The 72,089-nt window shown below is 40.2% G+C and overlaps 2 protein-coding genes across 2 annotated transcripts; both read right to left on the minus strand.

The window, feature by feature from the left end:
* Positions 1-11,285: 11,285 nt before the first annotated feature.
* LOC129717024 (uncharacterized) lies at positions 11,286-14,687 on the minus strand. Its single transcript, XM_055666870.1, has 3 exons — positions 13,518-14,687; positions 12,471-13,445; positions 11,286-11,771 (listed from the first exon to the last, which is right to left on the minus strand). The coding sequence occupies exons 1-3, from the start codon at positions 14,685-14,687 to the stop codon at positions 11,286-11,288; spliced, it is 2,631 nt and encodes an 876-aa protein (XP_055522845.1).
* A 12-nt stretch (positions 14,688-14,699) lies between these two features.
* On the minus strand, positions 14,700-28,283 carry LOC129717025 (uncharacterized). Its single transcript, XM_055666871.1, has 2 exons — positions 27,530-28,283; positions 14,700-15,514 (listed from the first exon to the last, which is right to left on the minus strand). Exons 1-2 carry the CDS (start codon positions 28,281-28,283, stop codon positions 14,700-14,702), a joined length of 1,569 nt encoding a protein of 522 aa, XP_055522846.1.
* Between the last annotated feature and the right edge of the window lie 43,806 nt (positions 28,284-72,089).

The raw sequence follows: 72,089 nt of genomic DNA on the forward strand, positions 1-72,089 counted from the left end.
GATCGATTGATGCCAAAACCTCGAAAACCTGATTATAGATGACTGCTAAATAAGCGCTCAAAACCTGACCACTTTTCTCTGGTTGAATTACTAGATTTTCAAATTCAGGGGCCTAACTTCGATATAGACGTTAGTCAACGTCAAAAAATGATATTTAGCTCTTTGAGTAGGAGTATTATTAATAAAGATAAGATTCAGATTTCATTTTGGATTTGATGAGGAAAAATGGGAAAGTGGATTGTGAGATTACCATGAATAATAATATTTTCGTTATATTATTATATTGCCGCACGTAACAATTGTCTCGTCGTCCTTTTCATCCTCACTTGTGCTTCCGTGTTGTTTTATTGAATTTAAAACCATTTGCATCACCAACGAGTACGATATAATTCACATCGTATGGATATTAGCCGAGTTGCACACCGTTTTGTCAACTGACCTTTCGTTTATAATTGAAAAAAAAAACGGCTACTGTGTTAAAAATACGTGGCGGATGGAATTTTTCTACAGATTTCTCTGTTTCAACTCAACGGCAAGGGTCCAGCATATATGAAGGGTGACATACTCAATAAAAAAGTTGTCATGAGCAGTCAAAATATGTTGTACCGATAAAAAACTTTCAAAGGCGTTTTTCTCGATTTGATGCCTACGGCATATTAGCCAATTTTTGAATTATGGACAGTAGTGCAACATTTCTTTGAAGTGTTTTATTATTCTCGGGTAAGAGACTACGAGTGCATTTATTGCATTTATTGAGAAATCCATCGGAAGTGTATTCAGTGCTATGTCTAAATATATGAACGCCAAATACAAGCGTGATGCTCGGAAACGCGCGAAGGACCAGCATTGAGGAAGTGCATCGAAGAAAACAAGTACCAGTGCGGAGGTCAATTTAAAAGCAGCCAGAGGTAACACGTGTCCAACCTCTGGTTGGGACGCTGGAGAAGGGCCTTCTACTAGAGGTAGGAGAAATCGAACCATTTTTAGGACAACCAAACAAATGAATTGAAGATTTAATATTTTCTTATGCTGAGCTTTAACCAAAAGTTAATTATCATAATTTGAATTCACATGTACATATACTCTGACTGTTGAAACTTGTTTGCGCCGCAAAGAGTTTGTACTTTTCCTGTTCAGTGAGGTCGTATTTATATGTGCAAACTGAAATTGAGTAGTACTTCAACTTCGTTTGCACAGAATTTTCAATACTGCCAATGAGCGGTCAACATGTATTTACTAGGAAAAATGACTGACACGCAAGCAGCCGGGTTATCTTACTTGTAAAAGTATTCTACTTCAACCTTGCGGTCGTGGCTTTGCACACAACCTTCCTGTGATTTTTTTGTGAGTAGCCTGGTATCCCGTCGAGCACTAATGGGTAAAGTGAAAGATTTTGTATCCGAAGAGTTATCATAACACGATCCTCATTCAAGAATCCTAGTCCCATAAACAAGGGTATTCCTGAGGATTCTTTTTTCAGGATTCCTTTTCACGGACGGCCACGATTCCAATGCGAGGAATCCCAGGGAATTTATGCGAAACCTGTGCGGTCGTCCGGTTGATGTCCCGGGTAAAATAATTCATCTACATCCGGTCGAACACATACGATTCGCATAGATTCCCTAGGATTCTTCGCATTGGAAACGTGATCGTCCATGAAAAGGAATCCTGAAAAAAGAATCCTCAGGAATGCCCTGTATATGGGACTTGGATTCTTGGAACATATACGATTCTATGCGAATCGTATGTGTTCATCCGAGTAAACAAATAAATTTTGAATTAAATCGTTGACCCGCGCAGGTAAGTTCCGTTACACAACTCAGCTGTGTTTAACTGAATGTCTGTTGCCTAAGCACTACATTACACTTGCTACCAGGCCTTGCTGAGTGCACTGAAACACTTGGTGCTCGATTCGTACTGCACGCAAAATGCAGCGTTGCAGTTATGATGCTCATCACTCCAGCTGTTTCCAGTAGGAACTAAATTGACCAGGATAGCTAAAATTAACACAAAGTCTTATCAATGCGAACGGGTTGGCTTTCGTCGACTCCGTCACCGCGCTTAAAGAAACGTTCAAATCGGGAAAAGATTTAGTAAAAAAACTCGTTACGAAAAGCGTTCATTAAAGTCAGCTCTCGTGCAGTGGGTCTTGAGCTGGCCGGCAGGTCAGACGTGTTTTCGGTTGCTTTTTTTTAATAGGGTGGAATGTTTGTAATGATTTATTTATTTACTAATATCTATTCAGAATTAATATTGTGTGTTCTGCTACAAAAGGTGACATTTCAACACTATTATATATTTTTGTACGCTTTTTTATATTATTGAATGTTATTAGCTCTCGCAGTTAAGTTAATGTAATTGTAGGAAAATTATTGAACCTACTTGTCAAGGAAAAAAAGGAATAAAACAAAACTTAAAATAAACTTTAAACTATCTTACTAACTATAAAGTGAGCTAATCGTTGCAATTGAGGATTGCAACGATTTTTGTCGGAATTTGTTGATAATTTGGCTTGACATATTTTCTAATGTTTCTACATTAGTAAGCCTATGTAGCTCTTTCGTGCTAAACCAGGGAGGACGCTTCAAAATCATTTTCAAAAGTTTATTCTGAATCCTTTGAAGTGTCTTCTTCCTGGTTGCACAACAACTTGTCCAAATGGGAACTGCATATAACATTACTGGCCTAAAAATTTGTTTGTAAATTGACAGTTTATTCTTGAGACAAAGTCTAGAATTCTTGTTGATAAGAGGATATAAACATTTGATATACTTATTGCACTTTGACTGGATATTTTCAATGTGCTCCTTGAAAGTAAGATTCTTAACATAAATTAGCCCTAAGTATTTAACTTGATCAGACCAATTTAGGACCACACCGTTCATCTTAATAACGTGGTTATTGGTGGGTTTGAGAAATGAAACTCTTGGCTTATGAGGAAAAATTATAAACTGTGTTTTAGAAGCATTAGGGGAAATCTTCCACTTCTGCAAGTATGAAGAAAATATATCTAAGCTTTTTTGTAGCCGACTGCATATAACACGAAGGCTTTTTCCTTTTGCGGAAATGCTTTTATCGTCACAAAACAGAGATTTCTCACAACCTGGTGGTATATCGGAAAGATCAGAGGTGAAAATGTTGTATAAGAATGGGCCCAAGATACTCCCCTGAGGCACACCAGCTCTAACAGGCAATATATTATATTTTCCATTTAGATAGTCAACCTGAAGAGTGCGGTCAGTTAAATAACTTTGTATTATTTTTGTTAGGTAAAGCGGAAAACTGAAATTTGATATTTTAGCTATCGAACCTTTATGCCAAACACTGTTGAATACCTTTTCTATATCAAGAAGAGCGGCTACAGTCGAATAGCCTTCAGATTTATTAGTTCGAATCATATTTGTTACTTTAAGTAACTGATGAGTAGTGGAATGCCCATGGCGAAAACCAAACTGCTCATTTGCAAAAATCGAGTTCTCATTAATATGTGTTATCATTCTATTAAGAATTATTCTTTCAAAAAGTTTGCTCATAGAGGAAAGTAAACTAATTGGTCGATAACTTGATGCCTCAGCTGGATTTTTTTCGGGTTTTAAAATTGGAGTGACTTTGGCATTTTTCCAATTCGTAGAAAAATGTGCTAGTGCAAAGCATCTGTTAAAAATTTTTACCAAGAAATTTAAAGAGTTTTCGGGAAGTCTTTTGATGAGGATACAGAAAACCCCATCATCTTCTAGTGCTTTCATGTTTTTGAATTTTTCGAGAATAGTTCGCAACTCATTCAAGTTTGTTTCCAATACCTCTTCAGAAAGAAATTCTTGGATGGTGATCTGATCATACTTTTGTTTCACTTCATTTTCAATAGGACTTACTACGTTCAAATTGGAGTTATGAACACTCTCAAACTGCTGAGCACGTTTTTGAGATTTTGAGATTCACCATCTTTAAGTTCTCATTTCGCAAGAGAGTCTATGTTTAATTTCCTTTTGTAATTCTTGAAAACTAATTTTCAAAGTAGGATCACGAGATCTTTGGTATTGACGGCTCCGTATGTTCTTCAAACGTATAAGGAGTTGAAGTTCACTGTCAATAATTGGTGCATTAAATTTCACTCGAGCCTTAGGAACTGATAAATTCCGGGCATTGAGTATTAAGCTGCTAAAATTATCTAATGCTCTGTCAATGTCAGCACTATTTTGTAAAATAATATCATCATTCAAATTTTCTTCGATCGTAGAACGATATCTATCCCAATTAGTCTTGTGATGATTTAACACAGATCTAGTGGTATTAAAAACGGTTACATGGGAAATAGAAAATGTTATTGGAAGATGATCAGAATAAAAGTCAACATGAATTAAAAAATCACTGCATGAATGACTTTGATTTGTTAGTACCAAATCGATTGTAGATGGATTCCTAATAGAAAAATAACATGTAGGACCATTTGGAAATAAAACTGAATAAAATCCAGCCGAGCAATCATTAAACAATATTTTTCCATTGGAATTGCTTTGAGCATTATTCCAAGATCGATGTTTCGCATTGAAATCACCAATGATAAAAAATTTAGATTTATTTCTTGTGAGTTTTTGCAAATCTCCCTTGAAATATTTTTTTCGCTCACCAGTTCCTTGAAAAGGCAAATACACTGCGGCTATAAATAAAATGCCGATACTTGTTTCAATTTCAATCCCCAAACTCTCGATAACTTTGGTTTCAAGATGGGGTAAAACACGATGTTTTATTCGACGGTGGATAACTATTGCAACTCCACCACTGGCAACATCAATTCAATCAAACCTATGAACCATATAATTTGGGATAAATATAATTCGAGAGCCGCAACCGCCTTTCTGAGGGACGTTGTTTTGATGTTCTCCGATTGGGCTGAAATTTTCAGCGTTTGTTTGTCTATTCAAGGTAGAAAGTTTTGCAAAATTCAAATTTTTAAGTAGAATACTTCTCTCAGGAAGTTCGGCTACATAGGGATGTGAAATGAAAATCTAAAACCGAAAAAAGTGAAAAATATGTCCAATTTCAAATGCTAATAAATCGGTTAGTATTCGATGGATTTCCTTCGTTCTTGTAGCAATAGATTAGAAAATATTCTAAGATTCTTCCCAAAAGAAGATATTTGTAATTTTATTATTCGCACTATTGTACTATTGAAAATAGTCAAGCCTTGTCAAAAAGAAAAATTCGACCTCTGATTGGTCGTTATATGATTGCTTCCCAAGCACGGTCGACAGAATCATATACCTTGCAATTGAAAACATGCTATTTGGCCTATATAAGAGCCTGTTTCAGCCGAAGCCGATCATAATAATTCTAGACCGCGACAACAGCAGTCGTCCTTCCTTAGCAGCAGCACTAGCCCTGTGGTTGGTCACCATGGTGCTTATTACGGGAGTCACTTCACGGTGAAATCAGAGTGAAGTGAACAAAATCCTATTACGGGACTCACGAAAGTGAGAAAAGCGTCGCAAAGTGACATCTCCCGCAGAATCTGGGTTATTATGGGTGTCATATCAGTGAAGTGAGAACGGGAAAAGCGACGATTCGCGTGGAAATATTTCACGACCATCTTGAACGGTGAAATGATTCCACGAAGCTGTCATAAGTCTTAAAGTTGATTGATTTGTGATCTAATGGAAAATATTGGATTTATTCTTCAGTAACGAAGCGAATCAGAATTTTATCTGTGCCTTAAACCGGTCAAATTTTCATTTTTTTGCCCAATGAAAAAAATGGAAACTAGTTCAGGAAATTTTCGATACCGAAAAAACATTTTTTTTATGCCGAATGTTTTAGAAATGCAGAACACGTCAAGATCTGGTGTTATCTGAAAAAAAAAAACGGAAAAAACTACTTTCTGGGACTTAGAGATTTTTGAGCTGGGAAACAATCTCATTTCACTTGTCCTATTCTCAATTCCACTTCATTGTCAATCTCACTCCACGGAGATAATTTTTGTCACCTCACTTGAGGTGGAATCGGGAATAGGTCTAAAAAAGTGAAGTGAGCGTGAGAGTGAAATATATTTCACCGTGGAGTTACTCCCGTAATAAGCACCCATATCTCAGGAGCCTCGCGGTTCTTCTCGCTTCTCAGCGTGTGTCGTCAGACTGCCGTTATTGCCCCACTACTGAGGCAACATAAAGGTTGCCATCAGCAAATCCAATTTTGAAAATCAAAATGCCTTTTTCAAGGCAAATAAACAAGTCATTCAAAGTTAATTTTTGACAACGCAAGCAAGCATTCTGTGTTGGATCCTAGCAATTTAAATCGGTCGCATCCGTCTATTTTACTGAATGTGAAATAGCTTCCACAGTGCATGTTGTCCGTGTATATTAATTCCCCCACTGTTAGAGCAGCTAAAAGGTTGCGATCAGCAACCGATTTTGAACCGCAAAATGCCTTTTTCAAGGCAAATAAACAAATAATTGAAGGTTAATAATTTTCTGGCATCAACACAAGCAGACATTCTGTGCGGGATGCAATCAAATTCTGTTGTAGTTGTCTAATTTTTACTTTATTTAGTAAACCCCCCCACTGTAGGGGCAGCGCAAAGGCTGCGATCAGCATAACCGACTTTTAATAACAAACTGCCCTGTTAGAACGCATTCACAAAAGCAGTTAATTCGACTATGCAGAGCTAATATGAAGTCGATTCAATCAACCAGCATGAACAGAATTTCGTCGTCTTCCAGCTGACAAGTTGCAACATGATGCAACACGCAACAGTGAGCGAACGGAATTGCTTGATGTTACAAGCCGCAATACGGTTAGGGGTAAAATCGTTGCGTGTGTGAGAGCACCATCGGTGTTTATTCGCTGGATCAAATGCGAATTGTGGAATAATTCGTCTGAAGAACATTAGAAAATGGTGCAACTGAAAAGAAAGGCATGGCCTATTTCGTAGCACCCTTCAGCTATAAACTAGCTACATTCATTAGTCGGAAGGTGAGCTGGATGGACCGTCCACAACGTTGACAGCAGTAGCAGCAGATATCAGCAGATATCAGCACTCAGCACTGAGTCAGCAGTAACAGCTGATAGCAGCGGGTTGCGCCTGTGGCTGCCTTCAAATTAAATAAATCACTTGCCCTGTGGCCGCATTAGGCCTCTGCCAGGCTAAACGCGAAATGCGGCGCGAACCGATAGAGCTGTGTAAAAGTATTCTACTTCAACCTTGCGGTCGTGGCTTTGCACACAACCCTCCTGTGATTTTTTCCTTTGAGGTTAAGTGGGGTAAAACGGCCCTTGAAAATGTTCTGTCCAAAAACGTCCAAATACTAAAAAGTGCAATAACTCCTGCTAGACTTGATGGATTTTTCTAAAAATTTGTGGTATTATTCTACACTAAGAGTACTTCAAAACGCATGGTAACAATATAGGGTAAAGCAGTGAATTGACGAAAAAAAAACGCATTTTTCTTTAAAAAATTGTCAATTTTCAGGGTCATCCTCCTCTTTTCTACATCGCTAGAAAAAATATCTGAATATGGCGTTTTGTAGAGCAACTCAAGAGCTTTGAAGTCATGTTTAAGCCAAGTGTGCCAAATGAGGTAAAACGGTCCTAGAAGGTTTTTTTTAAAAAAGCGTCAAAATCACTAAAATCACTCTAGTTTCTGCTAGACTTAAAATGTTTTACTAAAAATTTGGACTATCACTGTACCTTACCAGAGCTACCTACTCTATCAGAAGATAGACAATTTGGGGTAAAACGTTCCTTGAAGATTTTTGTTTCGAAAAATGCCGTCAAAATCACCAATACTGCAAGAACTCGGGTTAGACTTGATAGGTTACTGAAAATTTAGATAATTACTCTGAGTTAATACGAACTTAAAGGCAAGATGACAAAAATGACAAATAGATTTACGTAACGAAAATAGATATTTTTCTTGAGAAATACTTAGCGATTTTCGGGGTGCTATTTTCTCTACAAAAAGGTCCAGAACCAGAAGTTGGCATTTTATAAGCAACTACAAAGCTTTTATTTGGCATAACATCCAGATGCATGTTTTGGGAAGTGACTAAAAAGGACTAAAGTTTTCCTTGATTTCACGAAAAGCTTCAAACAAGGTAAAAGATATTATCGACATGATGGTCGCGAAAATGAATAATTCCAACCGAGTTCCTACTTATTCGTGGAGCAAATAAAATCGTTATTTGCACGATTCTCTTTAATAGTTATGTATGTAAAACTTAGCGTAAAGGAAGATGCTTGCTTTGATGAACGTTGAAGAACATCATGAGTAAAAATTGTTAAGCATTAATGTTTGAAGTCGTGATTTTTCAAAATGATTGTTCATTTTTGTTGATACAATAGCAATCAGAGTAACATGATTTTTTCGGCAACACTCAGGAAAAAGCGAAGAATGAGACCGATGACAATTGAGTTAAAAATAATCGAATTAAAAAGATTTAAATTAAATTTAAAAACAATCAAATTAAAAAGATGAACATGAAACTCAAACCATAACTTACTTCATTTGCTTTAACAAAACTCGAAATATTGCAGTCTTTCAGCAACCGTCTCATCGATATTGTCTTTTACAGAGTTTGATGCTTTTCTTGAAACCTAGTGAAAAAGTCAAGAAAAAGTTTAGTCCTTTCTAGTCAGTTTCCAAATGATGCATCTGGAATTGATATCAAATAAAAGCTCTTTAGTTGTTTTATAAAATGCTAACTTCGGGTTTTGGACTGTTTTTTGTTAAGAAAATAGCACCCTGAAATTCGCCAAGTATTTTCCAAGAAAAAATTTTTTTTTTCGTCATGTAAATCTATTTGTCACTTATGTCATCTTACCCTTAAGTTCGTATCTAACTAGAGTTATAATCTCAAATTTCAGTAAATTCATCAAGTCTAACCCGAGCTATTGCAGTTTTGGTGATTTTGACAGCATTTTTGGAAAAAAAATCTTCAAGGAACATTTTACCCCGAATTGCGTATCTTCTGGTAGAGTAGGTAGTTCTAGTAAGGTACAGTGATAATCCAAATTTTTAGTAAAATCTTTTAAGTCTAGCAGGAACGAAAGTGATTCTAGTGATTTTGACAGTTTTTTGAAAAAAAAACCTTCTAGGGCCGTTTTACCCCATTTGGCATACTTGGCTTATACATGACATTAAAGCTCATGAGTTGCTCTACAAAACGCCATTTTCAGATATTTTTTCTAGCGATGTAGAAAAGAGTAGGATGACCCCGAAAATTGACAATTTTTAAAAGAAAAATGCGTTTTTTTCGTCAATTTACCTCTTTTCCTTATATTGTTACCATGCGTTTTAAAGTACTCTTAGTGTAGAATAATACCACAAATTTTTAGAAAAATCCATCAAGTCTAGCAGGAGTTATTGCACTTTTTAGAATTTGGACGTTTTTGGACATATCATTTTCAATGGCCGTTTTACCCCACTTAACCTCAATGAAAAAAATTGAAATTTTGCAAAACTTCCTACCTTGAATAGACAAACAAATGCTGAAAATTTCAGCCCAATCGGAGAACATCAAAACAACATGCGGTTGCGCCTCTCGCGAACTGGCTCTTAATATTTGGCTTTAAAAATTTAAAAATTCATCCTCTTTCGCTTTTAAAGAGCGAGCATTCCAATTTAAAAAATTTACAGCATTATTTAAAATCATTGCTGAATTTCAATTTCATAACAATATTAGTTGTAAATTTTATACCTTCTTGAACAGCCTCGTACATCGAGTTACAGTTCAACAATACGGACATTAGCTGCAGCATGGATTGTTGTAGGTATTCAATCTTCTCGGGAGTTGGGCTACCTGAATCAATACTGGCTGACTTTTCAGCACCAAATACGAATGGTTTGTTACTATTTGAATTTGAAACATTACCTGAAAGGACACTGCACAGTGGTCCAATAAGGCAAAAAGTGGAACTTAATTCCATTGCGCCTTTTACCTACATCCTAGCTTAAAAGTGTCTTCGGAACAATTGTTTGTATGAATGACCCGCATAATCGCAAATTGTCAAAAAGTATAAAAAGTTTACTATACTAAAAATAAAAATATTAGCTTTTTGTGTTAGGAATAGTTCGTTCAGCAAAGTTGTAGAATATTCAAAAATATGAAACTTTGTTAAACAAATGAAAATCCTATCTTCTTTCGGTACAAAGTTATAAAGTATATTACATGAAACTTACTTAAAAGTTAGTTTTTTGTACTTAACTTTTGTTAGTTGCATTTTACACGAGAGTATTGTATGGAGAAATTTTTAGAGCACACAAAACACGCATTTTTACCAAAGGTCATACATCTCCAGGACTTTTTCTTACAAAGTTATATCATATTTTAGCTTATTTTTTCGATAACTTCAAGAACGTATAGGTTAAAAAGAGGCAAGTGGAATCATGATGTCGATACTTTTCCTTGAAGTTAAGCTGAAGTACTATAAACTCCTTTAGGTTCCATTTGTCCCAATCCACCCATATTAGAGTACGGCGAGCATATGTTACAGTAGGTTTTCATAAATCCAAAATACTAACTTTTTTGTGTTAAGAGATAGAGGAATGGTTAATTCGGCAATGTTTCAGAACGTGCAAAAATATGAATCTTTGCTGAACAAACAAAATTCCTATCTTCATTGGGTACAGAGTTACAGAGTATTTTTTGTAGAAGTTACTTAAAAGTTTGTTTTTTGCACTTAACTTTTGTTAGCTACATTTTAAAAGAAAACATTGTTCTAAAGAAGCATTTGGGCATACAAAACACACGTTTTTGTTGAAGACCACACATCTCCAGGCCTTTTCCATACAAAGTTATAGCATGTTTTAGCTTATTTTCTCGATAACTTTAAGAATTTTGCCTTGGCGGCCAATTTGAAAATAAACTTTCACATCCGACAGAAATGATGAAAGTTCTGATCGAAATGCTTTAAAATTTGCTACAAATACCACAATAGGTGGAACTTTAACCTTCTTCATAACGGCATACTGAGCAGTATGAGAAGTTTGAATTTCTTGATCCCCAACGGAAGATAAAATATCATACCTGGGACGATTGCCTAATGGCAATATCAAATCGATAAAAAAATCGCGATGGACGAAGCAAACCAAAAAAGCGTGTGAACTAGGCGAGCTGCTGATTTCAAGAGAACTTTATTAACTAGTGTGAGTAACAATGTGAGTACAATAAGTATTGTGATAAATGTGCAGGGTATCAAAAAATTGGAGTAGCTCCGATGTGAGATTAGACGGCTGCATTTTGTCGGGGTTGTTCGCCGCTCACGTTCGTCCATAAGTCGCCCACCAAATTCCGTTACAGAATTTCGTTGCCTAAGCGACCAGGTACAACTTCATCACTGTCGAGTGGCACCACTCTTAGTCGTCTGATATCTCTTTGAGTCACTCCGTGGTAAGTTTTCACGGTCACAACCCTCACCAATCCATCTGGGCCAGGATGCGTCTGCACAATCCGTTCAAGCGGCCACTGCTTCGGTCTTTCATTTTCTCCAACTATGAGCACGAAATCGCCGACCTTCATTTTGTTTGCTGATTGCTGCCATTTAGTGAATAACTGAAGTGACCGCACGTATTCCCTTTGCCAACGATCACGAAATTCCTGTGCCTTCAGCTGAACGAATTGCCATCGCGTCATCGAAGTGATACGTCGTTCTAGTTGATTGACTTCAGGCGCTGTTGTCAACGGTCGACCGATTAGGAAATGCGCCGGAGTCAACGGCTGCGGATCACTTGGGTTGTTCGCGATTGGAGCGATAGGCCGAGAGTTCATACAGGTGGCAACCTGTGCTAGCAGAGTGGAAAGTTCTTCATATGTGTAGATGAAATTACCTGATATTTTTGATAGTAACTGTTTTGCAACCTTTATCCTGGCCTCCCACAAGCCGCCATGATGAGGGGAGCGAGGAGGTATGAAGCTCCATTCCACACCCTTGTCTGCGAGGAAATCGGCTACGGTCGTTTTGTATTCAGTAGAGTTAACCAAAATGTTGAGTTAGCGGGGGCCTAGTGTGGTTGGTAACGTCTCCGCCAACCACGCTCGACGCCTGGGTTCGAATCCCACCGCCGACATAAGTGTCGATGGTTGTGAGGTGGCGTGATCCACTCACAACCAACCCAACTGGTCTAGATTCAATCCTAGCCGACACCGGGAGATTTTCTGAGGCGAAAAATCTCTGGGATCACGCCTTCCATCGCATGAGGAAGTAAAGCCGTTGGCGCCGGTCCGTTAATAAACGGGTCGTGAGTTAGGGTCCTAGGTGTGGAGTCGCCTCCCTGGGCGTCGGTAATTGGCCACAACAGTGGCGGAACTAGACCGACGAAAAATAAGCGAGAATAAAAAAAAAATGTTGAGTTCCCTTAGCTGCTTAGCCGCAGACCGAAAATTTGTAGCGTTGTCACTGTAGACTCGTGCGGGAAGTCCGTACCGACTGGAAAATCTGGTGAATGCAGCATGAAATGTCCCTGTGGTAAGGTCAGATACCGCCTCTAGTGCCACAGCCTTTGTGACAAAACAAACGAAAAGGGCAATGTAGCCTTTGCTGGCGTTAGTTCCCCTCGATTTGCGGCTAGTAATGTTGATTGGACCAGCATAATCAATGCCAACTATGGCAAACGGTGGCTGCGGTTCTAAGCGATCGGCAGGAAGCTGTCTCATTTGCTGTCGTGAAGGAGGAGGTCTAACACGAGCGCAAGTAATGCACTGTCGGTAGATTTTACGGGCAGCACTTGTTCCATAAGGAATCCAGAAACGCTGACGAGAAACTGCTAAGAGTGTTTGTGGTCCGCAATGAAGATTATTGATGTGCTGTAGAATTAATGAGGTTAAAATCGAATGGCGCGGAAGTAGCAGTTGATGCTTGGTGTTGTAATTCAACTTCGATAACCGGAGCCGACCGCCCATCCTGAGGAGTCCATCTGCATCTAAGTGGGGATATAACTGATACATGGAGCTTCCAGTTGCAACGGTTTTACCATCCTTCAATCGTTGAATGTCATTCGAGAAGTATTTGTGTTGTGTGTGTCGAACGTAGATCATCAAAGCCTTATTTAACTCAGCGGCTGACAAGCCCTCGTGACCACGATGAGCGAACCGAAGAAGGCGAGCGGTGACTCGAAGAAGCATTTGTTTGTTCGGATAATAATGATTCAGCATGCCATATATAAATGAGTTTTCGTTGATTGTAAGAAGACTTACTGCTACAGATTTCCGCTCCCGATCGATGTGGTTTTTATGCGTCGAGTCCACCTCGTATGAAGGCGAAGAATGTTCCCAGTCTGATCCGTGCCACCAAAGCGAATTTCCTTGTAGATTGGCAGGCAGTGCACCTCGGGATATTAGATCAGCTGGGTTGTTCTGCGTGCGTACGTGGTACCAGTTGATTGCAGGCAGTAACGTGGATATATCGGCAACACGATTCGCAACATATGTTTTCCATTTTGACGCACCATCAGCAATCTAAGCGAGCACGACTTGCGAATCACTGTATGCGCGAATTTCATGAAAACGGATCTGTAATGCCTTCGTCACATTGTGTATGAGTCTCGCCAGAATGACCGCTGCATGTAGCTTCAAACGGGGGATGGTAGACCTGTTGTTTCCGATAGGTGCCGTTTTTGACTTGGCACAAAGCAGATGCGATGAGTGATTGCCAGCCGCGTCGACGGAACGGACGTAAATGCAGGCTCCCATGGCCTTCTCGGAGACGTCACTGTAGCCGTGCAGGTAGAGTTTCACTGGTTTTCGTGCATCGATCACACGCCGAGGAACCTGAAACGAATTGAGAGACGACAGATTCTGTGCAAATATAAGCCAATCATTGATCAACTCACCAGGGGGAGTTGTATCCCAGTCCACCTTCAGCTCCCACAGTTTGCGCATTACCAGTTTCGCCATGACAATAATTGGGCCAAGGAGCCCCAGCGGGTCGAAGAGGCTGGCGATCTGTGACAGGATGATGCGCTTTGTGGGCTGAAAGCTCTTAGAGGGTTGATACGAAAACGTGAACTCGTCGCTACACGGCTGCCAGTGGATTCCAAGGGCCTTGATTGTGTCGCTGCCGTGGAGTTCGATGGGGATTTTCACTTCGAGGTCAGCTTCTGGTACACCTTCTAATGCGGATGAGTGGTTCGATGCCCATTCGCGGAGGTGAAAACCTCCCGTTGAGAAAATTTCGGATAATTTTTGTCGCAATCGCCGTGCCTCCTCAGGGGAATCCGCGCCGGTCAAAATATCATCGACGTAAATTCCCATTGATGCCTTCTGGAACGTATCAGGATCACTTTCAGCTAGATTGCTCAACAATTGCCGGACACATTTTGTAGCTAAGTAGGACGCAGATTTGGTACCATAGATAACGGTGTTTAATGTGTACTCGTCGACCGGGTCCTTTTCGTTCCACCGCCAAAGTATACGCTGATAATTGCAATCTGCTGCAGCCACTTTCACCATACGATACATTTGTCGAACATCTCCTGTGAGGGCGATGGCCGGGGTGCGAAAACGTAGCAAAATGTTAACAAGCGAATCTTGTAGAACCGGTCCAGTCATTAGCACGTCGTTTAATGATTTGCTGCTAGCTGTTTTGGACGAAGCATCAAATACGACGCGACGTTTTGTATTCAAGCTGGTTTCCTTTAGTACGCAATGATGAGGAAGGTAGACGGCCCCCTTTGGGGCTGGAATTTCAGCAAGACTCATATGACCAGCGTTTTAATATTCCTTCAGAAAGGCGTGGTAATTAACCATTAACTGAGGGGATTTTTTCAACTTTCTCTCGATGTGTTCGAGCCGCTTCAACGCAATGTCACGAGATGCACCAAGGGTATTAGGATCCTCGCGAAACGGAAGTCGAACTTCAAAACGGCCAGCTTGATCACGAGTAGTGTGTTGCTCGAAGTGTGCTTCACATTTTCGTTCCTCTTCGCTGAGATGCTGGCTAGGGTTCACATAATCCTCAATTTCGAAAAACTTTTGCAGTTGTTGGGAGAGTGTTTCGTTGTGGGAAGTGAATAGGCAGGTGGGAGAGTTTTTCATTGATTTGCTATCCTCGTAACGGCCTGACACCACCCAGCCCAGCTTTGTGTTTTGCAGAATGGGGAAACGACCATCTGCATCCAAGTTTATTCGCCCTGGTTCAAGCAAATCAAGGAAAGGTTGTAAGCCTAATAATAGACTTATTTTTCCCGGATGATGGAATTGCGGATCAGCTAGGTAGACTGAATCTGGAATTGGCCAGTCGCTAATATCCACAGGGCGTAGAGGAAGGTCAGACGAAATTCGATCCAACACCGCGCATGGTATTGTAGCGCGATAGCTAGAACATCGTGAGGCAAAGGTGACCGATGTACTCATGCTGGAATGTGAGCTGGTTGCCGATATCCCATGAAAGTCTAAATCGATTGGTGATTTTTCTATGGCTAGACGATCGCAAAAATCCTTCCGGATGAAACTAAGGTGAGAGGCGCAGTCGAGTACCGCGCGAGCAGCACAACGACGACCGTATCGATCGAAAACATCAACTGTAGCTGTTAGCAGGGTGGCCACTCATTTTACATTTTCGAGTTCCCGCATTTTTCCCAACTTTTTCCCGCATGATTGCAAGAAATTCCCGGTTGTCAGAAACGGTAACTAGGTTATGTTCTATCGACGGCTGAACGTCAATTTTTGGACCCTAAATCGGAAGTAATAGCTCATATCACTTGATATCGGGCTCGATTCCCGATCGAGTCGAGGATCTTTTCGAGCTGGAAATTTTCTCGACTCAGCACTGGGGCACGGTGTATCGTTGTACTTATACTACACATGGAAAATGTGCCAAAAACAATATCGATAACGAATTCTCTCAACCAATCTAGTTGATCGAGACCGCTATTAGCCCCAAGACTAAGCGTGCGATATTGTTTTAGCTCATATCATTTGTACCGAATTTGCTCGGTACATTCTACACAAACAGTTGATTAGTAACATAAAATGCAATCTTTGCCTTTCCATGGTAGACAGGTTAAATACAATTTCTGCGGTTTCTCAAATTTGCAAATCTTCCATTAAGCAGTCAATAATCGAGTTAGCTATTTTGTTTATTATATTCATTATGTTTGTCTATCTGTCTCCTAAAAAATATGATATAAGCACCCTTTTTTCAACGCATAACAACCTATGAGGGGAACAACAACAAACCAAACAGCACTTTTCGTACAAACTTTTTTTTTCGTTGTTCAAATCATCGAGAAATGTCGTGGGAAGTTAAGGGTGAACATGAAACTACTTAACCTAAGAGTAATGAATATTCCGATTGAATTGATTATTTAGGAAACAAAACTTGTGACCTGGATTTGCGTATTTTTTTCTCAAATTAAAAAGGGGCCATCCACATACCACGTCCACGTGGACAGATTTTGACCCTACCCCCCCCTCCCCCCCATGGACAACTGCTCATATAAATTCTGAAAATTTTGTATGGACCGTGGACATTCCACCCCCCCCCCCGGCTGTCCACGTGGTATGTGGATGACCCCAAATATTATTTTACATTCAGGAAAAATACTGCGATTTAACTGTATCGTTTATCACGCATTACATAGATTCTGAAAACTTCAGGAGTGCATTCACAACTTTTTCAGTATTTTGATTAGCTAGTTCATCAAAGTTGCATCGTTTTACGAGTTTTACGTTTTTGTCACATAAATCTTTTTGCCGATGACACCGTGTTGTTCATTGCAGCTAAAAATTTAGGAGAAGCTGTTTCACACTTGAATGAAGATTTACGTTCTCTAAGCAGATGGCTGAAGTATAAGCAATTGAAATTGAATATTGATAAAACTACATTTATGATTTTCTCGCGCACCGTGGTAAATGACGATGTCTCTGTTATAATAGATGATGAGACAATTGGTCGCGTTCGGGAGATTAAATATCTTGGCGTGATTATTGATGACAACCTAAAGTTCAACGCTCACATTGACAATGTCATAAAGAAAATTGCCAAGAAGTATGGAATATTATGCCGTTTGAAAAACGAATTAACAATTAGTAGTAAAATACAGCTATACAAGTCAATCAGCTCGCCCCATTTGGATTTTTGCCCTACCTTTTTGTATTTGGCCAATAACACACAATTATTGAGGTTACAGCGTTTGCAGAATAGAATAATGCGTTTGATTTTAAATTGTAATAGATTACTTCCTCTGCTTTTATGCTGGACGCTTTGCAAAGGTTATCCGTGAAGCAACGAATTGTTTATTTGTCTATGGTGTTCATTTTTAAAATAATTAATAGTTTGCTACCTCAATATTTGTGTGATCGAATTGAAAGAGGAAGTGATTTTCATAGATATAACACTAGAAACGCGGATGAAATTAGAACACCTTTCTTTTTAACCTGAGCTTCACAGAATTCATTATCTTATAATGGTATAAATTTTTTCAATTCGATGCCAAGACATGTTAAACGTGCACCAACATTTGCGGAGTTCAAGAGACAATGAATTTCACACGTGAAAATTTCTGTTGTACAGAACGAAATTTAAAAGCTTTAACAATGACGAGAGTTTATATGACGAAGTTTAAACAACGGATTTCTTTTGGATGAAATATTTATTTTTGGAAACCTATTTATTTATTGATTGTTTAATTGAAGCCTGTAACTGACGAAGTTTTTTACGAACGGATATGATTGTGTTGTAAAATTTTATTTATATTTTATATTAGATCTTTTTTTTAACATATAATGACAAAACTAATGTGTTTGTCGCGGTGGTGATGATGGATCTTTTTTCCTTTATGTTGTTGTAGCTTAAAAAATAATAGAAAGTGACTACATAAGTTTGAACCTCGCGCGCGGAAGTCAGATATAAATGGATTCTTTTACAATTGAAACTTAAATTGTCATTTGAATGCTTAGAGAATATGCATGAAGTAGTTGTGGTTAGTCTGACTGAAGGTCATGAAAACCCTGTGCTAGCTTTGTGTAACTCTACAGCAATTCACGTCTTTACCGATGTGAATCAAGTAAACAGTTTTTGAAGAAGTTTATATCTGGAAATGGAATCAGTTCGATTTTTTTGTATTACTGATTGAAATTGTGATTACATTAATTATCTATAGATAAATTGTCCAGCTCAAACCTTTGTAGGGGTATGTGGCGGGACCATCATCATCATCATATCTCTCTGGTTATCTGTCATCAACTTGTTTGCATCCAGCGCTCAAAATGGCCAAGCTGATAAAAAAAATGATATTAGGGGCCAATATTTCAAAATAAGTGATTTCGAAACTTAAAAAACAAACCTGGAAATCAGAAAAATGATCTCAATTTTTTTTTTCAAATTAAAAGGCTGCACAAACTGTCTTGCAGAAACCGTTGAAAAGGAAACAAATTTATTTTTAACTTCTTTTAAATTTTTCAAGAAAAAAAATGTTTCCCGAAATTTTCCCAAATCCTTATTGGGATTTTTTCTGAAGAATTTTTAGTTTTTGTTTCTCCATGATCATCAATAAAATATTTTTCAAAAATCAACTTTTTGAAATGTTTAATTTGAAATATTTTTAATACTCAACTACTGCCAACAACTCTGCCAAAAACATCGCACCAATCAAACAAATCGTTCTAGTTTCGAAAAAAACTTTCAGAAATTTTAACTCCTTCCGTGTTCAAATAATCAACGTTGTAACATTTGGCAACTTACAGCTCAAAGATTTTTGAGATATTCAATAATTTTTTACATTAGAACTACTATCTAAAGCTTTGCCGGAAACATCACACCAACCATGCTAATTATTTAGGCTTTTAAAACATTTAAAGTATTTTTGTTTATTGGCCACAGATTTAGCAGCGGTGCACATGGCGATTACAGGGCTAGTGCTACGATCCTGCAGACACTAACAGTCTCTCTCGAGCCGAAACACGAACCTACGACGACTGACTAGTTAGGCCAGCATCGTACTCTAAGGCCAGTTACAATACGAAAAGCATGTAAAAAGTCGTAGGAAGAAACAAATAGAATAAATAAAATGTTTTCTTAAAAAATCTCGAAAACGATAATTTTGTTTCTAAGAGTATTTACATCAAAAATAGTTTTTTTGAAGTAGAATACTTCTCTCAGGAAGTTCGGCTACATAGGGATGTGAAATGAAAATCTAAAACCGAAAAAAGTGAAAAATATGTCCAATTTCAAATGCTAATAAATCGGTTAGTATTCGATGGATTTCCTTCGTTCTTGCAGCAATAAATTGGAAAATCTTCTAAGATTCTTCCCAAAATAAGATAATTGTAATTTTATTATTCACACTATTGTACTATTGAAAATAGTCAAGGCTTGTCAAAACGAAAAATTCGACCTCTGATTGGTCGTTATATGCTTGCTTCCCAAGCACGGTCGACAGGATTATATACCTTGCAATTGAAAACATGCTATTTGGCCTATATAAGAGCCTGTTTCAGCCGGAGCCGCTCATAATAGTTCTAGACAGCGACAACAGCAGTCGTCCTTCCTTAGCAGCAGCCCTAGCCCTGTGGTTGGTCACCACGTCTCAGGAGCAGCGCGGGTTTTCTCAGCGTGTGTCGCCAGACAGCCATTATTCCCCCCGTGTTGGGGCAGCATGAAGATTGCCATCTGGAAATCCAATTTCGGAAATCAAAATGCCTTTTTTAAGGCAAATAAACAAGTCATTGAAAGTTAATAATTTTTGTCAACGCAAGCAAGCATTCTGTGTTGCATCCTAGCAATTCAAATTTGTCGCACCCGTCTAAGTTACTGAATGTGAAGTAGCCTCCACAGTGCATGTTGTCCGTGTATCTTAATTCCACCAATGTTAGGGCAGCTCAAAGGTTGTAATTGGCAACCGATTTTGAACCGCAACATGCTTTTTTCAAGGCAAATAAAAAAATAATTGAAGGTTAATAATTTTCTGGCATCAACACACGCAGACATTCTGCGGGGATGCAATCAAATTCTGTTGTAGTTGTCTAATTTTTACTTTATTTAGTAAACTCCCCACTATAGGGGCAGCGCAAAGGTTGCGATCAGCATAACCGACATTGAATAATAAATTTCCCTGTTAGAACGCATTCACAAAAGCAGTTAGTTAGAGCTAATATGAAATCGATTCAATTAATCAGCATAAACAGAATTTCGTCGTCTCCCAGCTGCCAAGTTGCAACATGATGCAACACGCAACAGCGAGCAAACGAAATCGCTTGATGTTACAAACCGAAATAAGATACGGGTCCAAAACCGTTGCGTGTGTGAGAGCACCATCGGTGTTTATTCGCTGGATACACTATCTACTGTCTACTGAACGCAATAATCTGCTTACATGCGACACGGGGACGGGAACATTTTCTTCAACGAAGCTGTACAATACGACACAAAACATGTTATTTTGTTGCTTCAATGAGAGTGCTATCGGTCCGGCTCGACAAGAAATCATTTTTGTGCATCCGTGCTACGAAACTGAGGAAAAACTTTAGAGACTGAAAAAAGAGGTGGAGCTTATCAAATGATCGCTCTGAGCTGGAATGAAGTCACACATATTTTTCAAGTTATATCATTCCACCACCTACGAAAAATAATTCATTCCAATTTTCATCCCTATATAAGAGCCTGTTTTAGCCGGAGCCGCTCATAATAGTTCTAGACAGCGACAACAGCAGTCGTCCTTCCTTAGCAGCAGCACTAGCCCTGTGGTTGGTCACCACGTCCAGGAGCAGCGCGGGTTTTCTCAGCGTGTGTCGCCAGGCAGCCATTATTTCCCCCGTGTTGGGGCAGCATGAAGATTGCCATCAGGAAATCCAATTTTGAACATCAAAATGCCTTTTTGAAGGCAAATAAACAAGTCATTGAAAGTTATTAATTTTTGTCAACGCAAGCAAGTATTCTGTGTTGCATCCTAGCAATTGAAATTTGTCGCACCCGTCTAATTTACTGAATGTGTAAGAGCTTCCACAGTGCATGTTGTCCGTGTATCTTAATTCCCCCAATGTTAGGGCAGCTCAAAGGTTGTAATTAGCAACCGATTTTGAACAGCAAAATGCTTTTTTCAAGGCAAATAAAAAAATAATTGAAGGTTAATAAATTTCTGGCATCAACACAAGCAGACATTCTGTGCGGGATGCAATCAAATTCTGTTGTAGTTGTCCAATTTTTACTTTATTTAGTAATCCCCCCACTGTAGGGGCAGCGCAAAGGCTGCGATCAGCATGACCAACTTTGAATAACAAACGGTTAACGTTTATTCACTAAAAATTCATCCAATTCAAAACAGGTTCCCTATCACAGACATAGATTTCGTGCTCCAGCACGTTACAACACGTGGAAATTGTCTTTTTACTAGTCCTGCCCATAATTCAAAAATTGGCTAATATGCCATTTTTACCAAAATCGAGAAAACAGTTTCTCGTGATGGTACACACCCTAAACAAGGTCCCTACGGAAGCCGATTGTCAAAAAATGCATTTGGGAAGGCAGCAAACGTGAAACAATTTTGGCTAATATCCAGAATAATTGAGAATTTGGCTAATATCCAATATCCAATTTGAACCTATGGCATGTTCACGAACCAGTGTATTATTACTGAACTGTGTTTCTTCTAACTTTCGAAAGTGTGTTGTAGCTTGGTGGTTACTGGCGACTGGTGAGCGATCGTAAGACCATTGCATCAAATTTGACTTTTTCACGAAGAATATTTGATGCTACAAGAATTTATTTGTTGTACTGCGAAACCCAATGATCAAAACGTGTGACTGTTTCCTTCTGTCATAAACCTTTACATTTAAAAAGTAGGAGGGTGGTATTCAAGACACGACCGCATGACGTTGACTACCGTATTCTTATATTCCATTGAAGAGGGAATTGTAGAGGGAATTGCAACGCTTCTTTTACAAAATTTCTGTAACAAAATTTCGAGGCACCAAAAGGTACCAGTTGCCGATTATTCTCGTTTACTGGTTAGTCCGTCCAGAATTCCAGCCATTTTAGTATTTTGCAGTAGCCATTTATTACTAACAGCCACCAGCATAACGGGTGAAACCGGCACGAGATGACCGGTACTATTTTGTTTTTCCTCCTTTTTGCTGCTAACACCGAGCGTCCGTATGTATCTGGTACGGTTTATTAATGAAACTGATGGGGTGAAATGTTCGAACGATACGTTTTATACCAAGGCTTCGTCAGATAATTAGAAAGAAGGAGGGACTACATAGATGATGGAATGGTAGAGACAAATGTTTCTTGAAAGCTTCGCCGGCCGCTGTCGTAATATTAACACCAACTCAAACATGCATTTTTGCAAGGTTTTTCCCACTAGCAGCAGCATTTGGTAAAACAGAAAATTCAATTAGCCGCTTCTGTACTAAAATTTCGAGGCACCAAAAGGTGCCAGTTGCCGATTATAGTTTCCTGGTTAGTCCGTCCAGAGTTCCAGCCATTTAAGTGTTTTGCAGTAGCCATTTACTACTAAAGCCACCAGCATTACGGGTGAAACCGGCACAAGATGAGCGGTACTCTTTTGTATTTCCTCCTTTCAGCTGCTATCACCTAGCGTCCGCATGTCACTGGTGCGGTTTTGGAATCAGAATGATGGAGCGCCGGCCGCTGTCGTAAAATTAACACCAACAAAAAGATGCATATTTGCAAGGTTTTTTCCGCTAGCAGCAGCATAAACATCGGGAACAGAAAGTGACAACAACAATAACAACAAAGTCAGATCGATTGTATCCGTTAGTGTCGACTGTGCTTGGGAAGAGAGGTAGTGATTGGCTGCGCGGTATGATTTAGACAAGCGATATTAATTACCAATTTTTCAGTAGTGTATCTCAAACAATAGTTTGTTTTTGTTACATAAATTTAACCGTAAAAGAATTTCTGATCGATTGATGCCAAAACCTCGAAAACCTGATTATAGATGACTGCTAAATAAGCGCTCAAAACCTGACCACTTTTCTCTGGTTGAATTACTAGATTTTCAAATTCAGGGGCCTAACTTCGATATAGACGTTAGTCAACGTCAAAAAATGATATTTAGCTCTTTGAGTAGGAGTATTATTAATAAAGATAAGATTCAGATTTCATTTTGGATTTGATGAGGAAAAATGGGAAAGTGGATTGTGAGATTACCATGAATAATAATATTTTCGTTATATTATTATATTGCCGCACGTAACAATTGTCTCGTCGTCCTTTTCATCCTCACTGGTGCTTCCGTGTTGTTTTATTGAATTTAAAACCATTTGCATCACCAACGAGTACGATATAATTCACATCGTATGGATATTAGCCGAATTGCACACCGTTTTGTCAACTGACCTTTCGTTTATAATTGAAAAAAAAAAAACGGCTACTGTGTTAAAAATACGTGGCGGATGGAATTTTTCTACAGATTTCTCTGTTTCAACTCAACGGCAAGGGTCCAGCATATATGAAGGGTGACATACTCAATAAAAAAGTTGTCATGAGCAGTCAAAATATGTTGTACCGATAAAAAACTTTCAAAGGCGTTTTTCTCGATTTGATGCCTACGGCATATTAGCCAATTTTTGAATTATGGACAGTAGTGCAACATTTCTTTGAAGTGTTTTATTATTCTCGGGTAAGAGACTACGAGTGCATTTATTGCATTTATTGAGAAATCCATCGGAAGTGTATTCAGTGCTATGTCTAAATATATGAACGCCAAATACAAGCGTGATGCTCGGAAACGCGCGAAGGACCAGCATTGAGGAAGTGCATCGAAGAAAACAAGTACCAGTGCGGAGGTCAATTTAAAAGCAGCCAGAGGTAACACGTGTCCAACCTCTGGTTGGTAGGAGAAATCGAACCATTTTTAGGACAACCAAACAAATGAATTGAAGATTTAATATTTTCTTGTGCTGAGCTTTAACCAAAAGTTAATTATCATAATTTGAATTCACATGTACATATACTCTGACTGTTGAAACTTGTTTGCGCCGCAAAGAGTTTGTACTTTTCCTGTTCAGTGAGGTCGTATTTATATGTGCAAACTGAAATTGAGTAGTACTTCAACTTCGTTTGCACAGAATGTTCAATACTGCCAATGAGCGGTCAACATGTATTTACTAGGAAAAATGACTGACACGCAAGCAGCCGGGTTATCTTACTTGTAAAAGTATTCTACTTCAACCTTGCGGTCGTGGCTTTGCACACAACCTTCCTGTGATTTTTTACAATCAAATTGTATAATTTACAGAAAAAATACGAGTTTGAAATATGTACAAAAGTTAATTCTTCAAAAAAAATTCAAAATAATGTTTGCTATATTTTGTGGCAAGTTTTAAATGTTTTTTCATTTAACTGCTCCGCATAGCAAGTTCGTCCCAAACCCAAATTTTCACCAGCATTGAGTTTCTAAGCGGTAATGGTAGCTAGTTTCGCTAGAGTTCGCCAAATATTTCTTCTAAAAGACTAGCTGAAATAAAAATCTATTTGAAAAACTGGAGAATCAGGACTGTGTGCCACTTATTTCAATTCAATTCTTTCATTCAAGCAACTACTAATAACTGGTTATGTTAGTAAGACTGTACAGTGAAACTTATTTTGCATTGCTCTTAGAAATTGAAACAGTTTCTATTGTACATATGAGAATTTATGATTAATTCTCTCACTGAAAACGTTTTCTCGACAAACTGGCAACTTTCATTCCCAGACTTCGGACCGATTTTCGACCCCGCTTTACCATCTTGAGAAGTCCCACAGAGTCCATTCAATTTTTTTGGATAACACCAGATTTCGACATTTAATGCTATTCTAAGACATTTGGTGTCAACATTAATTTCATTTGAAAAGCAGGACTGCTAAAAGTAGTCAGGTGGTCAGCCGGTCAAAATAAGTAAGTTTAGTGACTTTTTGGTCAAAAATCACAGGAGGGTTGTGTGCAAAGCCACGACCTCGAGGTTGAAGTAGAATACTTTTACACAGCTCTACTTACGGCTGCACATTAACCTACGGCCGGGCGAAACGGTTCACGCCGCTTTTCGCGTTTAGCCTGGCCTAATGTGCACGGCCTGGAGGCCTAATGTGCACGGCCAACACAATAGAAAGGTGTTTTCACATTGAAAATTAGACACGGCTTTACTGGAGTAAGTGTTGGCAAATGCATCTACCGCTAATACCGCCGCTATCGTACGAAAGCGCTTCGTTTCATGTGGGGAATAATATCAACAACGAAAAATGACGCGCGTTTAAGCACACTCGAACTGTTCCGCCATGCCGCTTCCATTTACTTCCTTATAACAACCGCCTCATGGAAGTACCGGCTGCACCTACCGCTGAGGCTCTTACCATACTGCTACTGGTGCCCAAAACTATTAACTCTTCAAATTAAGTGTTTTATTTGTCCTCAAAACAACAATTGTTCAATTCCATATCGGATATAATGCAATCGCAGCTCTGTAATATTACCGACAATAATATTCTTCTGAACAAAATGATCCAACTTTTCCATTAGAGGAAGTGCGGGCTGATGAACGGCAAAAATCTCGCCCGATCGCTCACGTTGGCGTTCGTTCTCAGGCAGAGGCCTGAGACGTGGTGACCAACCACAGGGCAAGTGATTTGTTTAATTTGAAGGCAGCCACAGGCGCAACCCTCTGATATATTCTGTTACCGCTGAGTGCTGATATCTGCTCCTGCTGCTGTCAACGTTGTGGACGGTCCATCCAGCTCACCTTCCGACTAATGAATGTAGCTAGTTTTTTCAGAAACACTCTTTTATAGCCGACGGGTGCTACGAAATAGGCCACGCCCTATCAGTTCAGTTGTTCCATTCCCTAATGTTCTTCAGACAAATTATTCCACAATTCGCATTTGATTTTTGTATCCAGCGAATAAACACCGATGGTGCTCTCACACACGCAACGGTTCTAACCCGTATCTTATTGCGGTTTGTAACATCAAGCGATTTCGTTTGCTCGCTGTTGCGTGTTGCATCATGTTGTAACTTGGCAACTAGGAGACGACGAAATTCTGTTACTGTTGATTGATTGAATCGACTTCATATTAGCTCTGCATAGTCGAACTAACTGTCTTTGTGAATGCGGTCTAACAGGGCAGTTTGTTATTCAAAGTTGGTTATGCTGATCGCAGCCTATGCGCTGCCCCTACAGTGGGGGGTTTACTAAATAAAGTAAAAATTAGACAACTACAACAGAATTTGATTGCATCCCGCACAGAATGTATGCTTGTGTTGATGCCAGAAAATTATTAACCTTCAATTATTTGTTTATTTGCCTTGAAAGAAAGCATTTTGCGGTACAAAATCGGTTACTGATTACAACTTTTGAGCTGCCCTAACATTGAGGGAATTAAGATACACGGACAACATGCACTGTGGAAGCTATTTTACATTCAGTAAATTCGACGGGTGTGACAAATTTAAATTGCTAGGATGCAACACAGAATGCTTGCTTGCGTTGACAAAAATTATTAACTTTCAATGACTTGTTTATTTGCCTCGTACAAGGCTTTTTGATTTCCAAAATTGGATTTCCTGATGGCAATCTTCATGCTGCCCCAACACGGGAGGAATAATGGCTGTCTGGCGACACACGCTGAGAAAAACCGCGCTGCTCCTGAGACGTGGTGACCAACAACAGGGCTAGTGCTGCTGCTAAGGAAGGACGACTGCTGTTGCCGCTGTCTAGAACTATTATGAGCGGCTCCGGCTGAATTCGGCTCTTATATAGGTCAAATAGCATGTTTTCAATTGCAAGGTATATGATCCTGTCGACCGTGCTTGGGAAGCATGCATATAACGACCAATCAGAGGTCGAATTTTTCGTTTTGACAAGGCTTGACTATTTTCAATAGTACAATAGTGTGAATAATAAAATTACAATTATCTTATTTTGAGAAGAATCTTAGAAGATTTTCCAATCTATTGCTGCAAGAACGAAGGAAATCCATCGAATACTAACCGATTTATTAGCATTTGAAATTGGACATATTTTTCACTTTCTTCGGTTTTAGATTTTCATTTCACATCCCTATGTAGCCGAACTTCCTGAGAGAAGTATTCTACTTCAAAAACTGACTGCTGAAGAAAAATATGACTTTTAAGGGACTAACTTGCAGTCCTGCATTTTCAACTTCTCCATCATTTGTAATTGCATCATACACAATACTTTGTAAAAATCATGGTAACAAAATCCCGATCAAAAAAAAAATTCCCGACTTTTTCCCGCATTTTTCCCGATGTAACTTAATTCCCGACTTTTTCCCGCATTTCCCGTTTTCCCGATTGCGTGGCCACCCTGTGTTAGTAACAGCACATTCGATCCATTGAGATGATCAGTCAGGTTAAATGACGAGTTAAGCGTTTGAGGCGCTACCGGGACCGTGACGTTATTTGTTGGCGGTGTGCCATTTGGTTGAAATGCTGGATGAAGAAGCGTGTGGTGCATTTGGTTGCACTTTCTGCATGACCCAGACTTACACGCCTCACTGCCGTGAGACCGGAGGCAATTTTGACAATGCTTCAACCTAGAAATCATTGCGAGGCGGTCAGATGAGCTAGCATGGAGAAACTTACCGCATTGATACGGCTGATGACCGGCTTTAGCGCAAACTCCGCACGCAAATGGTGGCCTATCGGTGGCCACGAGAGCGGACGAGAGTAGTTTGTGTGAGTGTCTCAGTGTTTGAGATTTAACGGGCACAGCAGTATTGGGTTCTCGAATGCATTTTCGAGTGTATTGAGATGATTGAAGAGCAGTGAATCGATTATCTATAAACTTTAACAACGCGTCGACAGTGATGTGACTCTCTTCCATGTCCATTGTTTTTTGACACCAAAGCTCTTTTGTTTGTTGGTCGAGCTTTTCGTAGATGAGATGGAGTAGCCAAATGTCTCGTCCTTCACGTTGAAGAGCAGCCAAAGCCCGAATAACTTCATCCGAAATATCGTGTAGGGAGCGCAACCTGGCCGGGGACGATGATGTCAAAGCAGGTTGGCTCAAAAAGCGAGTGATGTGTAGGTTGGCAATTTCACGGGGTTTATTGTAGCGACTTTGAAATTTATCCAGTGCTGGTAGATAATTTGCATCTTCCACATTCAAGTGAGACACAAGCGTAGCTGCTTCACCAGCTAGATGCGTCTTAAGAAAGTAGAATTTTTGACTAGGTCGTAGTGACGGGTTCTGATGCACAGAACCACTGAAGAGGTCATAAAATGACTTCCATTCAAGGTAGTTTCCGCTGAAAATTGGCAGATCCATCCTTGGAAGTCGAAGGTCCGGTAGCGGTGCGCAATCTGGCGGCGCTGTAGGTGATGGTGGGAGAGACATCGGAGAGGAAAAGGGACCTGCATTTACAGATAATGCTTGTAGGAGTTGTGCCTGCTGCTAAACAAAGATGTCAATAACGCTCGCGTTGCCGCCATTCTGCTGGTTGAGAGTTGTTTCGTGATCGGCTGACGCCGTTCCCAACCTTCTCTGCAGTTTTACTAAACCCTTTTTTAGCGCCAAGTACTCCTCCCCAAAGGCGATTTGGTGACTCATTGCTTCCTCATAAATGGCATCAGTTTCTGCCAAGTCCAGAATTCGTTGCTGAACGGCGAGATAAGACGACCAAACGCTCTTGAGGTTATCCAACTCCATGACGACGTCCTCTGGTTCCGCGTGCTCAGCATCTTCCAGCTTTTCTAGTGCCTTTGTGACACGTTCCATCCGTGGTGCATGAGATTTTCTCGCTCTCAGGAGTTTGTCCATCTTTACCGAAAGCAAAATGGAGATCGCGATGAATGTTCCACGCGGTAATCACCGAAACTAGGCGAACTTATCGGAAGATGTATAAATTTACCGACGGTTATTCACGCGACCGAAAACCGGAGCCAATATCCGATTCGAAGGACCAATTTTTGGGGGGACGATTGCCTAATGGCAATATCAAATCGATAAAAAAATCGCGACGGACGAAGCAAACCAAAAAAGCGTGTGAACTAGGCGAGCTGCTGATTTCAAGAGAACGTTATTAACTAGTGTGAGTAACAATGTGAGTACAATAAGTATTGTAATAAATGTGCAGGGTATCAAAAAATTCGAGTAGTTCCGATGTGAGATTAGACGGCTGCATTTTGACGGGGTTGTTCGCCGCTCACGTTCGTCCAATACCTGTTAGTCGAAATTTCAGTGTCACTTGGAGGAGATGCGTTTCCTTGAAGCCGCATCAAATCGAGCTTTTTTATTTCTTCCAGGCAAAACTGGAAAACTTCACCTCACTTTCACTTTACTATAGAATTTAAGCAGAAATATATCAAACCAAATTTACTCACTAAGCACTCGTTAACGTTAAAAACAAATTTATTACTTTGCGTTTCAACAGGTAGTCTTTTAAAAAGATTGCCTGTTGAAAGCGAAAAACAAAATTTCAATATCTCTCGGAAGTCTAAGACTTAGCCTCGAGCTGTTGTAAAATGCGACCGTACTGTAGGACAGTTCAAGTCGATCTCGTTTTCGGTTGCTTGTGGACTGGACTTTGACTGCCTATAGCTTCAAAGTTTGTGAAAGTTAACTTACATCAATCTTTCTCAAGACTACCTATTTCTTTTTTGAAGTAGAATACTTCTCTCAGGAAGTTCGGCTACATAGGGATGTGAAATGAAAATCTAAAACCGAAAAAAGTGAAAAATATGTCCAATTTCAAATGCTAATAAATCGGTTAGTATTCGATGGATTTCCTTCGTTCTTGCAGCAATAAATTGGAAAATCTTCTAAGATTCTTCCCAAAATAAGATAATTGTAATTTTATTATTCACACTATTGTACTATTGAAAATAGTCAAGGCTTGTCAAAACGAAAAATTCGACCTCTGATTGGTCGTTATATGCTTGCTTCCCAAGCACGGTCGACAGGATTATATACCTTGCAATTGAAAACATGCTATTTGGCCTATATAAGAGCCTGTTTCAGCCGGAGCCGCTCATAATAGTTCTAGACAGCGACAACAGCAGTCGTCCTTCCTTAGCAGCAGCCCTAGCCCTGTGGTTGGTCACCACGTCTCAGGAGCAGCGCGGGTTTTCTCAGCGTGTGTCGCCAGACAGCCATTATTCCCCCCGTGTTGGGGCAGCATGAAGATTGCCATCTGGAAATCCAATTTCGGAAATCAAAATGCCTTTTTTAAGGCAAATAAACAAGTCATTGAAAGTTAATAATTTTTGTCAACGCAAGCAAGCATTCTGTGTTGCATCCTAGCAATTCAAATTTGTCGCACCCGTCTAAGTTACTGAATGTGAAGTAGCCTCCACAGTGCATGTTGTCCGTGTATCTTAATTCCACCAATGTTAGGGCAGCTCAAAGGTTGTAATTGGCAACCGATTTTGAACCGCAACATGCTTTTTTCAAGGCAAATAAAAAAATAATTGAAGGTTAATAATTTTCTGGCATCAACACACGCAGACATTCTGCGGGGATGCAATCAAATTCTGTTGTAGTTGTCTAATTTTTACTTTATTTAGTAAACTCCCCACTATAGGGGCAGCGCAAAGGTTGCGATCAGCATAACCGACATTGAATAATAAATTTCCCTGTTAGAACGCATTCACAAAAGCAGTTAGTTAGAGCTAATATGAAATCGATTCAATTAATCAGCATAAACAGAATTTCGTCGTCTCCCAGCTGCCAAGTTGCAACATGATGCAACACGCAACAGCGAGCAAACGAAATCGCTTGATGTTACAAACCGAAATAAGATACGGGTCCAAAACCGTTGCGTGTGTGAGAGCACCATCGGTGTTTATTCGCTGGATACACTATCTACTGTCTACTGAACGCAATAATCTGCTTACATGCGACACGGGGACGGGAACATTTTCTTCAACGAAGCTGTACAATACGACACAAAACATGTTATTTTGTTGCTTCAATGAGAGTGCTATCGGTCCGGCTCGACAAGAAATCATTTTTGTGCATCCGTGCTACGAAACTGAGGAAAAACTTTAGAGACTGAAAAAAGAGGTGGAGCTTATCAAATGATCGCTCTGAGCTGGAATGAAGTCACACATATTTTTCAAGTTATATCATTCCACCACCTACGAAAAATAATTCATTCCAATTTTCATCCCTATATAAGAGCCTGTTTTAGCCGGAGCCGCTCATAATAGTTCTAGACAGCGACAACAGCAGTCGTCCTTCCTTAGCAGCAGCACTAGCCCTGTGGTTGGTCACCACGTCCAGGAGCAGCGCGGGTTTTCTCAGCGTGTGTCGCCAGGCAGCCATTATTTCCCCCGTGTTGGGGCAGCATGAAGATTGCCATCAGGAAATCCAATTTTGAACATCAAAATGCCTTTTTGAAGGCAAATAAACAAGTCATTGAAAGTTATTAATTTTTGTCAACGCAAGCAAGTATTCTGTGTTGCATCCTAGCAATTGAAATTTGTCGCACCCGTCTAATTTACTGAATGTGTAAGAGCTTCCACAGTGCATGTTGTCCGTGTATCTTAATTCCCCCAATGTTAGGGCAGCTCAAAGGTTGTAATTAGCAACCGATTTTGAACAGCAAAATGCTTTTTTCAAGGCAAATAAAAAAATAATTGAAGGTTAATAAATTTCTGGCATCAACACAAGCAGACATTCTGTGCGGGATGCAATCAAATTCTGTTGTAGTTGTCCAATTTTTACTTTATTTAGTAATCCCCCCACTGTAGGGGCAGCGCAAAGGCTGCGATCAGCATGACCAACTTTGAATAACAAACGGTTAACGTTTATTCACTAAAAATTCATCCAATTCAAAACAGGTTCCCTATCACAGACATAGATTTCGTGCTCCAGCACGTTACAACACGTGGAAATTGTCTTTTTACTAGTCCTGCCCATAATTCAAAAATTGGCTAATATGCCATTTTTACCAAAATCGAGAAAACAGTTTCTCGTGATGGTACACACCCTAAACAAGGTCCCTACGGAAGCCGATTGTCAAAAAATGCATTTGGGAAGGCAGCAAACGTGAAACAATTTTGGCTAATATCCAGAATAATTGAGAATTTGGCTAATATCCAATATCCAATTTGAACCTATGGCATGTTCACGAACCAGTGTATTATTACTGAACTGTGTTTCTTCTAACTTTCGAAAGTGTGTTGTAGCTTGGTGGTTACTGGCGACTGGTGAGCGATCGTAAGACCATTGCATCAAATTTGACTTTTTCACGAAGAATATTTGATGCTACAAGAATTTATTTGTTGTACTGCGAAACCCAATGATCAAAACGTGTGACTGTTTCCTTCTGTCATAAACCTTTACATTTAAAAAGTAGGAGGGTGGTATTCAAGACACGACCGCATGACGTTGACTACCGTATTCTTATATTCCATTGAAGAGGGAATTGTAGAGGGAATTGCAACGCTTCTTTTACAAAATTTCTGTAACAAAATTTCGAGGCACCAAAAGGTACCAGTTGCCGATTATTCTCGTTTACTGGTTAGTCCGTCCAGAATTCCAGCCATTTTAGTATTTTGCAGTAGCCATTTATTACTAACAGCCACCAGCATAACGGGTGAAACCGGCACGAGATGACCGGTACTATTTTGTTTTTCCTCCTTTTTGCTGCTAACACCGAGCGTCCGTATGTATCTGGTACGGTTTATTAATGAAACTGATGGGGTGAAATGTTCGAACGATACGTTTTATACCAAGGCTTCGTCAGATAATTAGAAAGAAGGAGGGACTACATAGATGATGGAATGGTAGAGACAAATGTTTCTTGAAAGCTTCGCCGGCCGCTGTCGTAATATTAACACCAACTCAAACATGCATTTTTGCAAGGTTTTTCCCACTAGCAGCAGCATTTGGTAAAACAGAAAATTCAATTAGCCGCTTCTGTACTAAAATTTCGAGGCACCAAAAGGTGCCAGTTGCCGATTATAGTTTCCTGGTTAGTCCGTCCAGAGTTCCAGCCATTTAAGTGTTTTGCAGTAGCCATTTACTACTAAAGCCACCAGCATTACGGGTGAAACCGGCACAAGATGAGCGGTACTCTTTTGTATTTCCTCCTTTCAGCTGCTATCACCTAGCGTCCGCATGTCACTGGTGCGGTTTTGGAATCAGAATGATGGGGCGCCGGCCGCTGTCGTAAAATTAACACCAACAAAAAGATGCATATTTGCAAGGTTTTTTCCGCTAGCAGCAGCATAAACATCGGGAACAGAAAGTGACAACAACAATAACAACAAAGTCAGATCGATTGTATCCGTTAGTGTCGACTGTGCTTGGGAAGAGAGGTAGTGATTGGCTGCGCGGTATGATTTAGACAAGCGATATTAATTACCAATTTTTCAGTAGTGTATCTCAAACAATAGTTTGTTTTTGTTACATAAATTTAACCGTAAAAGAATTTCTGATCGATTGATGCCAAAACCTCGAAAACCTGATTATAGATGACTGCTAAATAAGCGCTCAAAACCTGACCACTTTTCTCTGGTTGAATTACTAGATTTTCAAATTCAGGGGCCTAACTTCGATATAGACGTTAGTCAACGTCAAAAAATGATATTTAGCTCTTTGAGTAGGAGTATTATTAATAAAGATAAGATTCAGATTTCATTTTGGATTTGATGAGGAAAAATGGGAAAGTGGATTGTGAGATTACCATGAATAATAATATTTTCGTTATATTATTATATTGCCGCACGTAACAATTGTCTCGTCGTCCTTTTCATCCTCACTGGTGCTTCCGTGTTGTTTTATTGAATTTAAAACCATTTGCATCACCAACGAGTACGATATAATTCACATCGTATGGATATTAGCCGAATTGCACACCGTTTTGTCAACTGACCTTTCGTTTATAATTGAAAAAAAAAAAACGGCTACTGTGTTAAAAATACGTGGCGGATGGAATTTTTCTACAGATTTCTCTGTTTCAACTCAACGGCAAGGGTCCAGCATATATGAAGGGTGACATACTCAATAAAAAAGTTGTCATGAGCAGTCAAAATATGTTGTACCGATAAAAAACTTTCAAAGGCGTTTTTCTCGATTTGATGCCTACGGCATATTAGCCAATTTTTGAATTATGGACAGTAGTGCAACATTTCTTTGAAGTGTTTTATTATTCTCGGGTAAGAGACTACGAGTGCATTTATTGCATTTATTGAGAAATCCATCGGAAGTGTATTCAGTGCTATGTCTAAATATATGAACGCCAAATACAAGCGTGATGCTCGGAAACGCGCGAAGGACCAGCATTGAGGAAGTGCATCGAAGAAAACAAGTACCAGTGCGGAGGTCAATTTAAAAGCAGCCAGAGGTAACACGTGTCCAACCTCTGGTTGGTAGGAGAAATCGAACCATTTTTAGGACAACCAAACAAATGAATTGAAGATTTAATATTTTCTTGTGCTGAGCTTTAACCAAAAGTTAATTATCATAATTTGAATTCACATGTACATATACTCTGACTGTTGAAACTTGTTTGCGCCGCAAAGAGTTTGTACTTTTCCTGTTCAGTGAGGTCGTATTTATATGTGCAAACTGAAATTGAGTAGTACTTCAACTTCGTTTGCACAGAATGTTCAATACTGCCAATGAGCGGTCAACATGTATTTACTAGGAAAAATGACTGACACGCAAGCAGCCGGGTTATCTTACTTGTAAAAGTATTCTACTTCAACCTTGCGGTCGTGGCTTTGCACACAACCTTCCTGTGATTTTTCTTAAGACCTTCAATTTGATATTATTTTTGAACTTTTTTCGTATCACTTGAAATGGCAGGACGAAAAAAGAAACCACGCATCGCTACGGGGAGGAAAAGAGAGGCATCTCTTTCTGACACTAGCTTATGCAGTGACAATTTATTTGATATTCTGTCTAAGCAAGAAGCCGGCGAAATTGAAATGTTCGAAAGTAAAACTATTCAAAGTGAAATTTCTTTAAAAAAGAAGAAAGTTTCACCTATATCTTAGTTTACAGTTCCAAGCGTATGAACGTGTGAAATAATGCAAGTGGAGAAGTAAGAATTTTCACCAGCGAAATCGATCGTGAAAAATGGGCTGTGAAACATATTGTGATTTCACAACCCTGCGGTTTACAGTTCATGTGGAGCAAAATCCGCGAGGTTACACTGCGAGCGAAATGACATTTTATCAAAACTGTCAAATTACGTTTTGATTTCATTGTTCGACTTGAAGTTGATTAATGATTTTGATAGAAAATATTGCTGGATTTTGATTAGTAATCCATAAAAGTAGAGACAGTGGTAATTCGCGGCAAAAAAGCTGAAAATTCCTGGATGATAAAATAGAAAATATTTAGAATTCGAGGTAATTTCGCGGCAACCTTTTCTTTAGAAAACGCCAAATGAAGTGCTTTTTAGGGTAAAACCAATAAAAAAACTGTTTTTGTCCATTTAATATACGGTAATTTAACCGTACGATTCATGATTTCTTCGCAGAACGGGCTACTGTCAAATTGACTTCAATCATATTTTGGTGTCGGCAGGCACGTTTTATTCATGTTATTCTGACTCACGCTGCATTCCGCATCTACCGAGTTTGCCAACCGAAAAGCTTGAACTAAGTTGGTACTTTTTCAACTTAGATTTTGCACACTCTGGAGCTCTATCATGCAGGTCTCCAATCGCCAAAATCTTTGCTCGAAGAGGATCTAGTAACCGAACCGTCCGAAAACAATTCCACCCAGGCTAACAAAATCTCGTTGTAAGAGGGTAGTAGTACTATTCCATCTAATTGGTTGTGTAGGAAAAGGCCTCCCGTTGTCATCGAGGTTCCTATCAATCTTTAGATTTGTCCGTGTTGCTGGTTTTCGCGGCATTTCGCGGATTTTTGGTGATTTCGCGGCCGATGCTAAATTTCGCGGGATTCGCGGCTTTCGCGAAATCGCGATTCACCACTGTCCCTACTTATAAGAAATACAAAATAGGAGAAATGCTGAAATGATGGACTGCAGCAGCTACTGCCAGCGCTAGTGCAGGTTTGGTTGCAGCTCTTGTGTATCAATTGCGAAAAAGGAATCGCAAAATAAGAACTATGCGAGCGAATCCTTATTTGGTAGAACGGAGCACCAAGGGAAGATTTGTAACCGCTGTAGGTATTTATTTATATTTTCGGTACAAAAATGCTATATTTTTGCCTCTCTTCTAGAAAGGTTTAGCAATCATTTGCCAAACCGAAAGTATAACAGTGCTCCAAAGGGCCGAATGTGTATGTGTGTGTGTGTGTGTGTGTGTGTGTGTGTGTGTATGTGTGTGTGTATTTGCAGATTTTTATTCTCACTCAATTTTTTCAGAGATGGCTGGACCGATTTTCATGAAATTAATTGCAAATGAAAGGTATTGTTGTCCCATAAGACCCAATTCAATTTTATTGTAATCGGATTTTTAGGTTGGGGGTTATGTATCAAAATGTAAAAATAATGAAACATCATTATCTCGAAAACTTCACAACCGATTTGAACGAAATTGGTTTCAAATGAACGAGCTACCTAAAAACCCTTAGCTTTTGAATTTCATAAAAATTGGGCATGTGGTTCAAAGGTTATGGAAAGAAATGTGTTCTGAAGACTGTTTAATCTCTCTCATGTTCGTCAGAGATGGCTGGACCGATTTTCATGAAATCAGGGTCAAATGGAAGGTCTAGTTACCCCATAAGACCCTATTGATTTGTTTTGCAATCAGACTATTACTTTGAGTGTTATGTTAAAGAATGCGAAATCCAGCTATGAAAAGGAACACATTCCGAAGGCTACTTGAACTCACTCACTTTTCTCAGAGATGGCTGACCCGATTTCCACAAAATTAGTGACAATTAATAAGTCTAGCTGTTTTATAACACCCTATTGAATTTTACTGTAATCGGACTGTAACTTCGTCTGTTATGTACCGAAATGTGAAAATCACGAAACTTCATTATCTCAGAAACTACACAACCGATTTGATAAATATTATTATCAGATGAGCAGGCTAGTTAAGGGTTAACTGATGAATTATGATTGAATACGTGGTTTTAAAATTTGGCTGCCCTATACGTTCCCACTTCGTTTGATTATAATCGAACTTAAGCAACCGTTATGTATTAAATTGTTAATAAAACAACGAGAGTCTATTATCTCAGAGATTACATGACTTATTTGAACATAACTAGTGTCATACGAACTAGTCATCTCTCAAACTTACAAAAAACAAACTTCATAACAATTTGATATGTGGCTCAAAAGTTATGGAAAGAAAAGAAATTCAAAGACTATTAAAAACTATACCTGCTTTGATCGATATATGTGGCCTCAACATAATTTAAATGTGGTATCGTACTATTCTAACGATCCAAATTCATTGATTCCTTGCGATGTGTTCAAAGTCTGCAAATGCACGACGAATCGGCCATAGGATATGATCAAAGTCAAATAACAAATCGTTTGAAATGATTGGTTTTATCGAAATGACAACATCCTCGACTTTTGGCTTCTGTACATCGGTTTAATTCGGAATATATTCGTATTGGGTGGTATTCGATCATTTTCAGCAGATTTTCTGGCTTCAATCTAACATCGGAGATACCCATATTGGGAGGTATTTAGTTATTTTGGTTGTTTTCCATGCACTAAAAGTAATCGCCTTTAAATTCAAAATGGTGTCCAGGGTCAATGCTTGGTTTCTATGCATAATCTTGATTACGGAAATATCCATATTGAGTATTATTCGGTCATTTTTGACTGTTTCCTAGTAGTTGCCATTTAGCCATTCAAAATAGTGCGTGAGGTCAATTGATACTCATATTGGATGGTATTTGGTTATTTAAGGCTGTTTTTCCCAAACCGGAGGTCACCATCTTGGATTTCAAAATGGTATTTAAGATAATTTTTGGCCTCTGAGCGTCATTCTGATTGAAAAAACACCCATATATTCTTCTGTCATTTTCGGCTGTTTCCCAGGAACCGGAAGTCGCCAACTTAGAATCTAAAATGGGGTCTGTGGTCGATTTCAGCTGCTGTTTAATACTCTAGATCCGGAGATACTAATGTTAGACTAAAATCGGCCATTTTTGGCTGTTTTCCAGAAACCAGAAGTTGCCATCCTACAATTCATAATGATGTCTGAGGTCAATTTTTAGCTTCTTAAAACATTCTGGCTCCGGAGATACTCATATTGGGTGGTATTTTGCCACTATCTCTCATCTGGGCGTATTTCTGGTTCCGAAAACATTCATATTGAATGGTATTTGGTCATTTCCGGCTGTTTGCCAGACACCGGAAGTCACCATCTTAAAATTCAAGATTGTCTGTGATCAATTTTTAGCTTCTGTAAATCTCTCTGGCTCTGGAAATACTCATATTTAATGAGAATCCTCCATTTCAGGCTGTTTTCCAGAAACCGGAAGTTGCCATCTTACAATTCAAAATGATGTCTGAAGTCGATTTGTGGCTCCAGTGCGTCATTACGATTCCGGAAATACCCATATTGGGTGGTATTTGGTCGTTTGCCGCCGTTTTTCCGAAACCGGAAGTCGCCCTTTTTGGATTTCATAATGGCATTTGGAGACAATTACTGGATTTTGAACGTCATACTGGTTAAGGAAAAACTCATATTGGGTGGTATTTGGTCATTTTCAGATGTTTTTCAGACACCGGAAGTCGCCATCTTAAAATTCAAAATGGTATCTCTGTGTGAGGGCTTAGCTTCTGTGTATCATTTTAGAGTCAGGTATTATTTGCCATCTTACAAGCCAAATGTTGTCTGAGGTCGATTATGGAACATATTTTTTACCACTAAAAACATTCACCTGCCAAATTTGGTTCCATTTAGTTGGTTAGCTCTCAAGATGAGCAGAAATTTGTGTTTCATTTGTATGGAACCCCTCCCTTATAGAAAACGGAGGGGCGTCCAACTATTACGGACATATTTTTTACCCCTTAAAACATCCACATGCCAAGTTCAGTTTCGTTTGCTTGGTTTGTTCTTGAGTTGTGCAGAAATTTATGTTTCATTTGTATGAGACCCCTCCTTTCTAGAAGAGGAAGGGTTCTCAAACTATCATAGGAACCTTTATCGGCAACAAAAACCCCTACATACAAATTTTCACGTCGATCGGTTTGGTAGTTTTCGAGCCTATATGGATCAGACAGACAGACAGACCGTACTGCATTTTTATATGTATAGATTACAACATCAATATTTTAGAATCTAAAGAGGGCATATACATGTATTGGATTGAACCGTTCATGTGAATCTATTTTTACAAATAAAAGTTTGAATGAGAAAGGCTGGGTCTGACCGCTAGGTGGATTAATTTAGGTTTTTCTATTATGATTTGGTCGGCGTGCCACCAGACCGAACCAAGCGCCAAAAACATTATTTCGAGTAATCGGCGATCAAAGTTTAACCATCCCGTATGCTTCCTGCAAGTTGCTGCAGAGAAATTTTGTTATTATACCATTATAAACTGTTAAAAAATTATTTCGTTTTTTTTTATAAAAGATAGATTATCAGTTTCAACATCCAATAGTGTTAAAAACTCAATTTTCAAATAAATGGCGCTTGGTTCGGTCTGGTCGCACGCCGACCATTTATCATTATTATCAGTTTGACGATATGACATCATATTCACCAGTATTCAAGGAGAATTTCCATATGGATATAACCAATTCTGAGTACATTCTGAAGAAGATATATTTCCGCCTTCAACCAAAACGAAACACACGACCGTATGATGGAATTGGTCCAAAAGAAAAATTGGCAATTGCTCTGGAGTGAGTACTGAACTTGTCAATTTAGGACATAAATTTTTATACTGCCGCGACTGTATAATATTTCAATAAGCTTCCGGGAGCAGTACGTATGCTTAACAAACTAATATTTAAAACAACTGTAGTTGCGATTTTTGTAAGTGTTCTCTTGATTTCATTCACCAAATATTACTCCCGGTTAGTGATCTGTTAAAATCGGTTAAAATTTAAAAATCAGCTCCGGCGTCCAAGCTTTTGTCACAAGTCGAATGGCGTGCAACTTTTCTTTAACTTCTCTTCTGCTCATAACTTATGCTTGTCCGTGGGAGTTTTTGAAAATTTATATTTTTTTATTGAGGGAGTAAAACAGATTTCCAAACCATTTTTTTTCTTCGAGATACCTTGCCTCAGTGTCCTTTGAGCGCCATGTAAGATCGATTATAATCAGTGTATGCGAAGCTATTCGTTATGAAATGGGTATTGAAAATCTTCCATGCAATGATAACCTGCCGCTTAAAAACGGCGTCTGGGACGATTTTTGGCCTATGTGCATCATTTTGATTACAGAAATGAGTATGTTTTGTCATTTTCGCAAACGAAAATCGGCATCTTGTATTTCAAAAATAGCGTCTGGATTTGAATTCCGGTCATTGGTCTATGGAATGACTATTTTTAGCTATTTTCCTGCAACTGAAAGTTACAACCTCGAATTTCAAAATGGCGTCTGTGGACGATTCTTGGTCTATGTGTATCATCTCGATTACAGGAATGCCCATTTTGGGTGAGGTTTGGTCATTTTCGGAACCCGGATGTCACCATCTTGGATTTAAAAATAGTATCTAGATTTCAAGTCTCTAATCATTATTTCGATCCCAAAAGTACCCATGTTGGGTAGGATTCGGTCATTTCCGGCTGTGTTTTTCTAAACTGGAGATCGACTTTATGTATTTCAAAATGGTATCTGTAGCCGTTTCGGTCTCTGGGTATCATTTTGGTTCCATGACAAACCATAATAGTCGGTATTTGATGATTTTCTGAAACCGGATGTCGCCATTTTGGATTTCAAATTGGCGTCTAGATGTGATCTCCAGTCTCGGCACTGTTCTGGTTTAAAAAATATTTATATTGGGTGGGATTGGACCATTTTGGAATGTGTTCCAGAAACCGGAGAATGTCATCTCGACATTTTGGGTCGATTTCCGGCGTCTAGATATTACCTCGGTTTTGAAAATACCCTTAATGGCCTTCTCTTAGTTCTAAATGGTCAAAATCTTAATTCAAAACATGTCTCGACATTTTCAATAGTTCAATAGTTCTTATCATAACATTCCAATTTTGCCGCATATTGGAGGAGGCGTAAGTAATTTCCCAATTCACTGTTGCGAAAACGAAGATAATCTGTTGGAAACCAACATCATGAAAACACCCTTGAGACTTAAAACACCTTGCAATCAAATTAAATGATGATAAAAATTAACGATCTGTACTTTGCAATGCAAAAAAGAAACAAATTGATGAAGTATTAAACGATTCAAAAATAATGAAGGTTGTGCAATACATCCCCCCCCCCCTCTTTAATTAAGCCACCGAGATACAGAAAATTCAATATCACCGGATTCGTATTTGTACAGAATAACTCAATGATCTTTTTTGGTGTTTCGAAATGTTTATGTTCGGCGTTTAGGAGTTAACAATGAACAAATTTGTAGTTGCTACCCCCTCATATCCGCTTTTTCCCTTCCTGTATGAGTTAGACATAATTTGAAGTTTTCGAAACACCACATTCATCTAGCCCCCCGCTCCCCCCTTATTTGGCCCAACTACGTCACTGAGATATGAGCCGTTGAGAGCAAAAGTGGTACATGTGCCATTGAGTAAATTTTTCAGGAGACGGGATAAACGAAAACACTCAAATAGTAAATTATTTTCAACAATTTTTTCAACATAACTGCACTAAATCATTGCTGGAGAGGTTCCAAAAGACAGTACATGAAAGCATAACGAGTTCTGGTTGAGAAATTTACCCAAACTTCAATGGAAAAACATGTACCACTTTTGTTCTGTTGGAAAAATAATGACAACCAAAAAACCTAAATTAATCCACCTAGCGGTCAGAACCAGCCTTTCTCATTCAAACTTATTATTTGTAAAATAGATTTACATGGACGCTCCAATCCAATAAAAGTATATTCACTATTTGGGTTCTGAAATATTGATGTTGTGATTGAAGCATTGAATATGAATTTTGATGTACTGTTAGTGCTTAAGAAATAGCGAAATAAAAGACATGACTTTTAATATCGAATAATTTCATCACAAGCGATACTGGGATCGTTCAAATACAGGTCGGACTCGATTAAATATAGTCTCCGATTTTTTTTTTCACTATATAGGGTAAGGAACGGCTTAAGCAGTAGCGCCTTTTTTAATCAGTCGAAGAAAACAGGCCTCAAACTCCTGCATTTTGATCAATATCGACAATTTCAATGATGGAAACGAAAACTTTGATCGTCTAGCTGCCTTACAAATATAAGTAATACCGTTAATCACAAAGAAATCTGTGAAGAATTGCAATTGAAACAAATCGACCTATATTGCAGCCATTCAGGAGCCACTTCGGGTGCTGAAAAAAAAAACGCCTGCAAAACAGATGGAAACTGCTTAAAATAGGTTCGGGGTGATTGGAATAGTGTCCCTCGTTTCGTAACTTTGATTGACGATTGTCAAAGTTTGCTAACTTAGTTTAACAATCTGAAAACAAGTTCTGATAGAGAAAACGATAGCGAACAGATTGATATACAACTGTTTGAGTTTCACCCAACACATTTCGAGTATTTCGTCTGAATACACAGGCGGTTCCTAAAGCTGCTTAAAATATGTTCCCTACCCTATAATCGAATTTTATAGTATAATCGAATCAGAGAAAAAAATGTTTTATATTTATTACCTTTGTTATACTATTACCTTTGTTATACTATTACCTTTGTTATACTAAACAAAGGTTATAAAATCGGTCGAAAAACGCAATATAGATCCAAGGCCCGGAGGGCCGAACCGTATATTCCATTCGACTCAGCTCGACGAACTGAGCAATGTCTGTTCGTGTGTATGTGTGTGTGTGTGTGTGTGTGTGTGTGTATGTATGTATGTTGTCTGTATGTATGTGCCGCAAAAAACTAACGCACCTTTCTTATAGAACGCAGCATTCGATCTTGATGATCTTATACGCAAACGAAAGCTACTGTGCTCCCCCAGAATGCTACCGAGTGGATTTTTGATTATTGGCTTACATTTTGAGATATTGATCATGGAGTATTTTTTAACATTGGGTATTTAACTTTAAACACAAATTGAATTTTTTGAGGGCCAAGTGTCGTATACCAATCACTTCGTCTAAATGAACATTGCCTATATACATTTGTATGTGTGTATGTACGTTAGTATTTGTAAATATATTGTTTATATGTGTAGTATATTAAAATCGAACAAAAAAAATCCCACCGTTCACAGGATGCATTACAGTCATACCTCGATATAAGGCAAATTTATTTTGAAAAGATACCGTTCGTGCCGAAAGATCGTAACCCAACAAACTTGCCTCAGTGCCGCCCAATAGAGGATTTCTTTGGCTCACTCAGTGCCCTAGTATATAAAAACAATTGAAGGGCCAAGGATACGAAGCAACTGACTACAAGAATCCGGAATTGTATCCGGAAAATGGACGTAAGTGCCGTACAACGTTCTTGTGAGAGTATCGCAACAAAGTTGCGTCGAATAGCAGACCACGGCCCTTACTCAAACATGAAATCGGTTCAGCCATCTCTGAGAAAATCGAGTGAGATTGGGAGAGCGTTACACACACACATACAGAAAATGCTCAGCTCGTCAAACTGAGTCGTGTGATATACGACATTCGGCCCTTTTGAGCACTTTTGCACCTTCAGTTTTTCAGTGATTGCTATACCTGTCTAGGAGAAAGGCAAAACGTTGAGAGCAAAAGTGGTACATGTCCAGTGTGAGCATGAAGGATGTATTATAGCTCTCTAATCTTAGGACAAAGAACATTCATGTATTCAGCAGAGTTGTCCAAGTGATTGAGTACTATAGAATGATGATCTGTTTGTTAAGGAATTCTGTATATGTATTAGGTAACAGCATACGAGTTGATACTGAAATAGGTAAAATGGTTTCTGTTACAAAATAGTCACGGGTACACTAGCACAGAAAATTCGAAACCAGACAAATCTTCATCTGAATGTACGTAATCACTTGACCGACTTTGCTGAAGACATGAATGTTTTATATCCTAAGACCCTCGACTTACAATTTATCTAACATGCACAGACTGGACATGTACCACTTTTGCTCACAACGAAATGGTAATTATATTAATTACCAAAAATTGTGTTGGCTATAACTTTGGTTTAGGTTATCAGATCTCGGTTTTTCTTGGATATTCTAGTACATTATTGCGTTCTGCATTAATTTATGCGAAAACACCCAAAAAGTGTAAAAATGGCACATGTACCACTTTTGCTCTCAACGGCTCATATAACAAGTCTCAGATGACAGAGTTGCCACAATACCACGTCTCATATTCGAAACCACATATAAACTTTCACGAGGTGCATTTTAATAAATTACCAATAATAAAATTAGTACACCCCCCCTGCTTACGCCAAAGGGATACAAAAAAAACCCAAATTAATCCACCTAGTGGTGAGACCCAGCCTTTCTCATTTGAACTTATTATTTGTTCTATTTATTATCTATCGTGTATCGTCAACCAGTACGGACGTGTTTTAATTAGCTCTCGGCCACGCGCGAATTTAAATTTTTGTTTTTTGTTTAAATTCTTTTTTCGCTTGTAGGTGCTTTTGTGCCAGTAAGTCAACTCAAGCTCCGCGCGAGTAAGCGTTATTTACACTTTTTTTGTAAACATGACATCGTTAGTTAGTGGAAACTGTGTGGTGTGCGGCTTTGGGTCTTCGGACAACCGGAACTTATGAAAGTGTGAGGGGTGTTCCCTACGATTCCATGCCGCGTGCGCAGGTGTTCAACGAAACAAGGAAGTCCAGATTAGGTCCTACATGATGCCAGCCTGCAATGATTGCCAGGAGCGAATCGCGATGGAATTAAATTTTCGTCACCTGGTACACCAGCAGGCTCTTCTTGCTGACTTAGTGAAAAAGCATAGCGAAGCAATACACAAATCGACGTCGACATTGCAGAAAATTGGAATCGTTCAAGAGGCACTCGAACTACAAGAAACTCTATTCGATGAACTAAAACAGGAGCTTTCGTCTGTTAAAAAAGTGAACTCTCCTACAAAAGTAGTGAGACAAATCAATAACCACGTGACGACACTTTTCGACGATGCTATAACTTCCGCTAAAGTTAACATGACTGAGTCGCTTGGGATACTTAGCAACTCGATTACAAATAAGCTGACCAGTCATATTTATGAAATAACTAATAAAGTCGACGAACAGCTTGAAGCTGTTAATGAAAATTTGATCGATGTGGCCACTTCTAAGACTCAATGTAGTGTTCCTGAAATCTTGGAAGAATTTCGAATAATTGGCAGCAGAATTTCTGAGTACACGCCAAGAATGATGCCCAAGTGTGGCAGAGGAAATAACTATGGCCGGCCAGCCTTCAAATGATCTTCCAAGAGTGGATGGCGTCTCCTTGGCTCGAGAAAAGTTTGGAAACAGGACTGGACAGCGTACGATACAAAATTACACCGTATTATGCAGCAGCAAAAACAAGCTGACAAAGCAAGAAAACGGAGGGCCAGAAGACGAAATCATTATAGGCGAAATAATTACAACAGAAACAACAACCCTAGGCATAACCATATCATTCACAACAACAACAACGATAATAACAACAACTCTGTCAATAACAATAGAAATAACTACAACAGCAATTACTACAATAATAATAACAATTCCAATAACAACCGCTACAATAAGAACTACTTCAACAATTACAACAACAATCAGAACCAGAATTGCAACCTCAACTTTAACAGAAATCTCGTTAATAACCATCAAAGTACCAATCGAAGCAACTACAACTTCAACACCAATAGTAACCGTAGATATACCAACCACAACCGTCACGTCAACAACAGTTTTTGGAATAATAACAATAGCCCCAACTATAACATGGCCAACAGGCAACAGAATAACGTCACCAGCTCCTACAATAATCAACAACACACCAACTCTAATCGTTTCCATGCAAATCAACTGTTACCACCTGACAGAGTGCTTCTTGCAGCAGCAAAAGACCGATTCTCCAGACCTCAATCTAACTTCATTCCTACGATTCAATTTCAAAGAGGCGAAACTCTTAACCCATACCCGGCGAACGACGAGTTTTCACTTTCTCAACCCCAGATGATCAGCGATCCTGCACACCTTCCTACTTCACAATGCATTGCGTGCTCATCTTGGCACTCGTCTCTTCAACGCAATTGACTCACTCATCAGAGGACCGTTGCTGGTGATAATTTTGTTCAACCTAGAGATGTAGGAAATGACGCGACCTGCTCTGCTCTGGTAAACACTTCTGTTAATAATGACTCTCATTCTTTAGCTTCTACACTCGAACACCCCACCACTACTGAGATCTCTGTATATTGCCAAAATTTTAATCGCATGCGAGGCGCTCACAAAATTAACGAAATTCAAAAAAATGTACTATCCTGTTCATTTTCTGTTATTTTAGCAACCGAAACCAGCTGGGATGAGGGTGTTCGCAGCGAAGAAGTCTTCGGTTGCCGATATAATGTCTATAGAAATGACCGTAACTATCAATTATCTGAAATGAAATCCGGTGGTGGTGTGTTGATTGCGGTGTCAGTAGACTTTAATTCAGCGCTTAACGACACCATTCAGTTTAAAGAGTTCGAACATGTTTGGGTGAAAGCAGAACTAGCAGGAGAGACACACGTATTTGTCTCTGTCTATTTCCCTCCAAATAATGCGCGGAATGAAATCTTTGAAAAGTTTCTTCATGTTGTTGAAAATATTGCATCTAAGCTGTTACCTGAAGTAAAACTCCACATATACGGTGATTTCAACCAACGCAACATTGATTTTATTCCGGACATCGATAACATTTTACTTCCTATTATTGGCGAAAATGAAACGCTGCAACTTCTTTTTGATAAAACCTCTAGTCTTGGTCTTAATCAAATAAATCATGTGAAAAATGGACAAAATTGTTATCTAGAATTGTTAATGTCCAACATTAGTGAAGACTTTTGTGTGACGAATTCATTACAACCATTATGGAAGAACGAAGTTTATCATACAGCAATAGAGTTTTCTTTATTTGTGCATGTGAATAAAAGACCTGACGAATATGAATTCGAAGATGTTTTTGACTTTCAGTCAGCAAACTATGATGAATTAAAACATAAACTAAAAAGAATCAACTGGCAAGATGTATTGTTTGAAGACGGAAACGTCGATTCGGCTATAGAAAATTTTTATAACATATTATCTGATTTATTTATTAGCGAAATACCATTGAAAAGAATAAGACGTCATGGCAATTCCAAATACCCAGTCTGGTACAATAGACAAATTGAAAACTTAAAAAACAAAAAACAAAAAGCACATAAAAAATACAAAACTCATAAAAATCGTGATGCTTTAACAACTTATCTTAACATTTGCGGCGAATTAAACGATGCCATTAGTAACGCGTTTGAAGAGTTCACATTAAAGACTGAGCTTGAAATCAAATCCTGTCCAAAAAATTTTTTCAAAAATGCAACTGCATGACAAAGTTGAAGAGAACCCGGCATACATCTCTGATCTATTTGCTGATTTTTTTCAACAAAATTATACAACTTTCTCCGAATCTGATCGTGACTATACATTCTTCACCAACTTTCCTGAGTTTCCCAACTATTTCAATATTGAACATGTCAGCGCACGCGAAATTGAAGATACTTTAAAAGCTCTGGATGCGTCTAAAGGTCCGGGACCAGACGGAATTCCGCCAGCATTCATGAAACATTTAGCTAAAGAGCTAACTTCCCCACTGTTCTTGATTTTCAATATGTCGCTGGAATCCGGTTGCTTCCCGAAATTCCGGAAAACTCATTTCTAGTGCCTGTGTTCAAATCTGGTAAAAAAAACCGACATTAGCAACTATCGAGGCATAGCCATTCTTTCCTGTATACCTAAGCTTTTTGAAGCAATAATAAACAAAAAGTTATTCCACCAAATAAAAAATAGAATTACCCCAACGCAACACGGTTTTTTCAAAGGGCGCTCAACAACAACTAACTTACTCGAGTTTATTAACTTCTCTTTGAACGCAATGGATAAAGGTAATTATGTTGAAACCTTATATACTGACTTCAGTAAAGCTTTCGATCGCATTGATATACCCCTGCTTCTCTTCAAGTTACGAAAGATTGGAATTCATCCACAATTACTCAAATGGATTGAATCGTATTTGACAGATCGTCAACAAACAGTCAAATTAAAAGGTAGAATATCGAAACCTATTCAGGTAACCTCAGGAGTTCCTCAAGGCTCTCACTTGGGCCCTCTACTATTTATATTATTTGTAAACGACATTTCCTTTATTCTAAAACATGTAAAAATTCTTATTTATGCCGACGATATTAAACTTTTCATTGAAATTTAAAACGCTGATGATTTAAATATTTTTCGTAACGAGATAAAATATTTTTACATTTGGTGTAAAAAAAGCCTTCTTCAGCTAAACGTAAAAAAATGTAGTTCGATGGCTTTTGGCAGAAAAAGAAACATGCCAAGCAATATGATTTCCTTAGGAGATCAGGTAGTAGAGAAAAGTGAACGAGTTAGGGACCTAGGAGTCATACTCGACTCAAAATTAACATTCACTGATCACTACAATACAATTATTAATAAGGCTAGTAACATGCTCAGTTTTATAAAACGTTTCTGCTATAATTTCCAAGATCCATACACAATAAAAACACTTTATAATTCCTATGTCAGGTCACTTTCAGAATACTGTAGCATTGTATGGTCTCCGTTTTCTGCAACACATGTAAACAGAATAGAATCAGTGCAAAAACAATTCCTGTTATATGCACTTCGTAATCTACGATGGACGTCATTTCCCCTACCATCATATGACGAACGCTGCAGACTTATTGACATCCAATCATTAAAAGCCCGTCGTGAATTCGCAATGATGTCATTTGTTAACGATATCGTATCTCAACGTGTCGATTCACCCGAAACTCAATCTTTATGTACCTTCTAGAAATTTACGAGCTCGGACTTTGTTTTCTTTAAATCATCAACGAAACAATTATGCTAAATACGGGCCAATTAATCAAATGATGTTAGTGTTTAACCAACACTGTGAAGCAATTGACTTTTCTATGTCGAGAACTAAATTAAAACAATATTTCAATTCAACGCGCAATTTAAATCGATAGAAAACATTCATTGTAATAATCCGTCAACTGAAGAAATTATTATTCAATTATGTATAAACTCTTTTTTTTTGCTCCCACTAGTATAAATAGCATATAGCATGTAAGTTAGTTTTAAACATATGTAGTCTACTTTTGTTTGACGAAATAAATAAATATCGAGTTCAAATAGAATTACACAACACTCCCATTTAAAAAAAATACACCATGAAAATATTGCTCACCCCTAACTACACACACTGCTGTGCAGGCGTTGTTTATACGACTTAAAGGAATGTCTCATCACACACAGGAGAGTCAGCTGACGCTGATAACTGTGTGATCGAGACCAAAGCCAGTCTGAGTCATGCCTGCGAGTGCAACACAACAACGGAAGGTGCTCCGTAGGGCTAATTTTTTTCGAATTAATTTCTATCTTTAACAACGGCTTTTACCCGTTAACATTCAAGTTCATGCACCCGGGAAAGCGAAAAATAAGCGAACTGAAAATATGATACAGATTTGGAAAACCATACCGCATCCAGACGGGATTTGAACCCGCAGTCTCCCTGACTACTTCACTGGTTGCCAGAATACAACATCAAATTTGAAAAATGTTGAAGCCACATATTTTGATCGTTGCTATAGTTTTGAACAGTCTCCGAGCTACTTTTCTTTCCATAACTTTTAAACCACATGCTTAAACATTATGATGGTTTTAAAGACAAGTTTATTTGGTCCATTGAATCCAACTATGTTCAGATCGGTTGTGTAGTTTCTGTGGTACCTAATTAAGTTTTGTGATCTTTACAATTTGATACATAACGGACGAAGTTAACAGTGTAATTAAATAGGATTTTAGGAACCATTCAAATATTACATAACGCGGAATTTCGCAATTTTCAATACCCACCCACCCCCACGTAACGCAATTCCACATGTTTGACACACGCAAAGAAACGCTTCGCCGAATACCCCCCACCCCTGAGCGCGTTTTGTATTATATGAATGATCCCTTATTGCGCAACTAGATCTTTTATTCGAGATTAATTTAGTGAAGATCGGTCCAACCATTCTGAAAAAGTTGAGTGAGCTTAAGCAGTCTTTGGAATATGTTTCTTTTCAAAACGTGATTTCCTTCTTTTATACATATCTTTTATATATGATGTTGAACCACATGTTTAATCATTAGTTACGGATTTTCAAGACAGGACGTTCATTTGGCACCATTTTTGTTTAAATTGGTTGTTTATTTTCCGAGATAATGAAATTTCGTGATTTTCACATTTTGATACTCGGTGCCTAAACTAAAAATCCGATTATAATGAAGTTCAATAGGGTGTTTTGAGGCCACTAGACCTATCATTTCTTATGCTTTGCTTTTATAACGTGATTTGACATTTTTATAAATAACGGACAAAGTTACAAACCGATTACGATGAAATTCAATAGCAACCTATGGGATAACTAGGCCTTTCATTCGAGACTAATTCAAATTCTGGCAACCATGCCAAAGGTAAACACTAGCGAATAGTCGGCGCGGTTAATGAACGGTAAAAAATATATAACGGTCACTTCTGCGGGCACTACATAACGATCAATGCCTTGTTAAAACTATTCGTCTTACCGAGAAGTGTTATCTCTGACTAGACTTATTAGTACCGTGAGTTTTCTTGGCTGCTGTACATCTTTGACGACGAGAGGCTATTGTTTGCTGTGATTTATTGAGTGATAAAGTACACCCGGGTTAAATGCGCAAGATCTTGAATGCGAGAAATGCGCAAGATCTTGCATGCAAGTGAGCTTTCAAGTGACGCAGAGATAATAATATCTATTTTTTCCTAAAACAAAAATGGTACATAAAACGTTCAAAAACTGATAGAAAAGATCAATTTCACACTCATTTAGAAGTAATATCAAGCAGCGACCAAAAAACTTGAAGCGATATATATATTTTTTTTAAGGTGGCGGGGAAATCTGCAAACAGACACCTGAGAAGAGAACTCAGGGTGTGGGGATGAGACTGGGGGAGAGATGCTGGGGTAGTTACACTCGCCCAGGCACCTACTGATCCCTGTCCCGACCCACTAAAACCCCTCCAGTCTCCAGCCCTGGTCTTCCCGGAACGACGGTTAAGTATTACGTCGGGGAGTGGCTTTTGTGCGTGATGCACCCTCTTTACTCTTATAACCCCCTAGCTAACTACCTGGAGACTGGTAATTAGCTACCACTGGCGTGTTGGTGGTTGACCCGCCACACACGTTGCAGCTCCAGAACAATCTGAGAGGCGGCCGCACAGACCGCGTTCCAGATGTCCGGGTCGTCGCACATCCTCCGGACTAGATTGTCCGGAGTAGTGCCAGGCCCGCTCACAGCCATCATGTTGCTCCTCGCTCTTACGAAACGGGGGCATACGAAGAAGACATGCTCAGCAGTCTCCTCCTCCTCCACGCACTCGGGACACATGGGGGACACCGCGTGTCTGAACCTGTGCAGATATTGCCTGAAACAACCATGGCCTAACAGGATTTGTGTCAGGTGGAAATTCACTTCACCATGTCGTCTCCCGACCCAGCCGGATATCTCCGGTATGAGTCGGTGCGTCCATCTGCCCTTTGTGGAGTTGGACCATTCCCGCTGCCAGCGGTGCATCGAGAATGACCTTCTGGTACCTCGTATGCCTCTTGTGTCACGTTGGTCGAAACACTCTCTGTCCTCCTTGATGGCGATGCTGATAGGCAGCATGCCGGACAAGACACAGATTGCATCGTATGACACCGTACGATACGCACTCGCAACTCTCAGGCACATAAGCCTGTAGGTACTTTCCAGTTTACCACGGTAACTGTTAGTACCTAGCGCTCTGGACCACACTGGCCCACCATACCTAAGTATGGACGAAACCACGCTGGCAAGAAGTCTTCGCTTGCTGCCATAAACCGCTGAGCTATTGGACATCAGACGAGATAGTGCTGCAATAGCCGATGAGGCCCTCTTACAGGTATAGTCGACGTGACTCCCGAACGTGAGCTTGTCATCCACCATAACCCCCAAGAGCTTCAGGGATCGCTTCGAGGTGATGGTGCAGTCTCCGACTCTGACCACCGCCTGTTGCTCCGATTCACGGTTGCTCACAACCGCGACCTCCGTCTTATGATGCGCGAGCTCCAGTTTCCTGGAGTGCATCCAGTCCTCGACCTTGCGTATACAGTGCGCGGCCGTCAACTCGACCTCCTCGATAGACTCGCCGTAAACCTCCAGCGTTATGTCGTCTGCAAAGCCGACGATCACAACCCCTACAGGGAACTTGAGTTTCAACACTCCGTCATACATGACATTCCACAACACCGGGCCCAGGATAGAACCTTGCGGAACTCCTGCGGTAATTGGAAATAATTTTCTAGAATCTTGTACAGCAACACCGGTACATGGATGCTCCTGAGCGCGAGCGCTATGGAGTCCCAACTGGCACTATTGAACGCATTCTTCACGTCGAGCGTGGCGATTGCGCAGTAGCGTATTCCCCTTCTCTTGCGCTGACGGAAGAGATTGCGTCCAGCGTGGACCTGCCCTTCCGGAAGCCGAACTGGTTACTTGCCAGACCGTGTACACCCTCCGCGTACCTCACCAGTCTGTTGAGGATGATCCTCTCAAGCACCTTGCCCGCGGTGTCCAGCAGGCAGATGGGCCTGTATGCCGATGGGTCCCCTGGCGGTTTCCCAGCCTTCGGCAATAAGACCAGTCTCTGCCGCTTCCACCTGTCCGGAAAGAGACAGTCATCCAGGCACCTCTGCATGACTGCCCTGAACATGTAGTCTTGGCCATTACGATCCTGTAGGCGTCACCCCACGGATTTGTATTGGCACTCGCACATAGCCTATCGAAGCAGGCCCTCTTGCTGGCCTTTATCGCACTCTTTAGCATCGATCTTGCCGAACTGAATGCTGCGCGGCACTCTGTCCTCTCTTCTTCGTTTCGCGCACGCTGCATCCTCCGTCTTGCACGGAGGCACGCACTGCGAAGGTCGGCTATCACGTCCGTCCACCAGTAAACCGGTGGCTTTCCATTCCTAGGTTGGCGAGTCCTAGGCATGGTGGCGTCGCACGCTCACGATAGCATAGCAACTAGTTGGTCAGCAGTCGGGCGGAGCCAACTGCCCCTCTCGCGCTCCCTTCTCATTGCCTCTTCGAATACCTCGGCATCAAAGTGCGATGTCTTCCACCCGCGAACGGTCGGAGTGTTGACTCTACCCGTCGCTTGCCGCCTCTCGTTGTTGTCTACACTATAACAGACCGCCTGGTGGTCGCTATTAGTGTAGCCATCGTCTACCCTCCAGTTCTTGATCAGTCCTGGGCTGGAGAACGTCACGTCGATGATCGACTCCGCACAATTTCTGCTAAATGTTATTTTGTTCCCAACGTTGGCCAGATCAAGGTTGAGCTTTGCAAAAGCCCTCAACAGGATCTGGCCCCTCTGGTTCGTGAAGCGACTTCCCCACTCAACAGCCCAAGCGTTGAAGTCGCCCGCCACCACCAACGGCGTTTGACCCGTTAGCTCCATGGATAGGAGGTCGACCATCTGGGTGAACCTTTCGGTAGACCAACGTGGCGGAGCATAGCAACTGCAGTAGAACACTCCGTTCACCTTAGCAACTACGTACCCTTCTTCTGAGGTTGAGACAACCTCCTGAACCGGGAACTTGCTCGTCGTACATATGGCCGCCAAACTGGACTTATCCGCAACCCAGTTACCGTTTCCGGGAGGGATGCGGTAGGGATCCGATATGACGGCGATGTCCGACAACGACTCAGTGGCTGCTAGGTGTAGCAGCTGCTGAGCCGCGAAGCAATGGTTTAGGTTCAGTTGCGTCACCCTTACGCCCGTGGTTTCGCAGCCGGCTTACCGGCTGGGCACCTGGGGCCTCCCATAAAGTGTTTGGCGTCCTGTTTCCCGGAACATACCATGCACTTGGGAGACTCCCCACAGTCCTTTGCTTTATGGCCTGCACCTCCACATCGCCTGCACAGCTGGCTCCTATCGGGCCCCTTGCAGGTCCAGGACATATGTCCGCCCTCGAAGCACCGGAAGCAAATGTCTGGTTGCTGAAGTATTCCCAGAGGACATACAGACCAGCCGACCTTCAACTTGCCCTCTTTCAGGGCCAGGTTAGCGTCCGCCGACGGTAGTCGGAAGGTAGCTATCTGGGTCCCCGCCGGACCTTTGCGGAGGCGGATTGACTCCTTAGCCACATCATTGTTATCTATTACTGTTTCCCCACGTTCGATTATCTCAAAAAAAAAATTCAATTGCTTCTAGCCAGCATTTGAAAATTGGTTTGTGATCGAAAAAATAAGACTCATGTACTCCATTGATAACATTCATATTATTTGCAAAAACCACGTCAAGCTTTAATTCAATAATCGTCTTTGGTTAACACTCTGAAAACTATCTTTCAAAATCATTTCATTCATTATTGAAATTGGACTTATGATGGTATACGATTTGTAAGTGACTCGCCAAATATGTATAAAGTAATAGTTAGTATAACAATTGTTTCTGCACCACTAGGTGAATTAATTTAGGTTTTTCTTTTTAAAGCTGATCCGAGGTTAGTAGAGTTTTGCTTCATTTCGTAAAAAAGACTTTATGCTGATTCATAATTCTAGGTCTGAATTTTCTGAAAATAATGCGAATGTGGTATTCAAACCTGGATTATGGGGAATTAAAAAATTAGAACTGCCTCGAACTAACATACATATTTGCTGTTCGTGTATGAAATCAGCATCTTTGTTATCTATTACTATTTACTGTTTGCGGTTTCTGTTTATTTTAAAATAATATGTTGCTTCTATCCAGCATTTGAAAATTGGTTCTCGATTGAAAAAATTAGACTCATATACTCCAGTGATAACATCCATAATATTTGCGAAAACCACGTCAAGCTATAGTTCAAAGATCGTCTTTGGTTCACCTTCTGAAAATTATCTTTTGAATTCATTTTATTCATAATTGAAATTGGATTTACGTTGCTATACGATTTGTGATTTACTGGCCTACTGCCTATAATCGCATACCAGTCCCACGTGCATTCTTGTCGTTCTTATAGAGAAGTTATGGTAAATGTCTATCTCATTATATCATGTCGAAAATATGGGAATAAACCACGCTGAACAGTTGAAATAACTTGAGCACGAAAAATACCTTTACGTGCTGTTTTCTCAACTTGATGGAAATGAAGATGGGACCGATATGCGATTATAGGCAGCCTCATAAGTATACAATTATAGTTAGTATAACACCACTAGGTGGATTAATTTAGGTTTTTTTTTGTTCACACAACATTTATTTGACACGGCACAATACAAATTAATGTTTTACGGAGCCAATTAAATCTAATGCCTTATGGTCTTAAATATCTTATAAGCTAAAGGCAAATTCTTTACCCTCGCTGCCGACTACGAGCTGAAACTAAATCTAATACTAAAACTAACATGGTTTCTTTTTGTTTCGCTGTTAAATTGGCACCTTGATGCTCTTCAAGTAGCCATAAACATGTAGCATGTATGGCAAGTTTCGCTGAGCGAGAATATCACGAACTGGCACATAGGGCTGTATTCCTCGGGCCCTGAGGGTATCCAAAAGTAGAGATCTGGCACCGCAGAATTCAGCACACACCCAAACCACGTGTGCAATGTCTTGGTACCCCAATCCACAAACACAATGATTACTGCTCGCCAGCCCAATACGCAGGAGATGTGCATCTAGCCCGTAGTGGTTGGACATAATCCGAGACATCATGCGAATGAAATCTCGTCCTACATCCAACCCCCGAAACCAAGGTTTGGTGGAAACCTTGGGGATGATGCTGTGTAGCCACCTCCCCAGTTCTCCCTTATCCCACGAGGCCTGCCAGTTGACAAGTGTACTCTGACGTGAAAATTTTAAAAATTCATTGTAGGCAATTGGTCTGTTATAAATATCACCGTTTGTTGCGCCTCAAGCCAAAGCCCAAAGTGACCGCTTTCTTATTGCCCGGAATGGAACAATGAGAAGAGACCCACACTAAGGTAATCTGAGGAGATTTTTCGGATAAAGCACTCAGATGTTCCCGTATTTTCCCCAGGAAATACGGAGAGTGCCTTACATCCTTTATCGATCGGAGAGCCTCAATAGAACTGAGACTGTCCGTAAAGATGAAGTAATCCCAAGTAACAATTTAAGTCGTATTGCATTCTTTTAGCGGTTTTCATGACCAATTTCGCAAAACTGCTGTTAAAACTAGAAATACTATCAGAACCTTCTGATAACCGCTGTAAGATTGCTTTACAGCCAGGTGGCCCACCCTTGCCAAGCTTATTGAAGCAATTATAAAAATGGCAATAAAACTGCTTTAAAACCACATGGAAAGAGTACCGCATACTGTAAGCCGCTGGCATTACCTCTTTAAGAGCGCAATAAGTTTGGTTGCACTATTGCGCTCTGCTACTTGCCACAATAAGTCCAATTGTACTTTTCATTGCTTGACAGCAACCGTAATAAGTTGATTTGTTGTGCCGTTCCTGCACACACACCAGAACATCACGTCACTTTTTTCAATAAGGAAATATCTCGTCGCGGGAGAAATGTTTCACCTGTGTTAGTTATCATCGTGCAATCGATTTCATTTGATGGTGATATTGTAAAAAGATAAGAAATAAAAAGGGGTTTTTGGTAGGTTTTGTAGCTTAAAATTTATGCGCCATCAAAATAGTACGGGCTTACAAAAATGATCTCAATGTTAGCAAAAATGAATTGGATTGTTTTAGCTCAGGTTTTCAGAAAAAAAATCTAGCCGTGTACTTCAATACAGAGATAGATCAAAATCAACTTTGAATGTTCAATTTACTTGTTAGTCAGACGACGATTCGATTTTCGTTTCAAGATCATAAAAAGTTTCAAAAGATCAATATGGCGCGGTTGGTATTTAGTTGGTATCAATCGTAACCGCAATAAGCTTAGTTCAATGATATATATGTTGTAAGGTGCGGCAAAGGTTGTATGCCTGTATTATTAGAGAAAAAAATGGTAAATCCCTGGGACCTAGACAACTTTATTTTTATGAAAAATCTGACATCACACCGACGATAATGAGGAATCAACGAGCTTTGATATAAATAGAGAGGTGCACGAAAAATGCAACGATACATACTTAGTTTAATTGAATATTGAATATATTTCGAAATATGCCCCTACCTTATTTTTAAGGACGCATAATTTAACGACATAGGAAATTATTTTCAACCGAAACAAGACAAACTGGCGATAAAATTTAAAAAATACTACCGAACAGTACTAAGTTTGCCCTGTTACTCTATTAGATTTTTGGAGTTCTACGTCATCAATGTTCACAAATGCGCTGCAAGATGCTCTAAAGCATTTTACACTCATCTTACGGAGACTGCGACAGAATTCTGCATCACACTAAACCGAATAAGCCGGTTTTGTCTCACCTGTATGTATATCATTGCCTGCATATATTTGTTTACAAGTTTGACAGGTTAAAACTGGGCACTTATTACAATTTTATAAGATATTTTTCATAGCCAACTAGTAGTTTTTTAGATTTTGAATGACCGCAATAAAACTGGTTTCTATGTTATTTGACAGTAAGCTGGAGTGGTTTTATGGGGCAATAGATAGTAATAATAAAACCAATAATAAAGCAAAATCGCATTGACTCTTGCCGGTTTTATTGTAAGTTTTATTAGAGTTTTATTGACAGCTATCAGTGTTCATTACGACTTGCTATTTTTGGCAACGGGTTTAACCGCCATAAAACCGTTGGTAATATTTATTGCTGTGATAAAACCGTTAGAAAACCAAGTAGCTATAGAATTGTTACTTTGGATGGTCCGTGGGCATTGTTTCAATAATCCCTAAGGTATACTGAATTGCAGCCAATTCTGAGACGTAAACAGAAGCAGGATTATCGAGCTTGTAGGAGGCGGTAAAATTATTGTTGAAGATACCGAAGCCAGTGGACCCGTTGAGAAGTGATCCATCAGTATAAAACGCATTGTCGCAGTTGATGTTTTTATATTTGTTATAAAATATTTTAGGGATCTGCTGCACGCGTAAATGATCCGGGATTCCACGAGTTTCTTTCATCATGGATGTATCGAAAAACACAGTAGAAACAGAAGTATCTGATAAGTTGACACGATTGGAGGTGTATGAGGAAGGATTTATACTTTGAGACATGTGATTGAAATACACAGTCATGAAACGGGTTTGAGAATTAAGTTCAACTAGCCTATCGAAATTTTCAATTACCAAGGGGTTCAAAACCTCACATTTGATAAGAATACGAGTAGTCAGATCCCAAAAGCGGTCTTTTAATGCGAGAACGCCCGCCAAAACTTTCAAACTCATCGTATGGGTCGAATGCATGCAACCTAAGGCAATACGCAAACAACGATACTGCAATCGTTCCAGCTTGATTAAATGGGTATTTGCAGCGGAGCGGAAGCAGAAACACCCGTACTCAAGCACCGACAATATCGTTGTTTGGTAAAGCCTTATGAGGTCTCCTGGGTGGGCGCCCCACCATGATCCAGTAATTGTCCGGAGAAAATTCACTCTTTGTTGACATTTTTTCATCAGATACCGAACGTGACATCCCCAGGTGCCTTTCGAATCGAACCAGACACCAAGATATTAAGATACCAAAACCTGAGAAATCGTTTCACCCATTAACTGTAAGTGGAGCTGAGCAGGCTCACGCTTCCTAGAAAAAACTACTGTCTCAGTCTTCTCCGGAGAGAATTCGATACCTAGCTGTAAAGCCCAAGCAGACAAATTGTCCAAGGTATCTTGCAATGGTCCTTGCAAATCGGCAGCTTTGGCTCCTGTAACAGAAACCACGCTGTCGTCTGCATGTTGTCTTATCGTGCATGAATTTGCCAGACATTCGTCGATGTCATTCACATAAAAATTGTAAAGAAGGGGGCTTAAGCATGAGCCCTGGGGAAGACCCATGTTGCTAATACGAAAAGTTGCCAAATCGCCTTGCGTAAAATGCATATGCTTTTCGGACAACAAATTATGCAAAAAATTGTTCAAAATTGGTGAAAATCCTTGTCAGTGAAGTTTGCCCGAAAGAATGTCAATAGAAACGGAATCAAAAGCCCCCTTAATGTCCAAGAACACAGATGCCATTTGTTCTTTGCGAGCATAGGCTAGCTGAATATCTGTAGAAAGCAACGCAAGACAGTCATTCGTTCCTTTGGCACGGCGGAAGCCAAATTGAGTATGTGATAGTAGACCGTTTGATTCGACCCAATGGTCTAAACGACGGAGTATCATTTTCTCCATCAATTTCCGGATACAGGATAGCATTGCAATCGGCCTATAAGAGTTGTGATCAGAAGCTGGTTTTCCCGGTTTTTGGATGGCGATCACCTTCACTTGCTTCCAATCCTGCGGTACAGTGTTTTGCTCCAGGAACTTATTGAACAAGTTCAACAAGCGCCTCTTGGCATTGCCGGGTAGATTCTTCAACAAGTTGAATTTGATTCTATCTAACCCAGGCGCGTTACTGTTACAGGACAGGAGGGCAACTGAAAATTCTGCCATCGTAAAAGGTGATTCTATCGCGTCGTGGCCCGGAGACGTATCGCGAACAAAGTTTTGCGCAGGAACAGAGTCCGGACATACTTTCCTGGCAAAATCAAATATCCACCGACTTGAAGACTCCTCGCTTTCGTTGACCGTTATACGATTTCGCATTCTTCGGGCTGTGTTCCAAAGAGTGCTCATCGATGTCTCCCTCGACGTTTCGTTTACGAACCGGCGCCAATATCCACGTTTCTTTGCTCGGACCAAGCTTTTGAACTTGGTCTCAAGCTCCAAATACCGCTTAAAGTCGTCGGGTTGACCTGTCACCCAAAAGAAGGACTTAAACGCGTCGGATTTTTCCGTGTAGACATCGGAGCACTCTTTGTCCCACCACGGAGTGGGAGGCCGTTCTTTGATCGTCACGCCGGGATATTTCTTCGTTTGGGCTTGCAACGCGGCGTCGAGAATCAAGCCCGCGAGGAGGTTGTATTCTTCAAGTGGTGGGTGATGTTGAATCGACTCGACAGCTTCTGATATCATTTCCTCGTATAATTTCCAATCGATATTCCGTGTGAGGTCATACGGAATATCAACTGATCGCGTGCGAGTTGAACCATTATCAATTGAAATTTGAATAGGCAAATGATCGCTACCGTGGGGATCAAGGACTACCTTCCATATGCAATCCAACCGTAGCGATGTTGAACATAAAGATAAATCTAAAGCACTGAGGCGCGCTGGAGGTTTCGGAACGCGTGTCATATCCCCGTTGTTTAATATTGTCATGTCGAAGTCGTCGCAGAGGATATAGATCAAAGAGGAACGGTTATCATTAGAAGGGGAACCCCAAGCCACACCATGAGAGTTGAAGTCTCCCAAAATCAAACGTGACGAGGGAAGAAGTTCTATTAAATCAAAGAGCAGCCGTTGCCCAACCTGTGCTCTGGGAGGAATATATATTGAGGCAATACAAAGCTCTTTACCTTGTATTGTCATTTGACATGCAACAGCTTCGACGCCTGGGACCGAGGGGAGGTTAATACGATAGAAAGAATAGCACTTCTTAATCCCTAGAAGTACTCCTCCGTAAGGGGTGTCTTGGTAAAGGCGAATTATATTAAAATCATGGAAGTTAAGATCTACATTTGAAGTGAGCCAAGTTTCACAGAGAGAAAATGCATCGCATTTATGTTTTTTAATCAAAATTTTAAATGAATCAATTTTGGGGATGATACTTCTACAATTCCACTGCAAAATAGAGATAGAATCCTTCATCTTAGCCGACGAATTAGCCATCGAAGGATACTATCGCTGCAAGGAGGGGCCATTTAGCAGTCAACTGCTTCAAAAACGTTTTAACTGTTGGTAGAAATGCCAGCAGAAGACTTTTAAGATGATCAGTTATGTTGAAATTTTCAAAAATACAGTCCACAATATCTGAAAACTTCAGCAGTCCAGATTCTGGCTGAATCTTGGACGAAAAAGAAGGAACAGTTGGGTTTTTTGATGTTCCTGGAAGTGCCGGAAACTCCTTACTTGACTTACTTACAGTTTTGCCAATCCCGGAGGAGTTTGCTTCGGATTTTCTACAGCACTTTTTTGTTTCTTAGTATCACTTACTTCAGTTAGAGACCTTCTCTGTCCTTTCCTAGGAAGCCTGGGGGAAGAAAGGTTTTTTCTCTTCCTAGATTTCCCGGGTTCAACAGAAGAAGGTTCCCCAACTGAATCGTCAGAATCAGACTCGATGACAAGACCTCAAAAAGATTCGGGGAAACCAGTTTGGTGGCAGCGGCCTCTTTGAGCATTTCTGCGAAAGTGCGCTTAGAGCGCTCTTTCAGAGACCGCTTGATCTTTTCTTGGCGCTGTTTGTACGCGGGACAGGCAGACAGCTCATGCGGAGTCTGCCCACAATAGAGGCACTTTCCAGCACCCTTATTACAGGCGTCATCCGCATGTTGCTCTCCGCACTTGCCACAACGTGCTTTATTGCCACAGTGGGAGGCCGTATGGCCCAACTGTTTGCACTTGAGGCAATTCATTACCCGCGGTACAAACAAGCGCACGGGTAGACGCACCTTGACCACGAGCACATAGCTCGGCAGAGCAGACCCGGCGAAAGTCACGCGAAAAGAGTCTGAAGAGGTGTAAGTTTTTACACCCTTGTCGAGCGATACTGAATGCAATTGCTTACATTCAAGTATCTTGGCAGGTTCAAGGCTAGAATCCTTTAAAAGGCCTTTTCCAGCCTTTAACAGGTCCTCGACAGTCAGACTCGATTCGCTGACCACACCGTCAATCTCAACTACCCGAGCTGGAATGTACACGTGGTACTCCCGCGTGAAGAGCTCACAAGCAGCAATCTCGTTTGCTTGCATGAGGTCGGACACCAAAACACGCAGCTTATTCGGGCGTACTTTGGTAATTTCAGTCACGGCTGTAAACCGTGCCAGATCTTTACAGATTTGCATTGTGTTCAATGCTTTCACTTTCGGCCGGAAAAATACAGCCCCAATACCAGCTTTGCCCTCCGGATACTGCCTAAGCCGATGGGTAGCTTCCTGCGGGGTTCCATTCTTAACCCTTGGAACTTTGTATCCGGCAGGGCTAGGCGGTAGAACGAGCGGGTTTTTATCCCCGCATTCGTCGTCCATGTTGGACGCGTAAGCCACACACGCAGAATGCCAATCAACAAATAATATTGTAGAAAAAAACCAAGAAAAAAAAACTACTTATCTTCTGCAGCCGCTCTCCACCGCAATCAGCGCACGGGCGATGCCAATCTCCAGTCCTTCACACAAGAGTCCGGTAGCAAAAGCTGCAGCCGCTCCAGCCACACAGCAGCACCAGTACAGCCAAACAGCAGTAGTAGACGACGGCAACGAGCAGCAGTGCACACGCAATACAATGCACGGTGACCTTGAAGGCGATTAACTGGTCGGCACTATCGAGATCGAAATGAAATTGCGACCGAACACGACGAGATCACAACTCGGAATGAGTATAAAAATTATGTAAAGTTGTCGATGATTTTTCTCTATTAAGAAATAAATAGCGAGGAAAAAAAGAAACAGTGGGGGAGAGAGAGGGGAAGAGAGAGAGAGAGAGAAGTTAAGGTTTAAAATTAGTTTATTTGACACGGCACGATACATTTTCTGTTTTACTGAGCCAAGTACAATTCGTATTAATTCTACGTTAGCAGGGAAAAGAGGGAGGCCTTTTATTCATTCTCGCGGCCGACTACGAGCTAGTGGGGATTTAAGGTGAGAGGAGGGAAATACAATTCTTGCTTAAAACTAATTAAGATATACGATCTATTTGTGTTTCGACTGGTGTTCTTTTTTGTTTTTTAAACATAGATTTAGGCTCTTCGTGTTCGTGTCTCCAGCGTCGTATACGGGTATTCTGACAAATAGACAAAAGAATATTAAACTTTAATGTCAGTCTTTTTCAAATAACAGTACAGTTGTGTCATGTACTGGAGATCACCGCTTCCCAGAATGTCTCTAACGGGTACGTTCGGTTGTTTTCCTCGGGCCCGGAGGGAATCTATAAGCTCGGACCTAACATCACAGAATTCGGCACACGACCAAACAACATGCTCGATGTCATGGTAGCCATCGCCACAAACGCAGTGATTACTGTCTACAAGCCCTATACGAAAGAGATGCGTGTTTAACGTGTAGTGATTGGACATAAGTCTGGACATCACGCGAATGAAGTCCCGACCTACATCCAACCCCTTGAACCATGCTTTCGTCGATACCTTAGGAAAAATGGAATGTAGCCACCGTCCCTGTTCATCTGAGTTCCATGATGATTGCCAACTGTTGAGTGTTCTCTGACGCAAAATGCTATAAAATTCATCATAAGCAATTGGTCTTTCATAAATATCGCCATCAATAGCACCCACCTTAGCTAAAGAGTCAGCCTTTTCATTACCCGGAATCGAGCAATGAGAAGGGACCCACGCTAAGGTAACCCGGTAATTTTTATCTGTCAAAGCACTTAAAAACCGCCGTATTTTCCCCAGGAAATACGGGGTGTGCTTCACAGGCTTCATCGATCGCAGAGCCTCAATGGCACTGAGACTATCTGTGAAGATGAAGTAGTGGTCTATGGGTAGGGTTTCGATGATTCCAAGAGAGTACTGAATAGCAGCAAGTTCTGCGACGTACACGGAAGCAGGAGCATCGAGTTTGTAGGAGGCGGTAAAATTTTCGTGGAAAACACCGAAGCCAGTGGACTCATCTAGATTAGATCCGTTAGTGTAAAACCTTTTATCATAACTAACATGTTTAAACTTATTGGAAAAAATCTTAGGGATCTCTTGGGGTCGCAATTGATCTGGGATACCAATAATGTCTTGTTTCATGATGGTGTCGAAGAATATAGCATTATTAGAAGTATCTAAAAGTGCGACATTGGAGGAATCGTATGAAGAAGGATTAATATCTTGAGCCATATAGTCAAAATATAAAGTCATAAATCTGGATTGAGATTGAAGGTCGACCAACCTCTCGAAATTTTCAATTACTAATGGGTTCATAACTGTGTATCGAATTAGCAACCGGTAAGAGAGATTCCAAAAATGATGTTTCAACGGAAGAATACCCGCTAACACTTCAAGACTCATTGTATGGGTCGACTGCATGCAACCCAAGGCAATACGCAAACAACGATATTGTATTCTTTCTAGTTTCAAAATATGCGTGTTCGCAGCGGAGCGAAAGCAGAAACAACCGTACTCAAGAACTGACAGTATTGTTGTTTGGTATAACCTCAGAAGGTCTCCTGGGTGGGCTCCCCACCAAGTTCCGGTAATCGTACGAAGAAAATTAATTCTCTGTTGGCATTTTCGTGTCAGATACCTACTATGACAAGCCCAGGTGCATTTAGAGTCGAGCCAGACCCCGAGATATTTAGCGACTAAAACCTGAGAGATCGTTTTACCCGTTAGTAGGAGCTGCAGCTGAGCTGGGTTATGCTTCCTAGAAAAAACGACCAACTCAGTTTTCTCCGGAGAGAATTCGATACCCAGCTTAAGAGCCCAATCAGACAAATTGTCTAAGGTATCTTGCAATGGTCCTTGCAAATCGCTAGCCTCGCTACCAGTAATGGATACAACGCTATCGTCTGCAAGTTGCCTTAGCGTGCATGAATTTGCAAGACATTCATCGATGTCATTGACGTAAAAATTATATAAGAGAGGACTTAAACATGAGCCCTGGGGAAGGCCCATGTAACTAATTCGGGAAATTGTCGAATCGCCATGTGAGAAATACATATGCTTTTCTGACAACAAGTTGAGCAAAAAGTTATTCAAATTTGGTGAAAGTCCCTGCGAATGAAGTTTCGCGCTTAAAACTTCTACAGAGACAGAGTCAGAAGCCCCCTTAATATCCAAGAACGCAGAAGCCATTTGCTCTTTCCGAGCAAATGCGACTTGAATTTCAGTAGAAAGCAACGCTAGGCAATCGTTCGTCCCTTTGCCCCGGCGAAAGCCAAATTGAGTATCTGAAAGTAAACCGTTTGTTTCGACCCATTTGTCTAACCGTAAGAGGATCATTTTCTCCATTAATTTCCGGAGGCAAGAGAGCATCGCAATCGGCCTAAATGAATTGTGATCAGAGGCAGGTTTCGCGGGTTTCCCAATAGCAATGACTTTTACCTCCCTCCAGTCATGCGGAACAATATTTAGCTCAAGAAACTTGTTGAACAAATTCAACAAGCGTCTTTTTGCAGAGTCGGGTAGATTCTTCAACAGGTTGAATTTTATTCTATCTAACCCTGGAGCCTTATTGTTGCACGACTGGAGAGCCATTGAAAATTCCAACATCGAAAATGGAGGATCTTCCGTAGTTACTAATAACGCGTCGCGAAAGGTTTTCTGTTCCGGTACAGAGTCCGGACAGACCTTTTTGGCAAAATCGAGTATCCAGCGATCTGAATACTCCTCACTCTCATTCGAAACGTCACGGTTCCGCATACGCCTGGCGGTATCCCAAAGAGTGCTCATCGCTGTTTCCCTCGACAACGCGTTTACGAACCGCCGCCAGTACCCGCGTTTTTTCGCCTTTACTAAGCTCTTCATCTGCCTGCCCAGTGCCCTGTACTTTCGAAGAAGGTTGACAGTGCCGTACTCCCGGTAGTCCTTATACGCCGCGGACCTTCGCACGTACAGCTCAGAGCACTCTTTGTCCCACCATTTGTTGGGAGGGCGCTGTCTAATCGTTACCCCGGGTATCGGTTTCGTCTGAGCTTGAGTCGCGGCGTCGATTATCAAGCCAGCTAAGAACGCGTATTCTTCCTCCGGAGGAAGTTCCTCGTGAGTCTCGATAGATTCCGCTATAATAGACTCATAACGCTTCCAATCAATATTACGTGTAAGGTCGTAGGAAATATTGATTGGGTTCGGGGGAGTTGAACCATTAGCAATTGATATAACGATTGGAAGATGATCACTACCGTGGAGATCGTTGAATACTTTCCACTGGCAATCTAACGCTAGTGATGTCGAGCAGAGGGATAGGTCAAGCACGCTTTCACGTGCTGGAGGATTAGGTACACGTGTCGCTTCCCCAGTATTCAAAAGTGTCATATTGAAGTCGTCGATCAAGTTACATATTAAAGAAGATCGGTTGTCGTCGTACAGCGACCCCCATAGCGAACAGTGAGAGTTAAAATCTCCCAAAATCATAAAAGGTGCGGGAAGCAATTCTGCTATATCAAGGAGTTGCTTCTGTTCAATCCGCGCGGATGGGGGAATATATAACGAAACAAGGCAAAGGTCTTTTCCATTCAAATTCGTTTGAATGGCAACAACTTCAATATTCGAGATCGAGGAGAGGTCGATTCTGAAGAAAAGAATAGCACTTTTTGATCCCTAAAAGTACCCCTCCACCGTGTGAGTCTCGATCTCGACGAATGATGTTAAAATCGTGGAAATTGAGTTAATCGTTCGAATTGAGAAAGGTTTCACAGAGCGCGAATGCGTCACAATTGTATGTATTCATCAAATGTGAAAATAAATCGAATTTGGGGATGATACTTCTGCAATTCCACTGTAATACAGTGAAAAAATTCCTAACCTCTTTCGCCGTATTAGTCATCGAAAGATATAATAGCTGAAATGAGGGGCTAAGTTGCTGCTAGTTGCTTCAAAAAGGTTTTCACTGTAGGAAGAAGGGCAAGAAGAATATTTTGTAGGGGATCTGGTATGTTGAATGTTTTAAATATCCAGTCCACAATATCAGAACATTTTATGAACCCTGTTTCTTTTTTATCTTCTGATCGAGAAATGGGGGCACGAGGGGTTTTTGGTGCCCCAGGAAGCGGTGGGTACTCCTGGTTTGATTTGAAATTAAAACCGGGGGGTACTTGCTTCGGTTTTTCTTCACCGCTTCCTTTTTGTGTTGTCTTATTGGTCATTCCGCTAGGGGTTATCTTACGACCTTTGCGAGAAAGATTAGGAGAGTTGAGTATTCTCCTCTTCCTAGATCCCTCTGGCAAGGCATAGGAACACCCTTCGACGGGATCGTCAGATGTACCCTCATCAGTTGGCAAGAAGGAAAAGATGTTTCCTGTCAAGGGTGGCTCAGCCCTCTTAAGCATTTCTGCAAAAGAGCGCTTTGATCGTTCCTTAAGGGAACGCTTAATTTTTTCCTCGCGCTGTTTGTACGCGGGACATGCCGGAAGGTCATGCCGAGTTCCCTCGCAGAAAAGACACTTTTCAGTATCCCCACTGCAAGCGTTCTCAGCATGATTGCCTCCGCACTTGATACAGCGTGCCTTGTTGCAGCAGAAGGTGGCTGTGTGACCTAACTGCTAACAGTTTTGGCAATGCATGACCCGTGGTACGAACAGGCGTACAGGCAGACGAACCCTGTCCAAGCGGACGTAGTTCGGCAGCGCGGATCCGGCGAATGTTACTCGGAAGGAATCCGAAGGGAGGAATTTCTTCTTCCCTTCTTCGATGGATACTGAATGCAATTGCTTGCAATCCAGTATCTTTACACTTTGCATCACGGGGTTTTTAAAACAGCCAACTCCATGACGCAAAATGTCATCGACAGTGAGATTCCCCTCGGTAACCACACCGTCGATTTCTACATCCTTGGCAGGGATGTACCACGATACTCTCTCGTGAAGAGCTCGTAGCCAGCAATTTCGTTTGCTTGCTTCAAGCTACTCACGACAACTCGCAGTTTGTTCGGCCTCACCTTCGTAATCTCGGTTACGGCCGAAAAATGTTTTGCCAGGTCTTTGCCAATTTGAATAATATTCAATGGCTTCTTTATGGGCCGGAAAAAAACAACGTAGGGACCGCCAGCGGCATCTGGGTAAGCTTTTACCCGTACTTCCGGTACTCTTGGTACAGGACTTGGTAAAGGGGAGGGCACAGGGGAAGGTAGGGGTGAGCTGATGGGAGAAATTTCAATTTCTTCCCCGTTTGTTTCCACATCCAGGAAAAGTTGCACCTGCATGTCGTCCATTTTGCGGGAGCGTTACGCTCTACCGCACACAAACGATAAATATTCGAATATGGGGGGGGGGGGTTCAAGTAGTTGATATTAAATTTTAAAAACAATTTTTCAATCTACAATGGATCAAATAAAAAAAAAGACAGTAATACTAATACTAATAACAATAGTAATAATAATAATAATAATAATAATTGTAGTAATAATAATAATAATAACAATGATAATAATATCAATAATAATATTAATAATAATATTATAATATTGATAATTATAATATTATAATATTGATAATTATAGTAAAAATTCTAAATGTAATACTTCACCGAACGTCTAAGTCACGACCTCACGACTGATAGTTGGATTAATCGAGTGTCTCAGCAGAACAAACAATGACGATCCAGCTTCGTGTTGTGACACAGTGGCCGTATCTTGCACTCGACCTTGTAGATGCCACTTGTAGTTGACTTCCACTCGTTCGATCGTCTGGTGGTCCGTGCTGCTAGCGGGGTAACAGCGGTGCGGGAGAATTATTCTTGCTGATATATCAGCTGCGTATCGAATCACTGGCGGGGTAGCCTGCCCCTACCAGTGTGCAGATGTTTCTGCCGATATATAACAGGCTATTGTTATCGCGCAACACAAGAACTAATCGACAAAAAAAAACACCCGTACGATAACTCGTGTATTGTTATTTTGCGAACTCAAACGGAGATAAACAATTTGCGTCTGAGAGAGAGAAGTAAAGAAAGAGAGAAATTATCCAAAAGGGTAAATATCCCATGTTTAAAATATAAATAGTCAACATTTGAAGTTCCAAAGTTTAAGCAACCAAGCAACCAAAAAACCTTGCTCAATATGATTTTCAATGAGCTTTGAAGTTTTCATTTACCTATGTCTACGAGCATCAAATTCGGAATACGCGTTGTAAAAACAAGTGTTTCTTAGATTTTGGTATACTACACATATAAACAACATATTGACACATACATACGAACAGGCACACATACACATACATACAGACATTGTTTAATTCGTCGAACTGAGTCGATTGGTATACAACACATGACCCCCGTGCCATTAATTTTGCTTTAAAAGTTAAATGTATCATATAAAAAATACTCTTTGATCAATATTTTAAAATCTAAGCCACTAATCAACAATCCACTCGGTAGCATTCTGGGGAAGCGCATCAGCTTTCGTTTGCATATAAGTAATCAAAATCGGATATTGCGTTCTGTAAGAAAAGTGCGTTAGTATTTTGCGTCACATACATACAGACAACACACATACACACAAACACACACATACACACACATACACACGAACAGACATTGCTCAGTTCGTCGAGCTGAGTCGAATGGTATATACGGTTCGGCTCTCCGGATCTTGGATCTATTTTGCTATTGTCGACCGATTTTATAACCTTTGTTTAGTATAACAAAGGTAAAAAGCTGTCTATGATTATTTTGTTAAAAATGAATAGATATAAAAAGAGCAAGAGAGAGAGAGAGAGAGAGAGAGAGAGAGAGAGAGAGAGAGAGTAAGAGAGAAAGAGAGAGAAATTTCTTTCTGACTGAAAGTCTCCGAAAATATTTAAACAGTTCAATGTCAAAAATATTTTTTGTCCATTACCTTGAATCTTCAGTAACTAATAGAAACTCAAGCCAGTAGGATATTAGGGGAGCTCAGCAGCTTTCATTTGCGCCTAAGAACATCAAAATCGGATAACGCGTTTTGTAAATAATGTGTGTCATGATGTATCATTACATACATACACACAAAATACATACACACATACCGGCACACATACACACGCATACAGGCATTGCACAACTCATCGAGCTGAGTCGATTGGCATTTCAAACTTAGTCCTCCACAGATCGATTTTGCGTGTAAAGTTAAATACCCCATGTAAGAAAATACTCTTCAATCAATATCTTAAAATCTAAGCCATTAATCAAAAATCTACTTGGTAGCATTCTGGGGGACCACAGTAGCTTTCATTTGCATATAAGATCATCAAAATCGGATATTGCGTTCTATAAGAAAGGTGCGTTAGTATTTTGCGGCACATACATACAGACAACATACATACACACACACACATACACACACATACACACGAACAGACATTGCTCAGTTCGTAGAGCTGAGTCGAATGGTATATACGGTTCGGCCCTCCGGGCCTCGGATCTATTTTGCGTGTTTCGACCGATTTTATAACCTTTGTTTTGTATTACAAAGGTAAAACATTGTCGATATATTGTACAGATGAAGAGTTTTCACTATTTCTATTTTAAGAATAGGCCCTTTTGATATATTGATGTCTCCGTATAGGGCAAACATGAATAATATTTTTTTGAATCATTTGAAACAACAAATATTATATAAATATTGTGAAGAAATATCGAAAGTTGCTTAAAATTAGTTGATCTACAACTGTGCCGATGAATGTATACATTTATTTATACAAATAAAAAGTTGGTTTTTTCATTTAGTCGATTTCAGGACCACCCTAATTTTCATTTGCACATAAAAAAAAGACTAAATATAAGAAACAAGTTCTTAGGAAAAATAATTTATTCTAAAACCACAAAATCGCATCGAAAAACTCATGTCCGCCTACATTGCCTTACTGTACCACTGTGCATTGTTGCTGAATTTCTGTGAGCGTGTGACTGACATTTTCACACACGGAACTGAATTTACTCAATTTTAGATTTAGTTGACTCAATTTCATACTTTCACAGAAAAAAATATGTTGCAGATATCGTGCGTATAATAAGGTTTAAAATTAGTTTATTCGACACGGCACGATACATTTTCTGTTTTACTGAGCCAAGTACAATTCGTATTAATTCTACGTTAGCAGGGAAAAGAGGGAGGCCTTTTTTTATTCTCGCGGCCGACTACGAGCTAGTGGGGATTTAAGGTGAGAGGAGGGGAGATACAATTTTGACTTAAAACTATTTTGGAACTTTGTTTTTCAACTGGTAGAGCAATTGTATTCTTGTTTGTTGTGGGTTCAAAATATTTGTGTAAGCATAGATGCGGGCTCTTCGTTTCCGTGTCTTCAGCAGAGCATATTTGTATCCTTAATCTGAGAAACAGACAAAGAAAATTTTAAATTTTAATGTCAGCGTTTTTCAGAAAGCAGTATAGCTGTGTCATGTACTGGAGATCACCGCTTCCCAGAATGTCTCTAACGGGTACGTTCGGTTGTTTTCCTCGGGCCCGAAGGGAATCTATAAGCTCGGACCTAACACCACAGTATTCGGTACACGACCAAACAACATGCTCGATGTCATGGTAGCCATCGCCACAAACGCAGTGATTACTGTCTACAAGCCCTATACGAAAGAGATGCGTGTTTAACGTGTAGTGATTGGACATAAGTCTGGACATCACGCGAATGGAGTCCCGACCGACATCCAGCCCCTTGAACCATGCTTTCGTCATTACCTTAGGAAAAATGGAATGTAGCCACCGTCCCAGTTCATCTGAGTTCCATGATGATTGCCAACTGTTGAGTGTTCTCTGACGCAAAATGCTATAAAATTCATCATAAGCAATTGGTCTTTCATAAATATCGCCATCAATAGCACCCACCTTAGCTAAAGAGTCAGCCTTTTCATTACCCGGAATCGAGCAATGAGAAGGGACTAAGGTAACCCGGTAATTTTTATCTGTTAAAGCACTTAAAAACCGCCGTATTTTCTCCAGGAAATACGGGGTGTGCTTCACAGTCTTCATCGATCGCAAAGCCTCAATGGCACTGAGACTATCTGTGAAGATAAAGTAGTGGTCTATGGGTAGGGTTTCGATGATCCCAAGAGAGTACTGAATAGCAGCAAGTTCTGCGACGTACACGGAAGCAGGAGCATCGAGTTTGTAGGAGGC

Source organism: Wyeomyia smithii, chromosome 1 (assembly GCF_029784165.1).
Source record: "Wyeomyia smithii strain HCP4-BCI-WySm-NY-G18 chromosome 1, ASM2978416v1, whole genome shotgun sequence".
NCBI lineage: Eukaryota > Metazoa > Arthropoda > Insecta > Diptera > Culicidae > Wyeomyia > Wyeomyia smithii.

Bases quoted from the DNA above. Each gene is read 5' to 3' on its own strand.
- LOC129717025 (XM_055666871.1), bottom strand. From the start codon at position 28,283: ATGTCTCTCCCACCATCACCTACAGCGCCGCCAGATTGCGCACCGCTA. The intron at 15,515-27,529 runs GTAAGTTTCTCC...CCCTGCTAACAG, and splicing joins TCATCAGCCGTATCAATGCG to CTACAGTTGATGTTTTCGAT.
- LOC129717024 (XM_055666870.1), bottom strand. From the start codon at position 14,687: ATGAGTCTTGCTGAAATTCCAGCCCCAAAGGGGGCCGTCTACCTTCCT. The intron at 13,446-13,517 runs GTGACGAAGGCA...GTGCTCGCTTAG, and splicing joins TGGCGAGACTCATACACAAT to ATTGCTGATGGTGCGTCAAA. The intron at 11,772-12,470 runs GTATCTGACCTT...CTGCTAGCACAG, and splicing joins AGGCTGTGGCACTAGAGGCG to GTTGCCACCTGTATGAACTC.